The sequence below is a fragment of the Apium graveolens genome, chromosome 8 (genome assembly GCF_009905375.1).
Source record: "Apium graveolens cultivar Ventura chromosome 8, ASM990537v1, whole genome shotgun sequence".
Taxonomy (NCBI): Eukaryota; Viridiplantae; Streptophyta; class Magnoliopsida; order Apiales; family Apiaceae; genus Apium; species Apium graveolens.
This window is the reverse complement of record NC_133654.1, coordinates 227,716,417-227,788,505: the sequence shown is the minus strand read 5'-3', so window position 1 is coordinate 227,788,505 and position 72,089 is coordinate 227,716,417. Positions and strand designations below refer to the sequence as shown.

The window sequence follows — 72,089 nt, the reverse complement described above, 5'->3', positions numbered from 1 at the left end:
TTATGAGTATTGTGCAAGAAGCTAAGGAATCCTTGAGAGATTACCTGAATCGTTTTACAAAGGAGGCTTTAAAAGTCCCAGACCTTGATGATCAGGTAGCTATGATAGCACTGCAACAAGGAACTAGGGATGAGTTTTTCAAGATGTCCTTGGCCAAACGTCCCCCTGAAAATATGTTGCAGCTCCAAGAGAGGGCAGAGAAGTATATCAAGGTTGAAGAAAGCATGAGGAAGACCGTAGTAAGTAATGAGCCCACTGGAGGCAAGAAGCGGAAAACTGATCTGGAGTATATCGCTAAGGATAAGTATCCTAAAACCGAACAAAACCCTGATTCAACCCCCAAGAAGGGAGGACCTGGGCAAAAGTTCACCGAATACGCTAAGCTGAATGCTCCCAGAAGCCAGATCTTGATGGAGATCGAGAAAGATCGAGATGTTTGTTGGCCTAAGCCCTTGAAGGCCGATCCAGCCAAGCTAGATAAGAGCAAGTATTGCAGGTTTCACAAAGATGTTGGCCATGACACCGATGAGTGTAGGCAATTGAAAGATGAAATTGAGTTTTTGATTCGAAAAGGAAGATTGAACAAGTATATTAGAGATGGAGGGGACAGAAATAATAATGGAAGGAAGAACTTTGAAGATCGTAGGAGGGACCAAGACGATCAGGGGCGAAACCCCCAACCTAGAGGACCAGTTATAAACACCATTTATGGAGGGCCGAGACCTCGAGGGCCTGTGATAAACACGATCTTTGGAGGTCCAACTGCTGCTGGATTGTCCAAAAATTCCAGAAAGGCATATACTAGAGAGGTTATGCATATTGTTGGAGAAGCCCCGAAGAGGGCCAGGACAGAAGTAACATTGGCTTTTGATGATTCCGACCTAGAGGGTGTGAAGTTTCCCCATGACGACCCGCTGGTCATAACGCCGATAATAGGAAATAGTCCGGTTAAGAGGGTCCTTGTGGATAATGGTGCTTCTATGGATATCTTGCTCCACGACACCTTTCTAAGGATGGGGTATAACGACTCCCAGTTGACACCAACCGACATGCCGATATATGGATTTGCTGGAGTAGAATGTCCTGTGGAAGGGATAATTAAATTGCCAACCACCATAGGTACGGAGCCAAGGCAAGCAACGCAGATGCTGGATTTTGTGGTGGTAAAGGCTAGTTCAACTTATAATGCTATCATGGGGAGAACAGGGATACATGCCTTCAAGGCAGTCCCCTCTTCCTACCATTCAGTCATGAAGTTTCCCACCCGAAACGGGATTGGAGAAGAGAGAGGAGATCAAAAAATGGCTAGAAGCTGTTATGTGGCCTCTTTGAGGGCAGATGGAGTCGGGGGGCAGGTTCTTCCTATTGAAGATATGGATGTTCGATAAAATGATGAGAATAGAGGAAGGCCAGCAGAAGAATTGGTTTCGGTTCCTTTAGATCCCAAGAATCCTGAGAGGATGACTTTCATTGGAGCCACATTAGAGGAGCCCTTTAGAGGGAAATTAGTGAAATTTTTGCAAGAAAATAATGATGTGTTTGCATGGTCAGCAGCTGATATGCCAGGCATAGACCTGGAGTTAATTACTCACAAGCTAAACGTGGATCCAAGCCGGAAGACAGTGAAACAAAAGAAAAGAATTTTTGCCCCGGAAAGACAAGAGGCTATAAGGCAGGAAGTGGAAAAGCTCTTAGAGGCTGGTTTCATTGAGGAGATTCAATTTCCGGAGTGGTTAGCAAACCCTGTAATGGTAAAGAAGGCTAATGGAAAGTGGAGGATGTGTATAGACTTCACCGATCTGAATGATGCATGCCCCAAAGACTGTTTTCCGCTGCCTAGAATTGATACCTTGATTGATGCCACCGCTGGACATGAGATGCTGAGTTTCATGGATGGGTTTAGCGGATACAACCAGATCAAAATGCATAAGGATGACATTCCAAAGGTATCATTTATCACTGACTTTGGTGTTTATTGTTATCTTGTTATGGCGTTTGGTCTCAAGAATGCAGGAGCCACCTATCAAAGGTTGGTGAATAGAATTTTTAAGGATCTTATCGGTAAGACTATGGAAGTCTATGTTGATGACATGTTAGTCAAGAGTCTAGTAAAGAATGATCATATAGCCCATTTAAGGGAAGCTTTTGAGGTCCTGAGGTACCACAAGATGATGTTGAATCCTACGAAGTGTGCTTTTGGAGTAGGATCTGGAAAATTCTTGGGACTGATGGTCTCAAAGAGGGGAATTGAGGCTAACCCGGATAAGATAAAGGCAATCCTGGACATGGAACCACCAAAAACTGTTAAGGATGTTCAGAAGCTTACAGGAAGGGTTGCTGCATTAGGACGATTCATCTCCAAGTCAGGAGACAAGTGCTTGTTATTTTTCAAGTCACTAAAGAACATCAAAGACTTCATATGGAGTGAGGAAAATCAGAAGGCATTTGAAGAGTTAAAGAAGTATATGGGCCAGGCCCCGTTGTTGGCCAAACCAGCTTTAAATGAAGTTTTATACTTGTACTTAGCCGTTTCAGAGAGTGCTTTGAGCGCTGTGTTGGTTAAGGAGGAACTGAAAGTCCAGAAACCCGTGTACTATGTCAGCAAAATTTTGCATGGTGCTGAGTTGAATTATTCAGCCATTGAGAAATTCACTTTGGCCTTGGTAATGGCTTCAAGAAAGCTGCGTCCTTATTTTCAAGCTCACCAAATTGAAGTGCTAACAAATCAGCCACTGAGAAATATCATTCACAGTCCCAAGGCAAGTGGGAGACTGATTAAGTGGGCAATAGAGTTGGGAGAGTTCGATCTCAAGTATAAGCCACGTACGGCCATAAAAGCCCAGGCACTAGCTGGCTTCGTGGTGGAATGTACCATACCCAACCAAGAAGTCGGGGGGCAGGAAGATACCATACCTCAAGACAAGAGAGTCGCAATGGGGACAGGGAGAAGAATGACAAGGAGAAATAATATTGGGTTCTCTATTTTGATGGAGCATCAAAAACAAATTCCAGTGGAGCAGGGTTGGTTTTGCAAAGCCCTGATGGGTTCTTAATTGAGTATGCTATGAAGTTAGATTTTCCAACCACAAACAATGAGGCAGAGTATGAAGCCCTGATAGCTGGCCTTGGTCTAGCTGGGACACTTAGAGTCAAAAACTTAAAGGTCCGTGGAGACTCGAAGCTGATCATATCCCAGGTAAAGGGAAAATTTGAGGCAAGGGATGATACGATGGCTAAGTATGTCCGCCTAGTAAGGGCTGTGATGACCCAATTTAATGAATGCCATGTCGAACACATTCCAAGGGAAGAAAACGTTAAGGCGGATGCACTATCAAAGTTCGCTTCGTCTGAGATTGAAGAAAGTTCAGGAAGTGTGTACTTCCGTGTTTTGAAGACACGGAGCATAGATGTTAAGCTAGTGGCTCCCATAGGCTTGGGGACGTCATGGATTGATCCCATCAAGGCTCACATTCAGACCGGTTGGTTGCCAAGTGATGCAACTGAAGCACGGAAGTTAACTGTTCGGGCACTAAGATACTCTTTGATAGATGGGATTCTTTACAAAAGATCTTTCGTGGTTCCCTACTTGAGGTGTCTCAGGCCCGATGAGGCACGCTTGGCTCTTGAAGAAGTGCATGAAGGTATTTGTGGACAACACTTGGGGGGCAGGGCCTTGGCTCATAAGATAACTCGTTTAGGCTTCTATTGGCCAGAAATGATGGCTGATGCCAAAGAATATGTAAAGAAGTGTGACCGCTGTCAGAAGCATGCACCAATTGTTAGACAACCCCCTGAGATGCTGACCTCTATCAACTCGCCTATTCCCTTTGCCATGTGGGGGATGGATATTCTAGGGCCTTTTCCTATGGCCACGGCACAAAGGAAATTTCTGATTGTAGCCATTGATTATTTCACCAAGTGGATTGAAGCCAAACCCTTGGCCAAAATCACTACTAAGCAGGTTGCACAATTCCTGTGGGAAAACATTATGTGCCGATATGGAATTCCCCGTATCCTTGTCACTGACAATGGAACACAATTCAATAATGAGGAATTCAAGAAGTATTGTGAAGAAAATGAAATCGAGTTATGATTCACCTCTGTGGCTCACCCGCAAGCCAATGGACAAGCAGAGGTAGCAAATCGGATAATCCTGGATGGACTAAAGAAGAGGATCGAGAAGTCAAGAAATAATTGGGTAGATGAGATACTTCCAATATTATGGGCCTACAGGACTACTTGTAGAGTCACGACAGATGCAACTCCTTTCATGTTGGCATATGGGGCGGAAGCAGTAGTTCCCGTGGAGATATCACATTCCTCTCCAAGGATTCAGGCTTTCGATGAGAAAGAAAATGAGGAAGGGCAGAGATTAGCCCTGGATTTAATTGATGAAGTGCGAGATAAAGCACATGCAAAGATAGTAGAATATCATAAAAAAGCTTCATTCTACAACCTAAGGGTTAAAGAAAGGTTTTTTAAACAAGGCGATCTAATCTTGAGGAAGATAGAAGCATCTGGTGTAGGACAAAAAGGGAAGCTTGCCCCGAATTGGGAAGGGCCGTACAGAGTCAAGAGTGTTCAGGGTAGAGGAACCTACAAGCTGGAGACTATGGATGGTTTTGAAGTCCCGAGAACTTGGCATGCACAAAACCTGAAGGTTTACTATGTGTAGGGCAGTTGGATACGATTCTCACTTGTCATGATGGAGAGTAGGTTGAAAAGCACCTTGAAGCTTTGCTTAGGATTTATATGTCTTATTATGAAGTTTATTAAGACTTGTGTAAGGGATGAATCCCAAACAATTTTTGAAGCTCAGAGAATTTTTCGAAATATGTTTGAATCTCTATGGCATGGCAATTAAATTAGATGCATGATATGAAAGCCCTATAAAAAGGCCCAATTAAAAAAAAAAGGTTAAAACTTGTTGGGCCTGGAATTATGTCAAGCCCAGATAAGGGCCCCAAATATTCAAAGCCCAGCACCCGGGGTCCAAAAACTGGAAGAAAATATATATGAGTATTATCTTCAAAAACCAGAAATAAGTCCCAAATCCAAAAAGGATTTGGATAAATGAAGGCCCAAAAATAAGGCCTAATCCTACTTGAATTAGAAAAAAAAAAAAAACCAGTATAGGGATCAATAAATCAAGCCCAGGGTCAATACTAAGTGCCCAATTAAAGATCAAAGCCCAGAAGGGCCCAAGTTGAAACCCAATACAAGGTTTCATAAATCTAGCCCAGGTTTAGGGCAAAGATCAACCCAATAAGAGGTAAGCCCAGAAAAGGGCCCAATTAGCTGAAAATTAAATGGCCCCAAATTAAAGACCAATTTAGGGTGGACCAAAGAAGCCCAGTTAAAAGTAAGGGGCCTAATACAAAAAGCCAGTCAAAAAAAGGGGAAGGCCCAAGGTAAAGGCCTGGTTTGGAAAAGGCCCAGGGTCAAAAATAAAGTACCCATAAAAGAATTCAGGCCCAAATCTTAGGCTCAAATTTGAGATTGGAAAAAATCCAGCCCAGACTTAGGGCCCAAATCAAATATATGGAGTCACAGAAAGTAATATATCCCAAATTCCAGACCCAATTCGATCAGGTTTCATGTTGTATTCATCGTCGAATTAGTTGAGATCGAAAAGGCTTCGACCAAGGCTAGAAAAGGAGGTTAATTCGGTCAAAAATATTTATCAAGACCAAAATGTTCCTGAGGAAATAATCATGCCCAGTTGACAACCCAAGTGTTTGAAAAGCCTTGTATGAATCCCACTTGATTTTTAGGAAAAAAGGGTGAAAAGAAGCCTAGCTAAATTTTTGGCCCAAATTGAAAGCCCAGAGTTGGGAGCCCAATTAAAAGGCCTGTGGAAAAGATGGTCAATAAGAAGCGAGCCCAGAAAAGGGCCTATATAATTAAAAGTGGGAGGCCCAGGATAAGGCCCACTATATTTTAAAAAAAAAAAAAACAAAAGTTTTAGCCCAGCATAAGAGGCCTAAATCCAAGTATGTACAAAAATTTATATGTTCTTGACCCTGAGAAGATTGTCGACCAGAAAGCAAAGCCAAATCCTGGTCGAATGGATCCTGCCCGAATTTCTATCGACCTGGGCAACCAAGGGAAGTTAATTCGGTCAAAACTAGGACTCCTGACCGAAAATCCTGACCGAAATTGAAATTTCCTACTCGAAAATTTTCTGCTCGAAAACTGTAAAAAAAAAAAGAAGAAAGGGGTGAAAATCCTGGCCGAAAATCGACCAGGATTCCTGATCGAATAGAACCTGCTCGAAATTCAGTCGACCAAGGCATACTGAAGGTTAATTCGACCATTCTTCATGAAATTCCTTCTTCATGCATATCTCTTCTTATGTTTATCTCAATCTTCTTTCCTTTAATCAGCTACTGTCCTTATCTGATTATCCTTCAGCACTTAAGTTCTGATATCTATCTTCTGATGATTATCTCCTGATAACATACGTACTGATATCCTTAAGTCCTGACTTCCAGTATAAGTACTGATCAATAGTTAAGTACTGATTTATCCTGTTCAGTAAGATCTGAAAGCTAAACATAAAACATATTAGCCACGACATTATCAAATATATCTAACAATCTCCCCCAACTTGTAAATTAACATAATATACAAGTTTAACAGATATTTGATGATGTCAAAAACATTAAGTACAAATGCATGAGAATTAGACTAGATAACTACAACTTATAGTCCTTAAAGTTTTTACCAATTTTAACTTCTGATAACAACTTCAGTCTGTATAAATATCAGAATTTAAGCAGTTGTAGATCTTCGACTTGGCTTCTTCATTTTCTGATCTCTCTGATGTCAGGAGTTGTTCTGAGATAGTTCTTCAACAAACATTTCTCAGCATATCTTAGTTCATCAATCATTCTCCTTTTAACATCTTTAAGCTCTGCAGTATCTTCACCAGTTTGAAAGATTGCAGCTCTGAGATCATTGATCTTTGCTTTTCTCAACTCCTGATCTAGTCTTATAACATAAGCTTTGTCAGACTTTAAATTGAATTCAAGTCCCTTAATACCAAGATACGTTCTGATCTGTGCAGTATTTGGCTTCATATCAACAATATCACCATTGTGATCTCTGTACTTTGGAACATATATGCTGTCAGACTTAACAGAATAAAGCCTTTTCTGTCTCTGAATCTGTTCTTTTAAGTAGTTTGCAGCAGTCCCTGTTATTCTGTCATCCACTTGAAGTAAGAAAAGTACATGCTCCAATTCTTCAAAATACTTCAATGGAATGGGATTTTGTCTTATATGATAAACCCTACCATCTGTCATGAAATACAACATGATATATTCTTTCAAGTAGGTATGGTAAACCATCTGTACAGATTCCAGTTGATTCAATCTCTCAGGAGTTCCTCCAATACCTGGTTCACTCAAGGAAGTTGGATCATTAGTAGTGTTGTGTACTCTTCTTTCATCAGCACTTCCCAATCCAGTTTTATCTCTAGCTTCCTTTCCAGTAACTACTCTTGCTTCAAAACCACTTGCAGTAGTCTTCAAAGATTGAGTCTGTTTTGCTTTAGTGAATCCTGGTAGGAGTGTCTTTGATCTATTTTCTGATATCAAGTTAACTTGAGCTCTGTCAGAGGTTACTTGCTTCTTCTGAATATCAGAACTTATAATTTCTTGACTCTGAACAACTTGAGCCATGTCAGAGGTTGTTTTAAGAACTTTTCTTGAAGTCAGAGCAAGATCATCTTTTTTATCAGCAATTTCTTCTTCCTCAGGAGGTACATAAACCTTGATAGGTTCACCAACCTTTTCTTTACCCTTGGATCTTGGATCTATCTGTGTTTGTGATCTAGCCAATGTTGCTTCAGTATGTGTCCTTTCTTTGATCACAATGCCTTTGAGTTTTGGAAGTGACTTATTACCAGAAGCTTCAGATTTAGATGTGACTTTTTCTGATTTAAGTCTGGCTTCTTCTTCCTTTAAACTTTCCAAGTCCATTCCTGGATTTTCTTGAAGAAATAACTATCTTGACATTTCTTCATCAAGATCTAGAAGTTCATCAGAACTTATCCTTTTACCAGCAGCAGATCTTATTCTTTTCCCAGTATCAGAACTTGTCCTGTGACTAGCTTGTCTTGATGTAAACCTTCTACCTTGACTATGACCGCTACCCATTCCAGAGTATCCTTGATCATCATTTCCATCATCCTTTCCTTACAGTGTCTTGTTAGTTTTGCATTTGGACTTAATTACCTTCTCCCCCTTTTTGGCATCAGCAGGTAGTAAAAGAGAGATAAGTAATTCCACTGAGGATTGGATTTCAGTAAGTTGAGATTGCTGAGAAGCTTGATTTGTTAGAATGTCATCAATCTGAGCTTGTTGTTTCTCTTGAGTTTTCTCAATATAAGCAATCCTGTCAATGGTAGGTTGAAAGAACTTTTTCTTATCAATTTTCCAAACTTGTTCTTGTTTGATAAAGTTCTCCTGAATCTTGTGTAGCTCTGTATGAGTAGTTGAATGAAGACCCTGTAGATGTTTAGTACTCAATGCAATGACTCTAAGCTGGGTTTTAAAATCATCAGAATTTAACATTTTATTAGCTTTAGTCAAGTGCTCAGCAAGATGTAATGCATTTGGAACACATGAAACTGAGTTCCATTCCTTAGTCCACTCCTGACCTGCAGGAGTTTCACTCCAAGGTACTGGTGCATCCCTGATAATAAACTCCTCTACCAGTTCAGACTTAGGAAGAGTCTGTTGAGGAGTATGTCCTGAAGGACCTGCTTCATCAGCATCTACAGTTGGAGCAGCATCACCAGTATCTCCAGCATTTGCAGCATCAGAACTTAAAGAATCAGTATCTTCGGATAAGACAACAGTGTGAGTAGCAATGGAGGCTTCAGCATCCTCTAATTGCTGATCTGATAATAAGTTCCGATCAACAGCCAAATCCTGATGCTCACCTAAAGTCTGATTATTAGCATCTTGATGCAAAGAAGGTGTTGTTGATAATTCTGGAGTTTGAACAGCATCAGTAACAGGTGTTGTGAAAGGATTATTTGCTATTGGAGCTTCTAAGAAAAGTATATCAGGCACAACCAGGTTCTGAATATCAATTTCAGCACTTGTGCCTGGATCAACAAGAGACACAGATGGTGAGTTAGCCTTGTCAGATACAGCTTCCAGAGATGGAGTTGATGGAGAAGAAGTGACTGGAGCAAATTTCTTGTCTTGTGAGATCAAAGATTCCTGATCCCCTTCCTTAGCTGCTTCCTCTTCATCACCTGAAACTGGCCTTTGTGCCCTCTGTTTCTTGTACTTCCTTGTTGATTTGGATTCCTTGGGAGTTTCAGGAACTATCATTCGTCTAAGCCTCTTGAGAAGCCTAGAACCCCCAATTTCAGAATCCTTCTGAGAAACCTCTTTCTCAGCTTTAGTTACAACAGGTTCTCTAGCAGGAACTAGTTCCTCAGAATCAGAGTCATCTCTCAAGGCAATCCTCCTTCTCTTTTGAGGTGTTTGAGAAACATTCTTTGTCCTCTTTGGCTTGGAAAATGAAGGCTTCACAGTAGGTGTTGAAGATGAAGGTTGAGCAGTCTGTGAAGTGGAAAGATAGGATTTGAGATATGTTCTGAGGGTAGGTTGAGTAGAATGAGAGGTAGGTACTGAGGTTGATGGATTTTGGGTGTTTGGAGTTGGTTAGACATCAGAGTAAACAGATCTATAAGTATCAGGATTAGCACTAACCAAGATCTGTTTTACAGACTTAGGAATCTGTAATGGTCTAAGCACTTTTGTCTTAGTATCAGCATTTACCAGGTCATTAAAGTATCGTTTTGCAACCTTAAAAGGTGGGGTTTGGGTGCTGACTAACTGAGGTTCATCAGTACAATAAGTGTAAATAAGTTGACAGAATCTAGCAAAATAAACAACATCTCGATCCTCTGTCATCCTATCCCCAATAAAACCAATTAAATCAGTTGCAAAATCAAAATGAGTTTGATTGATAATTGCATACCCGATGTGCTGACTCATAATGGGAATGGCATCAAAATTCAAACATTTGTTTCCAAAAGCTTTGGTGATGCAATCAAAGAAGAAACTCCATTCTTTTCTGATATTAGCCCGTTTCAACTGTCCAAGTTTCGTCAGACTCTTGTCATATCCCAATTCAGCCATTAACTCCCAAAGGGCTGAGTCCTCTGGAATTGAGAAAGTACAATCTTCTAGAAGATGTAAAGCCCTGCGTACTGTACCAGGAGTGACTACAAAGGATGAATCACCTACTTGGAAGATAATACTGGGAGTTCCACGTTGACCACCATCATCAAAAAGTCCAGTCCTCCAAAACCTCAGAACTTGTTGGCTTGAAAAGAATTCAGGCTGTGTTAATGCATACCCAACCTCACTATGTGCAAGAAGATCTTGCACAAAGTGCAATTCAGATGGAGCTTCAGTGTGATCAAGAACTGCAGCATAGTTGTTAGGGACAAACTTAGCTCCATCAATGATTAAATCCTTTGGTGCCATGTGAAAAAAAAAATAAGATTCAAGTATGCCTGTTAGGTGTTTGAGATAATGTCTGTATGAAAAACCAACGTGAGAAAGAAGAGAAAGAGAGTAAAAGTAAGGAGAGAGATAAAATATAAAGAAAATAAAAGATTAAAGAAATCTTCTCTCTGTTGTACTTATACTCTGAACAAAAATGTTACCGTTGGACACCTGTCAGACATGCAGTAATAACGGACAGTTACTGGGCTCGAGAAAACAGGAATCATTACTTACCCAGTTGCCTAGTTTCAAGGAAAAACCGTTCCATTTATCAAGAGAAACAGTTTTAATTCAAAATTTAAATTGTTAGCACTGATTGAATTATTTTTCACTGCATCATTGAAATTCTGAAAATACATCACATGAAAATGACCAAGATAAATTAGATATGTAAGTGCTGAAAATGAATCAGAACTTAATATAAAACAAAAGTTATATGGTCATCAGAATATCAATCAGGATTTATCAATACAAGATAAAATAACTCAGAGACAAAATCTTGAAGTAAAAATAATTTTCATTAATATATCAAGACAATACATTTATGAAATGGAAATTACATCAATACTTATACAAGATTTTCCCTAAGCTTCTAATCCTAACATCAACAGCCTTAGTCCTAGCTAAGAAGCCTGACAAAGCTGATGATGAAGAAAAATAGGAAGAAGACGAGATTAAGTCATCTTCTTCTTCCTACTCTCGACAAACAGAATGGCGAGTCTGATGATTCACTCTTGTTGGCGGAGAGCTTCCAGCCTTTTCTCCTCCAATCGCTCCAGATGGCGATGGTAGTCCATATAGAAGAACAGGAGGCGTGTCAGTACCTCCTATGGGACAGAGTCCCATATCTCCTCAGGAATGGCTGTGACATGCCATTCCTGCTGCCACTCGGCACAACTTAGCTCCATATTGAAGGTTTGGTAGTTCAAAAACATGTTGTATCTGACCATTGTGTTTTTGAAAGAAAAAGGAGGATAAGTGTGTGAGAAGAATGTGATGGAAAGACTGATGTGAAGTGTTTGCTTATATAGACAAGAGAATGCCAGGAGACGCAAAGAAATTGAATGCTGACAGGTAGAATTAATTCTACCTCATCTCCCTAGACTTTGAAAAAGAATAACATTCATTGGAAAGAGGAATCATGGTTTAAACCGCACAAGACACAAGAAACAGTGGACTGTTCAAGTACGAATACCATTAATCCTAATCATAGTGACTATTAATCTTCCACTTCAACATATTCAATTATTAACTGAGACTGTTATTAAATTTTATTCACAGATAAGTCAAGTAAAACATTAGACTGTAATATCAGAACTTAGACTTATATCAGAACTTAACAGTCATCAGAACATAATTTCTTAACTCGAAAAAGGAATGCCCATCTTAGTAAATACTCATACAAGTTCTGAGTTATAGACTTCAGAACTTAATCATTAGAACATGTAACTAGAACTTGTCCTCAGAATTAGTGCAATGTGACACAATGACTGTTTATCTAAAATAATATAGACCACCACAGAAATTTTCATCATTCAGATGGAGTGATTAGTGTGTGCATTAAGCTAAATAACAGACAAAGAGTAAAGTCTGATTCACTTCAGTACATCTTAGAAATAAGGCATAACTAAAATTTTGCTAAGGAGCTGTCATTGTCCTGAAACCTACTGATGAATGAGTTTATGCTTGAGTCCACCTCAACTATTTTGTGCTAATTTTATGCATCTTTTGAAATTCTATTTTACAGTGGCTTCTCAGTGTAAGTGAGTCACGACTGTTTATCAGAATTTATGCTATTATCAGAGTATTTCTCCAGTAATCATAGAGTGTGAAAAGTCACCAAGAAAATATTTTGCTTTTCTAATGCATATTTACTTAATACCAGCAATGCACTTGGGTCGTCCCTTCCACATTTTTACTCTAGATCTCAAAGGAGTACCTGATTTTATTCTTTGATCTTTTTGCTTTTTCTTTTGATAAGTGAGGTTTATCAGCACTTAGTACATTCAGCAGTTTTACTAGTATCAGAACTTAATAGATGAGTAGCATTATTCTAATTTATGACTTAGTAATAAGATATACAAAGTAAACTTAACTAAGCTCAATTATCAGAATTTGCTAGTGTCATAAGATTTCCACTGAAATAATTACTTGGAATCATTTGTTTATTGAAGACTACTAGGTCAGTATCTAGCACAGTTATCCTCATAGGATTGAATAGGTACTTGAACAGACATATCACTTATCAGAGTCTAGAAACATATATCAGACAACAGTCAGTACTTAAAGACATTTATCAATTAAGCACAGAATACACAATGAGATTAATCCTGTAAATACTGAGCATAAAGTCTGATAACACATAACAAGACTAAGCAGATTTAGAGAAAGAACCTGAAACCATTCCAAGTTCATTTACCAATCTTGTAAAAGTAGCTTCACACAGTGGTTTTGTGAAGATATCTACTAGTTGTTGATCTGTGGGAACAAAATGCAATTCCACTGTACCTTCATCCACATGTTCCCTGATGAAGTGGTACCTGATGCTGATGTGCTTTGTCATAGAGTGTTGAACTGGATTACCTGTCATAGCAATAGCACTTTGATTATCACAGTAAATAGGGATTTTGAAATATGTTAACCCATAATCCAGTAACTGATTCTTCATCCAAAGAATCTGTGCACAACAGCTTCCTGCAGCAATATACTCTGCTTCTGCAGTTGATGTGGAAATTGACTTTTATTTCTTGCTGTACCAAGAAACCAATCTGCCTCCAAGAAATTGGCAGCTTCCACTTGTGCTTTTCCTGTCAATTTTGCACCCTGCAAAATCTGCATCTGAGTAACCTATTAGTTTAAAATCTGATTCTCTAGGATACCATAATCCCAGAGCAGCTGTTCCTTTAAGATACTTAAAGATTCTTTTTACAGCTGTTAAGTGAGGTTCTCTTGGATCTGCTTGAAATCTTGCACAAAGACAGGAAGCATACATGATATCAGGTCTACTAGCAGTTAGATAGAGTAGAGAGCCAATCATACCTCTGTAGTCAGTAATATCTACTGATTTACCGGTATCCTTATCCAGTTTTGTAGCAGTGGCCATTGGAGTGGATGCACTTGAACAATCTTGCATTCCAAATTTCTTCAGCAAGTTTCTGGTGTACTTGGTTTGACAAATAAAAGTGCCTTCCTCATTCTGCTTGACTTGAAGGCCCATAAAATAGCTAAGTTCCCCCATCATACTCATCTGATATCTTGACTGCATTAGTTTGGCAAACTTCTTGCAAAGTTTGTCATTTGTAGATCCAAAAATGATATCATCAACATAAATCTGGACCAGAAGTAAGTCCTTTCCATGGTTGAGGTAGAACAGTGTTTTGTCTATTGTCCCTCTGTTGAATCCACTTTCCAGAAGAAACTGAGCTAAAGTCTCATACCATGCTCTAGGAGCTTGCTTAAGTCCATAAAGTGCTTTATCAAGCCTGTAGACATAATCTGGATGTTTGGTATCTACAAAACCTGGAGGTTGTTCAACATATACCTCTTCCTCCAATTCTCCTTTGAGAAAAGCACTTTTCACATCCATTTGAAAGACAGTAAACTTTTTGTGAGCATCATAAGCCAAAAATATCCTTATGGCTTCTAACCTAGCAACTGGTGCAAATGTTTCATCATAATCAATCCCCACTTGTTGAGAATATCCTTTTGCAACCAGCCTTGCCTTATTCCTTGTAATTATGCCATCACTGTCAGTTTTGTTTCTGAATACCCACTTTGTACCAACAACAGATCTTTTTTTTGGTCTTGGCACTAGGGTCCAGACTTTGTTTCTTTCAAATTCATTCAACTCTTCCTGCATTGCTTGCACCCAATCAGCATCTTGAAGAGCTTCTTCCACTTTCTTTGGCTCAGTCTGAGAGAGAAAAGAATTGTAGAGACATTCATTTGAAGTACCTGTTCTAGTTCTGACACCTGCATCAGGATTTCCAATTATCAAATCAGGTGTATGTGATTTTGTCCACTTCCTTGCAGATGGAAGGTTTTTTCTAGAACTGGATGCTCCCCCATGATCCATGCTATCTTCATTTTCATTTTCTGATGCTCCCCCTGAAACTATGCTCTCTGAGTTGGATTCTTCAGTATTTAGATTTTCAGCACTATCAGAACTTGGCTTATCAGAACTTGACGAATCAGAACTTGAAGAGCCAGATGCATGTTCTGATGTTTCTTGAGATGTAGTAGGATCATGAGTATGCTCCCCTTGCATAGGTGCATCTTCCTTTGACGTAGTCACCACAGTTTCAATAACATCAGAGTTTAATCCATCAGAGTTTACAGTATCAGGACTTAGACTGTCAGGATTTTCAGTATCAGAATTTGAGTCTTCATTTTCAAATCTCAGCTGATCATGGTCAATGAAATCTTCAAGACCAGTGATCTTCTTGTCATCAAAGGAGACATTGATAGATTCCATGACCACTTTTGTTCTCAAATTATAGACTCTGAAGGCTTTTGTGGAAAGTGGATATCCAACAAAGATTCCTTCATCAGCTTTTAGATCAAACTTTGATAGCTGTTCAGGATGAGTCTTGAGAACAAAACACTTGCATCCAAATACATGAAAATATTTCAGATTTGGCTTCTTTTTCTTCACCATCTCATATGGTGTTTTTCCATGCTTGTTAATGAGTGTTGCATTTTGAGTAAAACAAGCAGTCTGCACAGCTTCAGCCCAGAAATAGGTTGGAAGCTTTGCTTCTTCAAGCATTGTACGTGCAGCTTCAATGAGAGTTCTATTCTTCCTTTCAACAACTCCATTTTGCTGTGGAGTTCCAGGAGCAGAAAATTCCTGCTTTATTCCATGGCTTTTGCAGAACTCTTCCATTATCAAATTCTTGAACTCAGTGCCATTATCACTCCTTAAAACTTTCACAGAATCTTTGACCATTTTATCCAGATGTTTGATATGATCAATCAAGGTTGATGTAGTTTCACTTTTTGTATGCAAGAAATATACCCATGTGTATCTGGTGAACTCATCCACTATGACCAACGCATACTTCTTCTTTGCAATTGACATGACATTTACTGGACCAAATAGATCAACATGTATTAGATGATAAGGCTCAAGAATTGATGATTCAGTCTTGCTCTTGAATGAAGATTTCTTTGTTTGGCTTTCTGACATGAATCACAAAGACCATCAGGAGAAAATACTGTGTTTGGCAATCCTCTCACAAGATCTTTCTTGACCAGTTCATTTATATTGTTGAAATTTAAATGAGAGAGTTTCTTATGCCAATTCCAACTTTCTTCAATTGATGCTCTACTCATCAGACAGATTGCAGAACCATCAGTACTTGTTGAAAGCTTAGCTTCATAAATGTTACCACGCCTGTATCCTTTCAGAACAACTTTGCCTTTAGATTTACTCACAATTTCACAGTGTTCTTCAAAGAAATCAACATGATAACCTCTGTCACAGATTTGACTTATACTCAGTAGGTTGTGTTTAAGTCCTGAGACTAGAGCTACTTGTTTAATTATGACATTTCCAAGATTGATATTGCCATATCCCAATGTTTTTCCAATGTTGCCATCTCCATAAGAAACACTTGGGTCAGCTTTCTCCACAAAGTCTGATAGCAGGGCCTTATTTCCAGTCATATGTCCTGAACATCCACTGTCCAGAACTATAATATTTTTCCTGTTGCCCTGCAATCACAAAGACCACTAATTATTAGTTTTAAGGACCCAGACTTGCTTGGATCCTTTGGCCTTATTAAGTTTGTTAACATTTGCAGCGGATTTAGCATCAGAGTTTATGTTAACATTTTTCTTATCAGAACTTACACTATCAGACTTTGAATCAGAATTTACACTAGAAGGAACAATGGAAACTTTTTTCAAAGAAGGTTTTATTTGATAATAATCATAGTACAAACTATGATATTCCTTACAAGTATAAATGGAATGTCATAAACTACCACAATGAAAACAAGGATTTTGTGGTTTGTATCTAACAGACTGACTCTTAACTCCTGATTTTGAAGGTAAGGAGTTAATATTCTTATTCTTCCTGCAAAAAGAAGCCAGATGGTTAGAACTTCCACAGTTATGACATGTTTTCCTAGGAGCATCAGGAACAGGTTTATAATCATTGCTTTTATTCACACCTTCCTTTCCATTCCTATTTTTCCTAGGTGATTTTACCTTGTTTGCATTCTTAACATCTTTCAGCTTATGTTTAAGCTGCTTCTTCGTCATTAAGCCTATGTTCACTTCAGCTGTCTTTTCCTGTTTTAGTTTGTCAGAAGTTGATTCCTTTGTAACTTCTGATTTTTCATTTTCAGACTTTATAGTTACAAACTTAACATGTTTTAACTTTGGCTTTTGCTTATTAACAGACTTAATTTCTTTAGTTCCTTTATCTTTCTTATCTTCTCCATAACCTAAGCCCTCTTTCCAGCTTCCACTACTTAGCAAATTTTGAGTTGTTTTGCCAGAGTTAGTCCAAGTCATGATAATCTCTCTTTCATTTTCTAACTCAGTTTTTAGAGATTCATTTAATTTTAGCACTTCATTCCTAACATAAAAAGTATCATCTCTATCCTTCTGAGTTTGATGGAACATGACTAACTCTTTTTCTAAGAAATCATTTCTTTTCTTATATGCAAGATTTTCAGATGTTAATCTTTCACATGTTAAAGTTTGATCTCTATAACTAATGAAAAGCATAAGTAGTTTGAGGTACCTTTGTTTCAGCAGCTTCAGAACTGCTCTCAGCACTTTCTTTATCAGCATTTGCCATCAATGCATAGTTCTCCTCACTTTCAGAGTCTGAGGTGTCTGTCCAGCTTTTCTGCTTTGTGACAAGAGCCTTGTCTTTGTCACCCTTTACCTTCTTGCAGTCAGGAGATATGTGGCCTTTCTCACCACAGTTATAACATTTAACATTGGTGTAATCTCCTCTGTCAGATTTTCCTCCTCTGCCTTCAGATCTTCTGAAATTCTTCTTATCAGAACTTATGCCTTTCCTGGAAAACTTCTTTCCCTTCCTGAACTTCCTGTATTCAATCTTTGTGATTCCTTTCACCATAAGAGCACACAGCTTCATCATCTCCTCATCAGCATCAGTCTCAGGCAAGCTTTCAGAATCTGAGTCATCATCACTCTCAGAACTTGATGACTCAGTATCAGACTTTATGAAAAGAGCTTTACCCTTATCTTTCTTTGAGGAAGCTACTTTGGGGAATTCTTCTTCAGCCTTAAGAGCAACTGTCCTTGACTTTCCTCCTTTCCTCTTGCTTCTTTGTTCCATCTCCAGCTCATGAGTCTTGAGCATTCCATAGATTTCATCAAGAGTTGTTTCATCAAGATTGTAGTTGTCTCTTATTGTCGTTGCCTTCAAATCCCAACATTCAGGAAGAGCTAACAGGAACTTAAGGTTTGAATCTTCAATATCATACTCTTTATCAACCAATGACAAATCATTCAAAAGTTTGACAAATCTATCATATAAATCATTCAATGACTCATTAGTCTTTGAGTCAAAGTGTTCATACTCTTGAGTGAGTATTGTCTTCCTGTTCTTCTTAATTGTGTCAGTTCCCTGACACCTTGTTTCCAAAGCATCCCATATCTCCTTAGCAGTCTTGCAGTTGATTACCCTGTTTGACATTACATTATCAATGGCACTATGCAGTAAGTGTCGTACCTTAGCATCCTTAGCAATTGATGCTATGTCCTCAGCAGTATAATCACTCTTCTCCTTTGGTACGGTCTTTGCTGCTTCACCTGCAACTGCAACTGCGAGTTTGGTTGGTTTGTGAGGACCTTCCTTGATTCTATCAAGGTATTCTGGATCTGTTGCTTCCAAGAACATGGTCATCCTTACCTTCCATATGGGATATTCAGATGGTCTCAGTATGGGGACTCTGATGGTCTCATACCGACTCTGAATTTGTGTCTTTGGTGGTTCCTCAGTTGTGGTAGGCTTAGTTGGAGTTTCTGTGTCCGACATGATTGTGTTTGGATCTTTAACTGTATGTGTGTTAACAGAGTAGCTCTGATACCAATTGTTAGGTCACACACACACTGTAGAGGGGGTGAATACAGTGTATAGTACACTCAAATCGAACTTTAAGAACTTAAGTAACAGAAAACAAGCTTTATTGAAACAATAAACTCTGTTACAGTATGGAACTGTTACCTCTCAGTGATGAATAAATATCAAGAGAGCTGCTAGGGTTACAATGAATAATCTTCTCTAATAATGATAACACTTATAGTGTAAACCCTATGTCTGTGTTTATATACTACACAGTTACAAGATAATCGCTAATTGATATGGAATATAATTCTGCTTCCTAAAATATATCAATCAGATATCTTTTCTTCCAAGTATTCCATTCTTCACAGAATTCCTTCTTCATGCATATCTCTTCTTATGTTTATCTCAATCTTCTTTCCTTTAATCAGCTACTGTCTTTATCTGATTATCCTTCAGCACTTAAGTTCTGATATCTATCTTCTGATGATTATCTCCTGATAACATACGTACTGATATCCTTAAGTCCTGACTTCCAGTATAAGTACTGATCAACAGTTAAGTACTGATTTATCCTGTTCAGTAAGATCTGAAAGCTAAACATAAAACATATTAGCCATGACATTATCAAATATATCTAACATCTATCCATGACGTCCCCAGACCTATAGGAGCTACAAGCTTAACATCAATGCTTCGTGTCTTCGGGACGCGAAAATACACACTTCCTGAACTTTCCTCTATCTCAGATGAAGCAAACTTTGATAATGCATCTGCCTTAGCATTTTCCTCCCTTGGAATGTGCTCAACATGGCATTCATCGAATTGGGTCATCACAACCCTTACTAGGCGGACATACTTAGCCATCGTATCATCCCTTGCCTCAAACTCTCCCTTCACCTGGGATATGACCAGCTTCGAGTCTCCACAGACTTTTAAGTTCTTGACTCTAAGTGTCCCTGCTAAGCCAAGACCGGCTATCAGAGCTTCATATTCTGCCTCATTGTTTGTGGTTGGGAAGTCTAACTTCATGATATACTCAATTAAGAACCCATCAGGGCTTTGTAAAACCAAACCTGCTCCACTTGAATTTGTTTTTGATACTCCATCAAAATAGAGAACCCAATATTCTTTCTCTTTGTGAACCTTTTCTTTGTCCTCCTTATCAACTTTCTTGTCTTGAGGTATGGTATCTTCCTGCCCCCGACTTCTTGGTTGGGTATAGTACATTCCACCACGGAGTCAGCCAATGCCTGGGATTTTATCGCCATTCGAGGCTTATATTTGATGTCGAATTCTCCCAGCTCTATTGCCCATTTGATCAGTCTCCCACTAGCCTTAGGACTATGGATTATATTTCTCAAGGGTTGATTTGTTAGAACCTCAATTTGATGAGCCTGAAAGTAAGGATGTAGCTTTCTTGAAGCCATTACCAGAGCTAAAGAAAACTTCTCAATGGTTGAATAATTCAACTCAGCTCCATGCAGAATTTTGCTGACATAGTATACGGGTTTCTGGATTTTCAGTTCCTGCTTAACCAACACAGCGCTCAAGGCATTTTATGAAATGGCCAAGTATAAGGCTTGGCCAACAACGGGGCTTGAGCCATATATTTCTTCAATTCCTCAAATGCCTTCTGGCTTACCTCACTCCATTGAAAATCTTTGACCTTCTTTAAGGACTTGAAGAATGACAAGCACTTGTCTCTTGACTTGGAGATGAATCGTCCCAGCGCAACAACCCTTCCTGTGAGCTTCTGAACATCTTTGACATTTTTTGGTGGCTCCATGTCCAGGATTGCCTTTATTTTATCGGGGTTGGCCTCGATCCCTCTCTTGGAGACCATCAATCCCAAAAATTTTCCAGATCCTACTCCGAAAGCACACTTCGTAGGATTTAACATCATCTTGTGGTATCTCAGGACCTCGAAAGCTTCCCTCAAATGGGTTATATGATCATTCTTTACTAGACTCTTGACTAACATGTCATCAACATAGACTTCCATAGTCTTGCCAATAAGATCCTTAAAAATTTTGTTTACCAACCTTTGATAGGTGGCTCATGCATTCTTGAGACCAAATGCCATAACAAGATAACAATAAACACCAAAGTCAGTGATGAATGATACCTTTGGAATGTCGTCCTTGTGCATCTTGATCTGATTGTATCCACTAAATCCATCCATGAAGCTCAGCATCTCATGCCCAGCAGTGGCATCTATCAAAGTATCGATCCTTGGTAACGGGAAATAGTCCTTAGGACATGCAGCATTTAGATCAGTGAAGTCCACACACATCCTCCATTTTCCATTGGCCTTCTTCACCATTACAGGGTTTGCTAACCGCTCCGGAAATTGAATCTCCTCAAAGAAACCAGCCTCTAAGAGCTTCTCCACTTCCTGTTTTATAGCTTCTTGCCTTTCTGGAGCAAAACTTCTTTTCTTTTGTTTCAATGTCTTCCGATTTGGGTCCACATTCAGCTTGTGAGTAATTAGTTCCGGGTCTATTCCTGGCATATCAGCTGCTGACCATGCAAATATGTCACTATTTTCTTGCAAAAATTTCACCAACTTCCTTCTAAGGGGCTCCTCGAGCTTGGCTCCAATAAGAGTCACCTTCTCAGGATCTTGGGGGGCTAAAGGAATTGAAACCAAGTCTTCTGCTAGTTTTCCTCTTTTCTCATCATTCTCTCGAATATCCAGATCTTCAATAGGAAGAACCTGCCCCCCAACTCCATCTGCCCTCAAAGAGGCCACATAACAGCTTGTAGCCATTTTTTGATCTCCTCTCTCTTCTCCGATCCCATCCCGGGTGAGAAACTTCATAACTGAATGGTAGGAAGAAGGGACTGCCTTGAAGGTGTGTATCCATGTTCTTCCCATGATAGCGTTGTAAGTCGAACTAGCCTTCACCACCACGAAGTCCAACATCTGAGTTGCTTGCCTTGGTTCCTATCCTATGGTTGTTGGCAACTTGATAATCCCTTCTACGGGGCACTCCACTCCCGCAAATCCATATATCGGCATATCAGTTGGGGTCAATTGGGAGTCGTTATATCCCATCCTCAAAAAGGTGTCATGGAGCAAGATATCCACTGAAGCACCATTATCCACAAGGACTCTTCTCACTGGGCTGTTCCCTATTATCGGGATTATAACCAATGGGTCGTCATGGGAAAATTTCACACCCTCCAGATCAGAATCATCAAAAGACATTGTTACTCCTGTCCTGGCCCTCTTCGGGGCTTCCCCAATAATATGCATAACTTCTCGGGCATACGCTTTCCTGAAGTTCTTGGATAACCCAGCAGCAGTTGGTCCTCCAAAAATTATGTTTATCACAGGCCCTCGGGGTCGTGGTCCTCCGAAGATTGTATTTATCACCGATCCCCTAGGTTGGGGATTTCGCCCCTGGTCTTCTTGATCTCTTCTTCGATCATCAAAGTTTTTTCTCACGTTGTTGATCTTGTCTCCTCCATCTCCAGTGTACTTGTTCAATCTCCCTTTTCTAATAAGTAACTCAATTTCATCTTTCAGTTGGCTACCCTCATCGGTGTCATGACCAACATCCTTGTGAAATCTATAATATTTGCTCTTATCTAACTTGGCAGGATCGACCTTCAAGGGCTTAGGCCAGCGAATATCTCGATCTTTCTCGATTTCCATTAAAATTTGGCTCATTGGAGCATTTATCTTAGCATACTCAGTAAATTTTTGTCCAGGTCCTCCTCTCTTTGGAGTTGAGTCAGGATTCTGTTCAGTTCTAGGATACTTGTCCTTAGCGATGTATTCCAGATCGGTCTTCCGCTTCTTGCCTCCAGCGGGCTCGTTGCTCACGACTGTCTTCCTCATATTCTCTTCCACTTTGATATACTTCCCTGCCCTATCTTGGAGCTGCATCATGCTTTCAGGGGGGCGTTTGGCCAAGGACATCTTGAAAAACTCATATCTAGTTCCCTGTTGCAGTGTTATCATGGCTACCTTGTCATCAAGGTCCGGGACTTTTAAAGCTTCCTTTGTGAAACAGTTCAGGTAGTCTCTTAAGGATTCCTTCGCCCCCTGCACAATGCTCATGAGGGATGCTGAACTTTTCTCAAACACTCTCCCACTAATAAATTGCTTAATAAAAGTCTGACTTAATTTTTTGAAGGACCCAATAGAGTTTGGGGGTAAATGACTATACCACCTTTGAGCCATATCCGACAGGGTTTGAGAAAATGCCCGACACTTAATAGCGTCATTCACGGGCTGTAGCAATAATGCAATGGAGAATGTCCTGACATGATTGGCGGGATCTCCAGTGCCATCATATGCTTTAATAATGGGCATCTTGAACTTTCTTAAGATATGGGCATTCATTATTTCTTCAGTGAATGGTGGAGTAGGATCATCAGGATCTCCAAGGGGAAGAAGATTGCTCGGATCAGCCCTTGGGACAACAACCCTTCTCTGTATCAGACCATCCAGGTCTATGATGGGGGGAGGATTCCTCCCCCTTGGGGGTAATGGGGGTCTGGTGTTCTGGTGTGACTCCAAGTCGCGCTTTAGCCTTTGAATCTCAGCCTTATGAGCCCTGATCCTTTCCTGCACTTCTTGGGAATTCGTCCCTTGGGTGCTCCTAGGACGTTGGCGACCATCAGCCATCGGCTCTTTGCTAGCACACCTCCTTCTTGGGGCCACTTCATCATCTGAAGATTCAGAGTCTCTCTTAGTGTAAGGACCAGAAAATTCCTGATCCTCAGGGATTGGAGCCAAACCTTGTATATAGGGGGGCGATCGCCCTCGTGTCTCACTCCGCCCAGCATGTCCGCTTCCTCCAACCTCGAGGTAAAGGGGTATCCCATATGGGGGGTTAGTAGTCACAATAGTTGAATACTCATACCCAATGGGTCGAGAATTCACAGGGGCATGTAGTTGTTGAACTTGGGGATTCGTACCTTGAGTAGCCGAGGGAATCGTCCCTTGTGGCTGAGGTTTAGTTGCCCCTATCTGGGCTTCTCCTCGCGTGGCTGCATAAGTTGAATGAGGAGATACCTCCACGGTTGACGAAATCACTTGGGTTGTCCCCGTTGGTGTTCCTCCTTCGAGGGCTCTAACTATTCTCTGTGTTCTCGCCTCGCCATGGTTGTTGTTGTGCTGTCCCACAGACGGCGCCAAATGTTATGGATTAAAAACTAAGGTATATAACTGCTGTATTTATTACTAAGGAACGTGAGCTTCGAGGCTCGATTTGACTGCTCTTGTGTTTCGTGACTCAATCTGCCTTAACAAGATGCCTACGTACCTTATTGATTGTCAAGGATCAAGTCAAAAATGTAGTTCTGATTTGTGGGGTGAGACCCCTTATATAGATGTTGGTAGTCCTTGAATTGGACCTGGTATAGGAGACTTGGTAGCCAAGTCTCAAAATTAGAATGGACTTTGGAGTCCTAAATAGTAGGAAACTGATTCCTTATCCTTCTAGGTCCCTTAGAGGCTAATCTGTAAGGTTTTATGTCCTTATTGGGACTCTTTTCAATAGCTGATTTTTCCCTTATTAATTAATTACGAAATTAAATAATATTCAGGGTTTTTGGGCCTTCTTTGTTCCATCAGGCTTGATCTGGTCCATCAGGCCTGATCAATGTGTTAACCTTTTTGGTCTGAATGTCATACATCTTCTTATTGGGCCTAGTAGCCCAAATCATGTATAATTAATGTAATATTTAATTACACAATCAGGATTTATTTATCCCTATCACTACTGACAAAGGAGAATCATCCTGATACTCCAGTATCAGTGGAGTATCTAGTGGGTATTTAGGACATCTTATTTCAAAATGGGTATGTAGGGCACTTTATTTCAGAATGGTTATTTTGGGTAAAAGAACATTTAAAAAGAGGTATTTTGGTAATTTTTTCAAAAATCTTTTAGTTTTGTGTTGTTTTTATACAAGATTATAATATTTTTAACTTTATTTTTCTTACTTTGTTTTTTAATAGCACATAGAGTAAAACAAATAGCTTAAAGTAAAAAACCAATTTTTTTTGAACTTTTGGTGTTAATTATTTACTAGCATAAATCCCGTGCGATGCACGGGTTCACATTAATATTTTAAATTTTTATTTATCCAGTTATATTATATTTTTTAAATATTTATATAAATATATAATGATTATAAATTTATAATAAAAATAATATAATAATATGTGGTCATAATTTAGTAGAATAAATAGACTATTTCTAGTAGTTTAACAATTTAGTAGTTTAACAGATATATAACGTTATTATTTATATCTTTTAATAATAGGATAAGTTGTATTCGTAGTTTAGGAGGATAAGTATACTATATTTAGTAGTAGTTTAATAATTTAGTAGTTTATTAGATATATAACACTATTTATCTATTTTTGTAATAATCAAAATTAGGAAATTATCGTTGAACCAAACCGTTGAACCAAATTATATCTATTCCGGCTATTATAGTATAGTATAGATTAGTCATCATTTTTTACTCATTTTATTCATGGAACCTGTTTTATATATATATATATATATGTAAATATTTGTATATTAATATTATTAATATCACTATTCATGATAAATTTATTATAATTGAATGCAAATATAAAAGGTATAAACAAATAAAAAGTAATGATATCAAATAAATAAATAAAGACATGTGAAATAAAATACAAATTTAAATATGGTAATAATTATTTGATTATTTATATATAATAAATTTTAATATTTATATAATAATGTTATAAATACTATAAAATAAAATAATATTTATATAAAAAATTAGTATCATCTTATTATCTTAATTTTTTCAAAATAGAGTTTTTAAATTTATTTGTAAAGTTTCTTCAAGAGTTTAATTACTCCAAATTTTTTATTTTAGTTAGAAACTACTTGTTTTATGTAAGTGGATGAAATTAGGTCTTGTCTTTCCGCTAATATTTAGAACGAAACCTATTTTATAACTTTTTCTTCCCGCGAATCTATATTTATACTATATTATAACAATCGTAATGGGGTATAGTATAATTCAACGGTTATGCCCTAATTTTAGTTATTAAAATATAATAAATAGTGTTATATATCCGTTGAATTATTAGATATAGTCTACTTATCCTACTAAACTACGACCACAATTTATCCTACTATTAAAAAATAAATAAATAGTGTTATATATCCGATAAACTACTAAATTATTAAACTATTAGACATAATCTACTTATCTTACTAAACTACGATCACAGATCATCCTATAATTTTAATTATAAGTTTATAGTTATTATATATTTATATAAATATTTTAAAATTATAATATAATAAAATAAATATTTTTTTGTTAAATATTAAGGAAAATTAGTGCATGGCCCCGGATTTAAACCAGATAAAATATTCTTTTGGGCCACTTCTATACGAGTCCAGCAAAACATGAACACTATCTAATTAAGCCGAATATTGTAATGGATAAATTCGGGCCAACTATATATCTACACAAACACCTCCACACCCGAACCAAATCAAAGCGGTACTACTATTTGTTTCTGTTTCACAACTCTCCTGAAGCACCGCTCTTCGATAGTAACTTCCTCCTCCATCACACACACACACTGGAGCTTCCAAGTAGTTTATATATTTCACTAAATTTGTAATATTGCTATTAATTTCGATTTGTCTAACTGTTTTTTAAAACTGTTTTTGGGTGTATTAATAAATATATGTAATATATGTAATTAGGATTTATTCAGGAAGGCAATATTGGAACCAGGTTCTCCTCAAGATTTCGCACTTCAATTAGTTCAGGACGCTATTAAACCTCAGGTTACACTTATTTCTAAATAATGTATCCTCGCTTCCATAACTTCGCGATTCGGGTTCAATTTACGATTTATTTATGATTTTGTCGATGTGTTTGTTTTTAGAGTACAAATTATTATGTATACTTTACAATGATGATGAAGATCGATGAATGCATTGTGTTTTTTGTTTTAACTAGCGAAATACACTGCATTCGTGTTATCTTTCTTGCTGCTTATTTTTAATTTATTTTATTCTCGGCTGAGGCAAACAAAGCTAGTATTTATAATGGACACACAATTTTTTTTATATCCTGATTCCTGACCCTTGAAAAGTCGATCTAATTATGAAGAAATAATGTGTTACGTAAATGGGTCCTAATACTTATCAAACAGTTTCATGCCAAAGACCCTAGATTCACAAATCAAACTCTACATACACACGCCTATACGTACAATAACATGATGTTCTAAATTTTACTCAAATGTCGTTTTAAGTTTAGGTCTAGGCTCAACCATCTTTTTCAAATCCATTAGCTTCTAACTTTCCTCGCTTCTTTCCCCCAGTCCATGGCGCCTTCTCAACCTCTCTTTGCTCCTCCGCCTTCTCAACCTCCCCTTAGGTATGTATAATTGTATGTATAGTTATATATGTATGTATACACACAATTACACACTCGGATACTTAATTTATGTAGATTATATGAAATGGATCTTTACTTTGATGATTAGTGGCGTGTTTATGATTTATTGATGCGAAAGTTTGATAATTTTGTTTATTTTGAATTTATCGGATTTTATATAATGTTGCGGATATGTGCTGCAGTTGAGTTTAGTTATTGTTGGAAGAGTAGAGAGTTTTTCGTGTATTAGTGTAATTAGGGAATGTTTATGTGGTTGAGGTGAATCTCGATTAGTGGTTGGTTGTTAAGGTGGAATGTTATGGAGTTAAGTGTTTTAGAGAGTTCGGGAATAAAATGACGAGATTGGGTAGAGTTATAATGACGGGCCAGTAATTAATTGATTTCTGATGTTCAAATTGATGACTTAGGGTTTAGACAACGAGAGGTGTGGTTGCTTATTTAAAAAATGAATCCCTTTTTTAGTTTTATTGCGAGTTGCATGTGTTAGGGTAGCGGAATTTTGTAAGTATTGCCCTTCATCTTCAGGTCATTGGACTCCTCTATTAGACCACCTCAAAAATATAAGAATTCTTATTTATTTTCAGTATTTGAATAGAATATACTACTTCAAGGATAATACGATGTGATATATGTTAGGGGGAACATACACAAGTATAGAACCAAATAAACAATGCAAAACACACACTCAATATATGACGCGGAAAAACCCACGTCCCAACTTGAATTATTAATCAAAACAATTATCAATAATACAATCAATCTCACCAAACGGTATTCACTCAAGCGATACTTAAGTCAAACAATACTCAAGCATACATCAAAACAATAACATGACTATGTATATATAGCCATCACAAACTTAGCCAACAAGACATACCTAATCTGATTACAATAATAATTGTCTACCCATACAATTATTACCCATTCCCATTATAATAATAATTGTCAACACATACAATTATTACCCAACTCAATTATGATAATAATTGTCTACCCATACAATTATTACCCAATTCAATTATGTTTTCTATCACCAAGACCATACTACCTATTGGGTTTAACCCCAACAATCCTCCCCTTCAACTCAATATGATTTCATGCACAACCGAATTAACGGTCACCATCAAGCCATCGACGTCGATCGCCCAATACCTCCCCTCGAACAATAACCCCTCCTTCTAGTACAAAAAGATTTATCTTATCTTTTCGACCTTTGAGTATCTCTAAATCTCCTTTAGTGACTTTCAACATACTGTTCTTCATCATAACAGTATATCCCAAATCAACTAATTTACCCAACGAAATCAGATTTCGATTTAACTCCGGTATGTATCTTACTTGAGTTAACTTCTGAACACGACCGTTGTGACGTTTCATTGTTACCTCACCAATGCCAGCAACCTTTACCGTTTTACCGTTCGGTAAAGTTACAATCTTTCCCTCACACTTTTTATAGGACGAGAACCACTCCCTCCTACCACATATGTGATGAGAACATCCCGAGTCAAGCACCCATTCTTCTTTTGATCCCTTCTCTTCTTGAACCAAAAGAACATCTTCATCAGCTTCTACAAGCGAAACACTACCCCCTCGATTTTTCTTCAACTCTCTCAAGTCTTCTCTTGCCTTTGGACACATAAATTGTATATGACCCAATTCCTCACAATAAAAACACCTGATATTAGGGTTATGTTTCTTAGCATACTTCTTTTCCGTGTCACGCGAACGTACCACAAATGCACTTCCATCAGATGTGTCACTCGATTTTTGTTTCATCAATCTTTCGGCCTCCAGAAGAATAATAGTCTCATCCAAATCTAACTTCGTTTTCCCAACCAATAAAGAAGTCATCACAGTATTATACTTCTTCGGTAGAGACACTAGTAGTAGAACAGCTTTATCCTCATCCTTTAATTTTTAATCCAAATTATTTAGCTGGTTGATAAAGCCGTTAAAACGATTCAGATGATTTCTTAAATCTCCGTCTTCTTCCATCTTGAGCCCAAACAAATCTTTCTTGAGAAACAACTTGTTGGCCAAAGACTTTGAGTGATAAGTCTTCGTTAACTTCTCCCACAAATTCTTGGGATTGTCCTCTTCAAGAACATCATACTTGATTTCCGGTGCAAGGGCCAACCGGATCGTTGATGCCGCACGTAACTTCATGTCTCCCCACTTTGTATCATCAACTTCAGTAGGCTTCTTCCCTCCGAGAGTCGCATATAACCCTCGTTGAATTAACAGATCTTTTACCGTACTTTGCCACAAGGTAAAATTGTTTCTTTCATTAAACAATTCAATTTAAAATCCCCCAACCTTCTCCATCATGAACCTTGGCTCTTGATACCAATTGTTAGGGGGAACACACACAAGTATAGAATCAAACAAACAATGCAAAACACACACTCAATATATGACGCGGAAAAACCCACGTCCCAACTTGTATTATTAATCAAAACAATTATCAATAATACAATCAATACTCAAGCATACATCAAAACAATAACATGACTATGTATATATAGCCATCACAAACTTAGCCAACAAGACATATCTAATCTGATTACAATAATAATTGTCTACCCATACAATTATTACCCATACAATTATTACCCATTCCCATTATAATAATAATTATCAACACATACAATTATTACCCAACTCAATTATGATAATAATTGTCTACCCATACAATTATTACCCGATTCAATTATGTTTTCTATCACCAAGACCATACTACCTATTGGGTTTAACCCCAACAATATACAGTTTAGTGGATAGAGTATGCAATTTAGAATTGTGTGGTTACTAACAAAGAAGACAGCTTGTTGTTAGTTCACCTTATATTCTACATAATATGACAGCGAAGAGTCTGAATAAACTTTAAATAAGCAATTATTGTCAATTTGTGCGGATTACCAGGTTTTTGCACGAGCTGAATTACTTTTGAGGTCCATGTTGACCTCAGTACTTCCCTTAATCCCCAGAGACTTATTGGGAAGTAAGATATATCTCAAACTTTAACACTAGATTTCTGACGCATGCATGACATAAAAACAAGTTGCCAGATGCCTATCAGAGCCATGTCTTATAAACTCAACTGAGTCAGTTTAATCACAATAATACAAGATATACAAAAATTGAAATTATTGAGTCCCTGGGAGTTAATATTTGAAAAAAAATCTAAAATAAATCTCAAGCGTCATGCCATATAACTTTAATGAAGGCAAAATTGTAAAAACATTAAGCTGGATTTTGTCTTATGAAGAAGGGAACATTGAACAGTTAATTACTTTCGTGTCCTCGGCTTTAACATGTAAAGTTATTCAGAGTGCCATACTAGTGTTGTCAGTTATCACTGTTGGAATTTAATCTTAAACTAATTTAGTTTTATTTATTTGTTTGCATTAATAAATGTAATGTCCATTTACTTAGTTGCCGTGGACTTGATCATTGATTTGTTTCAGTATTACTAGGAGTGTAGGTGTAGTGGAGGCAAAGTAGGAGTTTAGTTGCTATCTTTTAGCTACTAGTACGTTGTAGTTAGTAGCATATATATGTGCATGTATTTCATTCATTTGAATATCTCTAACGTGTGCTATACAAAATTGATGGTGGTGAGAAGTGCATCACAGATGAATTGAATATCTCTAACGTGTGCTATACAAAATTGATGGTGGTGAGAAGTGCATCACAGATGAAGAGAAGTGCATCACAGATGAAGAGAAGTGCTTCGTAAATTTAAGATTATGGGGGTGATTGTTGGAATTTAATCTTAAACTAATACTACGTAAGCCTTCTTTATATAGGCTACACATTTAACAAATACACCTAACAAATAGCTAACCCTATCCACTTATCTAAAATTTAAAAATTACGTTATCTAATAAATACTTAAACTCTATTTCTAACAACCTAATCAAAATCAATAAAAAACAATTCAAATAATTTTGAATTATTATTTCCAACACTCCCTCTTAATTCAAAATTTTGCTTGAACAGTGATGTACTTTCCATCAACACCATTGTTGTTGATTACTTCTCTCCACAATTTCTTCAAGTAGCACTTGTCTCCCTAATTTCTTCAAGAAGCACTTCTCTCCTATTGACCAGTGATGTACTTCCCATCACCATCGGAGCACTTATCTCCTCTTTTCTTCATGGTGCACATAATCACGAAGGTGTCAAAGAATATGGGAGTAGGTTGATGTCCATTGTCAATCAACTCAAATTACTCGGGGGAAAATTTTCAAGTCAAAGAGTCAAAAAGTTGTTTGATGTCATTAATTATGAAATATAAATACTTAATATACATATATAGGTTTATGTATAAAAATATCAACTCACAAGTCCTAGATCATGAGGGTCTGATGCCATGTATTGAAAGTAAAACTGTACACACACATTTTTTGTATAACGCACGTTAGAGATATTGGAAATACTATGTCTTTATTCCACACCATCAAATGAATGAAATACATGCACTTATATATGCTACTAACTATCACGTACTGGTAGCTAAAAGATAGCAACTAAACTCCTATTTTGCCTCCACTACACGTACACTCCTAGTAATACTGAAACGAACCAATGACAAAGTCCACAACAACCAAGTAAATGGACATTACATTTATTAATGCAAACAAATAAATAAAAACTAAATTAGTTTAAGATTAAATTCCAACAATCACCCCCATAATTTAAACTTAAGAATAACAACTAAGTAAATGGACATTATATTTATTAATGAAAATAAATAAATAAAAACTAATTTAGTTTAAGATTAAATTTCAACAATCACCCCATAATCTTAAACTTACGAAGCACTTCTCTTCAACTGTGATGCACTTCTCACCACCATCAATTTTGATGCACATCTCATAAAAAAATACTTTTGGAGCACTTCTCCCCATGGTGCACACCATAATTCCAAAGTAGAGTTTCTCCCTCGACCAAATGTGCCATGCATTCTTCATCAATTTGAAATCTACAATTCTTTGCCAGATGCCCATATCTTTTGCATTTGAAGCATTGTGACTTTCTTTTGTGCCAGCAATCTTTTTCTTCATGACTGATCTTATGACAGTGGTTGCATTGAACTTTATTGCCTGTGCCTTTTGAGAATAAAGTTTTAGCTAATAGGAGTCCCTCATCTTTTTCTCCATTTTCTTCCTCCCCTATTGATCTTCTTTGGTCAACGACATGGAGAGAATTGATTAATTTTGAGACGGTTAATTTTGAGAGATCTTTGGTATCTTCAAGTAAAGAAATTTTAGTCCCATACCTCTCCGGAAGAGTTACCAAAAGCTTGTCTACGACTCTTTGACTTAAAAATTCTCCACCGAGTAATTTGATTTGATTAACAATGGACATCAACCTACTCCCATATTCTTTGACACCTTCGTTACTTTTCATCCCATCATCTCAAACTTCCTTTTGAGGTTGATAATTTGCAAAAGTTTGGTTTGTTGGTTGCATTCGAACTCCTCTTTGATTTTTTACCATGCTTCTTTAGGAGACTCACAACCCATGATTGTTGTGAAAATCTCTTCAGACACCGCTGAATGGATACATGAAAGGGCCTTTGACTTGCGTGCTATTTCTTCTTCATGTTTCTTGAAGCATGAAGAAACATGAAGAAGAAATAACACGCAAGCCAAAGGCACTTTAATGTATCCATTCAGCGGTGTATGAAGAGATTTTCAAGAAGCATGAGAAAAAATTAAAGAGGAGTTCGAAGGAAACCAACAAACCAAACTTATGCAAATACTCAACAGCGAGTTTGAGATGATGGGGATGAAGAGTAACGAAGGTGTCAAATAAAATGAGAGTAGGTTGATGTCCATTGTCAATCAAATCAAATTACTCGGTGGAGAATTTTCAAGTCAAAGAGTCGTGTACAAGCTTTTGATAACTCTTCCGGAGAGGTATGAGACTAAATTTTTTTCACTTGAAGATAGTAAAGATCTCTCAAAATTAACCGTCTCAAACTTAATCAATTCTCTCCATGCCGTTGACCAAAGGAGATCAATGAGGGAGGAAAAAATGAGGGACTCCTATTAGTTAAAACTTCATTCTCAAAAGGCACAGACAATAAAGTTCAATTCAACCACTGTCATAAGATCGATAATGAAGAAAAGGATTTTTGGCACAAAGAAAAGCCACAATGCTTCAAATGCACCATGGGGAGAAGTGCTCCAAAAGTGTTTTTTTAATAAGATGTGCATTAAAATTGATGGTGGTGAGAAGTGCATTATAGATGAAGAGAAATGCTTCGTAAGTTTAAGATTATGGGGGTGATTGTTGGAATTTAATCTTACACTTATTTAGTTTTTATTTATTTGTTTGCATTAATAAATGTAATGTCCATTTACTTAGTTGCTGTTGACTTGGTCATTGGTTTGTTTCAGTATTACTAGGAGTGTAAGTGTAGTGGAGGCAAAATAGGAGTTTAGTTGATATCTTTTAGCTACCAATACGTTGTAGTTAGTAGCATATATATATGTGCTTGTATTTCATTCATTTGACGGTGTGGAATAAAGACATAGTATTTCCAATATCTCTAATGTGTGCAATACAAAAAAACTGTGTATATACAGTTTTACTTTCAACAGTCACGACCAGGTTGTCTGTTTCTTATGCTTGCTAAATCACTTTTTTTCTTCCGGATATTACAATATGGGTGGTTAAGTTGGTTGGAACTTGGTGTACTATTGCAGACTAAAGAATTAAAATGTTAATTTGTAATAGGATTTAGCAAGGGCAATGCAGTCTTTTCAGAGTTACTTAGCCCGTGCTAATATTACTCTGACTCGGGTATGGAGCGTCAGACACGACACATATCCAAGTGTCCGACTCGTGAAGACTAAAAAATGGGGCCACGGGGACACTGTCCGATTTTTGGACACGGGTACGGGGACACAACATATTTTATTAATAAACAAGTATGTAAATTTAGACATCTTAGAATAAAGTAACTATAAGACTTCGATTAAACTTAATTTTCTAAAAAAAATTGCGAATTTAGTATCTTCCCTACTTTTATCTCATTCTCACTTCTTTTTTCTTCTTAAATATGTAATTTAAATATTAAGTGTGACTAACATTTGATCTATAAATTGGTCAAAGTGTCCATATTTCAGTCAAAGTATCCGACACAGAATAAGTGTCGTGTCCGAGTGTTCAAGTGTCCGACACGCGTACGGTAACCTAAACAGAAGATTCAGAGTAACATAGGACTGCTACTACAATCATCAAGAAGTTATGTACTTCATTATGTTGCATTTTATGAAAATGAAATCATTCTCCACTTCTCTCTCTCTGATGCTCGGACTTGCCTATTTACCCTGCCGTACCCGTGTCGACACGACACGACCCGGGTACTGACACGGAATCCGGGTCCGATCCTGCCGGTGAAATCTGGACACGGCCGTTCGGGATAAGATTCCGGCGAGTCAAAATTCAGCCAATAAGCACAGGTTGGCGTACCCCGACTCGTAACAATAAACGACGAAGGTTATGATGGGAAAGAAAGCATGACAGAGATGAAGTTGAAGACGGAAGAAGAGTTGGAAAAGAAAATGAAACGACTGGGTATGTATATTGGATATGTATGTATAAAGTGAATAAAATATGATGTATGGATGGAGACAGGTGTATGGTTTGGATTCAGTATTAGATGAAAAGGAAGCCAGCTGTCTTCCACAACAATTATTTTTTGACTTTTGTTTTGATTTTTATATACTCCATTTATCTCATTTTATAATTCCTGTTTTGACTTTTATTTAATCAAATTGACTAACTTTTGACTAATAATTAAGAAAAATTTATATATCATTTTAAATTCCCGTGTCCAAATCCCCGTGTCCGATCCTTTTTAAACGTGTCCCCGAGTCATTGATTTTGGAATTCAAAGAGTCAGACACCCCGATCCGTGTCCGTGTCGGATCCTTCCAAATGAGTCCGAGCATCCTAGCTCTCTCTAATTCTCTCTGCAAATTCTTTCTCTATAACAAGCTTTTGATACAAGCGTGCTCTCTCTCTCAATCTCTTTCAATCTCTCTCTCTCAATCTCTCTGAATCTAGGTGGTTCTCTTTATTCCTGTCTATGATTACTGCTTAAAATTTGTTCTCTACTGCTATTGTTGCAGGACAACCCATTTAGAAGCCCAAAGAAATTAGGGAATTTTCACCAAAAACACACCTTTTTGTAAAATTATTTGCGGTTTTACCAACTCATGAAAAGATTTGAAAATTACTATTTTACTCTGAAAATATTTGCAAAAATATGATGTTGCAAAATATGTTGCAATTTAGTTTAGGTTTTATAACTGTTTTAGGTTGCATTTTATGTTACATTTTAGTTTGCAAATATGGTTGCAATTTATAGAACGTATTTTTGCAAATTTTTTTATAAATTCAAGTTGCAAATGTGGTTGCACGTATTTTTGCATATATTTTTTAAAAAGCCATAGTATTTTTGCAAAATTTTTGTAAAACTTCGGTATTTATGAAAAAATCCCAAAAAAACTATTCGGGCACAATATTTTAACTTTGGAAGCCCATTAATTAGAGTATTCTAGAATTACTTAATGATATTAGTAATGATTTATTAATTTAGGGAATAGCTATCTTTTAGGGTCTATTTAAATTAGGAATATTGTTTAGCATTCTTATAAATATTGATTGAATATTGTAATCAACGGAGATTATTATTTTGTGATATTGAAAGTTGTGATTTATTCTCTTGCGTGAGAATTGTACGCAGAAGAGTGACCTCTTTGGTCTGGACTTGCATTTTGTTGCAGGACAGAGTCTCATTTCATCTTTTGTCATATACTTTTACCTACTTGCCTTATTATGTGGAGTAGGCACCATATGTGGAATTATTCACAGTTATGAACATCATGTTAGGGTCTTAATACAAAGAAAATAACTAGAAAGTGAAAAGTTAATCGTAATCCAGATTGCTCTCCTTTCATCTTTATTTTCCCTCTATTTCATCTCAATTCTACAAAATAGACAGAAATTGCTATTATTGAGTCCCCGGGAGTTAAAATTTGAAAAGGATCTACATGAAATGATTCTCAACCGTCTAAGTCATAACATTGGGGAAGGAAAACTTGTAGAAAAATTAAGCCGAATTTTGTCTTATGAAGAAGGTGAACATTGAACAATGAACAACAGTTAATCGTGTCCTTCGCAAGCTGATTCCAGGGCTTTGATTTTTACAGAAAACATTCAATAAATCACATGCATGTTTTAGATTAGATAGTTAATTCTTCTGCATGGGATGAAAATGAGGAAACATAACGAATGACTTTATTTCGAGGCTTTGATATCTAGACAATACATCACAAATATGTCTGTGTGATGAATATATATATATGTGCACGTTTGTGCATGACTTTGTAACAATGCTATATCGTCCTTGGTCTCACACTCTCACTTGTTACTTGTGAAATGCGAACTAGTACAACTATATGGATTCGCCACCACCTCAACCTGAGCAGAAGCCTTTGCAATCTCCACCACTGCACAGTGACGATGCAGATGAAGATGATCAAAGTGTAAAGCAGCTTCAGGAATGTTCCTCTCTCTACCTTACCTTGCAGGTATATATAGGTTATATTTTGTATAATTATGTACTATCGTTATGTCCACTAGTGTTAATCATGCATTCATTTCTACTTATCAATTGCAGGATTGTCTTATTAAAAATGATCGAAATTGGAAATCTTGTCAGAGAGGCATGCCTTTTTACCTCCATTTCAGATTTCTGCAACATTTCTTTACAACTCAAATGGATTTATTGCTCAACTCAAATCGGCTCTGATATAGCCTGTAACTAAGACAGACCCCCTCCCTCTAATAATACAACATGGTGTACAACTAGATAAACGAGCTTAATAATCAGATGCTTTGTTTTTAGATCGCTTAACCAATCTAATATGAATATTTCTTTAACTTTGCAGAAAATTTTTACTCTCTAAAACAGTCATCCTGACCATGGACAAATTAGATTTACTATTTTAAGGGAAAAAGGACTCATATTTGTCAGGGTTGTCTCTAAAGGTTTATGCATGTTGACAAGTGTGAATCCCATTGATTGATAGTTTTTGTAAGAACCTTTAAAATGATCATAGCATGGTATTCATGGTTGAGAACATGTTCACTATAAACCATCATAAATATTTCTCACAAGACTTTTTTGGAGATGTAGGAAATATAGTTTTTCAAGCCATAGTAGATACAAAAGTTATTTGGCATGCTACATTTCATATTTATGTCATTATGTGTTATGAGACATAATTTTTTTCGATGACTGGTGTGAAAGATTGGCTTTACTTTTACACCTTTCAATAGTATAGTTAAAATAGTAATTACTAATTAGTATCACGTAATTATAGAAAGCGAAAAACTAGGTATTCCAAATATATTGGCATTTTGGCTATTATATTACCCCATCAGAAGTCCTAGTTTCATTGTTCTAAAAATCGGGAATCAGCATTATTCGGTATAGCAATCCTTTAGTGATTAATTGGATAATTGGTGATTAATCGAATTGATTAATCGGAGCATTAATCGGATATATTTAATAAAATATAAAAATAATTAATTTATTAAACTAAATATATAAATTTAAGAAAAAAGTGCAGTGATTAATCGGATTATAAAATCGAATCAGCGGAGCATATTGAAATGATTAAGCGGAGCCTAGTTTAGGGTATAGCTTTATTTATTATTAATTCATTTGATTTCTTCGGATATTTCGATTTTTCTAACTTACTCCTAGTCTAATTTATTTACTGATTGTTTGAACAGAAGTTCAAGCTCTGAAGACTTGCAATGACCGAAGAAAGAAATGACAAAAGAGGAGATTTCATTTCGCAATATGGTGGTGGGTGATGAAGATGTTTACTACCCCAATTTTAGTTTGAGGTTTTTTTAAAAGATACAAGAAACTGTATTTTAAAATCCTATCATGTTAGATTTTAATTTTACCTTGTGATTTACTAGAAAAGAAATGGTTCTTATATGCCTAGATCTTGTGAACTAGAATCATTGGTTGTCAAACGACTTGTAAGAATGTCCAAGGAAACTGCAAAATAAAGTAATGAGTTGCTCAGTTCAATTGTATTATCATTGCTTTATAGTCTCCTCGAGCAAAAAATGTTTACACAATGCTTTTTTTCGCTAGTTGTTTACGTTATGCTTTTGACTGTGCCTATCAGCTTGATAAAAGAGGTAATGTTCCGTATTTTTAGGTTGTGATTTCCAGAGTTCTGTAGTGTGGACGAGTACAATATTTATTGGTCCTATTATTTCATTAAAATAAATTTTAGTAGTCTTTTTTTTGTGCACACATACAACACAAGAAAAGATGTCCTGGCTGACAGGTATCTCCTTTTGTTAGTAAGGAGTCATGTTTTTCTATTTTAGCAATAATTGAAAGTTGAAGAACACAAAATATAAATAATTACATACTTATGTAACTGCCAATTTTATACGCCATCCACACTCGCAGGCGAACACCATTTAATTGAAAGTTTCACCATCAATTATAAATTTCGAAATGTTTTTCCCCTCGTAGCAATAGTTTTTTCCTAAAAACTAAGTGTAAAATCATATAATAAATATTAAAAGTTTAAAAATATTTACGTTTTAAAAGCTTATATTTAAGAAAATAAATCATCATATCTTTTAAACAAATATTCTTAATTTTATCAAAAAACCGATAGGAAGTTTCAACGATTGAACCTTCTTATTTTTTTTTTAATATTACACTTCAATGCATATATGAAAAATAATATCAAATATTCGTCTAACTTCCGTAAAGAAATAACTATCAAATTATTAAGTTATTAAATAAATAAATGTTTTATTTTAAATTTAAAACACTCGTTCTGTTCTTCTTTTTCTTGTCACTCAAATTCATCTCCCACCTTCATCACAAACATAAACCCTAGATTCCCAAATCAACCTCTTCTTAAGCATATACAATATAACTACATACAATTTATGCATTAAATCACACTCAAACGATGTCGTTTCAAGGCTTCGGTAAAAGCTCAGGTCCAGGCGCTCCACCATCTTCTTCGAATCCATTCGCTTCTAACTTTCCCCGCAACTCTACGCCTACTCCACCTCCCATTAGGTATGTATATATGTATGTATAGTCATATATGTATATATACACACACAATTACACACTTGGATACTTAATTGATGTATATTAGATGAAATAGATGTTTAATTTGATGATTAGTTGATGTGAAATTGATAATTTTGTTTAGTTTGACTTATCAGAATTTATGTAATGCTGCGGATGTGTACGGTTCAGTTTAGTATTGTTGGAAGAGTAGAGACTTCGTCGTTTATTAGTGTTAGTCGGGGATTTTTAAGTGGTTGAGGTGAATCTTGATTGGTGGTTGATTGTTAAGGTGGAATGTTATGGAGTTGAGTTTTTCAGAGAGTTCAGGAGTAAAATGACGAGATTGAGTAGAGTTATAATGAAGGGCCAGTAATTGATTTCTGATGTTCATTGATGATTTAGGGTTTAGACAGTGAGAGGTGTGGTTGGTTATTTTAAATGGACACCTGTTTTTAGTTGTATTGCGAATTTCCTGGTTTTGGGTAGTGGAGTTTGGTATTTATTGATCACCTCACCGGACTCGTCTATTATAACACCACAAAAAATGAGAAATCTTATTTATTGTGGGTATTTGAATAGAATATTACTACTGCAAGGATAACAGTGTGATATACAGTTGACAGAGTATGTAATTAAGATCTTTGTAGTTACTTACAAAGAAGACAGCTTGTTGTTGGATCACCTTATACTCTACAGAATCTGATAGCGAAGAGTCTGAAAAAACTTTAAATAAACAATTACTGTCAATTTGTGCGGATTACCAGATTTTTGCACGCAAAAATTTATGAGGTCCATGTTGACCTCAGTACTTCCCTTAATACCCAGAAACTTATTGGGAAGTAGGATATATCTCAAACTTTAACACCAGATTTCTGACGCATGCATCATGACATAAAAACAAGTTGCCAGATGCCTATCGGAGCCGTGTCTTATAAACTCAACTGAGTCGGTTTAATCACAATATTTGAAGATAGACAAAAATTGATATTATTGAGTCCCTGGGAGTTAAAATTTGAAATAAATTTGAAATAATTCTCAAGCGTCATGCCATAAATTTGGTGAAGGCAAACTTGTAAAAACATTAAGCCGGATTTTGTCTTATGAAGAAGGGGAACATTGAACAACAGTTAATTACTTAATTGTCTCCTCCGCTTCAACATGTGGAGTTATTCATGGTGCCATATACTAGTGTTGTCAGTTGTCACGGCCAGGTTGTCTGTTTCTTATGCTTGCTAAATCACTTTTTCTCTTCCGGATATCACGGCATGTTTTGTGGGCAGTTAAGATGGTTGGAACTTGGTGTACTATTGCAGACTAAGTAATTAGAATGTTAATTTGTAAAAGGATTTAGCAAGGGCATTGCAGTCTTTTCAGAGTTACTTAGCCAGTGCTACAATATTTATCAAGAAGTCATGTACTTCATTATGTTGCAATTTATGAAAATGAAATCATTTTCCACTTCTCTCTGCAGATTCTTTCTCTATAACAAGCTTTCTGTACAAGTTCTCTCTCTCTCTCATTTATTCTCTCTGAATTTATGTGTTTCTCTTTGTTCCTGTCCATGATTCCTTCTTAAAACTTGTTCTGTAGAAAACACAAAAACATTCGTACAGACAAAACCCTAGTTCCTGACATAATTGTAATATATGTTTTATAGTAAAGTTAAAATATATTGGATTAATAGATTATGAGGAATTAAAAATATTTTGGATCATAGTAGAATAATAATAAAATGATCTGTTTCTTTTTATCTAGGACTTACTCATTCTCTCCGTTTTAGGATCTTTATATAAACAGTAGTGATATTCAATCTTAAGACATGAATATTTAAATAGTTGATTACTTGATAAGCATATATATTTATTTTTGAGTCGATTGATTCTCTACGGAGATAGTTTTCTCCTCTTTTATACTCTGTCCTACATCACATACTTTGCATGTGGTACACTGCTTTGCATCACCTTTGGACTAGTTTAGAGTAAATTTTGACTGAGTTAAGTATTAGATACACAAATAGGGATTTTCAAATTGGTTTTACTGGTTTTAAATGGAACATCTAAGAGGCTTAATTTCAATTATGCTAATGGATGCTATCGTTAATTCCATAATTGTTTTTGTGCTTCCTATTTTCTCATTATCAATTTTCATTTTATCTTAGGCCCACAGAACCTTCAGCTAAATGGGGTGACGAGTATCCAACTTTAAATGAAGTTTATAATAGCCAAACCAATCAGAGGGCCTCAGTAATACCGTCTAATGCTGTGCCTACTGCGGGAAGCCTAAATATAACCAAGAGTTCACAATTTCAAGATCAGAAGAGAAATAGATCACTTCCATCACTCTTTCCTGATGAAGGAACTCTCCGTAACTCCACAGCTTCAACCGGAATGTATGTTGTTAATAACCACATTTCCATGTCCAGAATTCTTCATTGATCCACATACATATCAGCCTCTATATGAAGTAGTACAGTCATTTTTACCTCCATTTTTGTCTGTGTTGTGTATTATTAATTTCCCATTGCTGTATAAATGAGGACTACTGTTTCGTGCTTGTTCATATTATAGAAGTTCTATATTTTGTTATTGTGTTTTTTGCGTTAATATGTACCCTTTATTTTTTCAATGCATAGTGTACACAGTCTTCCTCTATACCGTGTTGGTCGATTTGGTGTGTTTTTTGTGTTAGTATGTACCCTTTCTTTTTATTTCAATGCATATTGTACATGTACACAGTCTTCCTTGTTACTGTTGGTCATTTGATGAAACTTTGCTTAGTTTTTTTCTGGAAGAGAATGAGTCAACATACCTAATAAATAGAATAACAATAGGGTGATGACAGTTTACTCATTTCGTCCAAATATATTAAGTATGTCATTACTTTCCAGTTTAACTCAGTTCGATCATTAAATTGAAAATTTGTGTCAAATAAATCATCTCCCGATGACTAAATCGATAATTTTTTTTTAATTTTTTAAATAACTAAATTGATACAAATTTTCAAATTGGTAACCAAATTGAGTCAAGCTGGAAAGTAATGACCTATTTGATACATTTGGATGAAATGAGTGATTAATTTGATATTTTTCCTTTTTAAACAATTGTTTGTTCTCCCATGATCACATTGCTAATAAGCTGAATTCCGAATTTTACTTTACTTTTTCGAACTAGTAACTGGTATGCCCACATGGCTTGTGTTTTAGATTGAGGATTTGGGCTCCATATTTTGTTTGATGTCAAGAGTTTTCATATACTTTGTCGAAGTATTGAACACCGTGAAGCTCCGATATAGTATAAACTATTGAAGCTAAGGGGCTGAAATGAAATATGAATATTTGTTAATTCGTTTACCTATTTCCCTAAAACCATAAGAATTTTGTTGTAGCATATTTTCACATGATAAGCAGATGTAACTTTTTAGTACATTTCTTGATTGTCATGGACCTTTTATTTTATATTTCAAGAGGTGTGCGTTATAGATTTCACCATCCTCCTGATTGTAGCTCCTAAACCACAGGTTACAGTACCTCTGATTACATATGTTTGTTCTGTACAGCCTGAAAGTTTTGAATTTTGTTAAATTTAGTTGTGTTGTTATGTCATCTGAACTCCTTTACATGCATGCACTATGCACATATATTCTACCCTGATTTATATTAAAAATTGTCTATGGTTAATTTTTTATTTAATATTTTAGTTGCACTAAAAAAGTTAGTTGAAAGATCCTTACTGCCATTACTTGTCTTACAGGCCTCATTTTTCTACTCCTGCATGGGGTAATAAAGCCAACTTTCCTGCTCAGTTTGTGGACTCCATAAATCAACATGATCACTTGTCAGCCCCTTCTGATTTCGGTAATTATGATACTGGACGAAACTCAGTAAATAAAGAACGCTATGTTCAGGCTCCAAAGAGAACTAGGTCTCCTGTGCAGTATGATGATCTAGATGATTTCACAGAAGATCCTGTTACTGTTCAAACTGAATCCAAAAGGTATTGCAGACTATGCAGATTCTTAGCATTAGTAACTGCTAGTTACTCAGTGCTATTTTTTTGTGAATACTTGTGTTCCCTTGTTGGCGTTTCAGTTAAAGCGTTTATTTTCGGTCCTCGGATCCTTTTTTTATAATCATTTAAAAAATCTCGCCTGATTTTTTATTGATTACTTTCAAATAACATGCTAAATAGATCAAGTGGAACCTATTTGTAACTATAAACTAAATAGACCGGAGAATGTGTTGTGCCAACTTTGATATGAGTTCGAAGTTTTAAATTAAAAAGGAGCTTGTGATAGGATAGATTTATTTTGTTTTAGGTTAGAACCATCTAAAAAATCAATATATTGGTGTGTCTATGGTGTATCTACTATATAGCAAGTACCCTGAATCCCTTATTGATAACACAAGAGTATAAGTTTTGGACTGTTAGGCAATTATACTGAAGAATTGTAATTTATAATTACAAGTTAAGTTCTGAAGGTTACCAATATCTTCCCTTATTGTGTATAAATATGTCAGGAATTAGAGAATTCCTCACCTGCTTTTCAACTATTTTTGGTGTTTTTTAGTTTGCAACTGCTGAAACAGAGAAATGAAGCAGCAAAAGTAGAGATATAGTGAGAGATAATCAGAGAAATATAGATAGTATTGAGAAAGATCAGAGATATAGCAGAGATAGAGACAGAGTTTAGAATTTAGAGGTAGAGAAAGATAGATTGGGAAGAAAATAGTTTCAAGAGAGAGAAACTATAGAGAGAAGAGAGAGACTTGTGGAACAAGTTCCATTTTTAATTATTGATAATGCTTTACTGAAATTACAAATGCAAGATCTATTTATGGGCTGTACTAACTTGTAGATACTAAAAAGACATAAATGCCCCTGTGTTACTTAATATCCCTAACTACTACTGGTAATTACTAGTACTTGTTGCCTAGGAAGCACTGGTGTGGGTGCGGGGATACATGGATTCGGAAAAACTAAAAATACGGGGATTCGGGTTCGGCGGGATTTGGCAAATATTAAAATATTAAAAATTTATTTTATATGTATATATATATACTTTTGTCAGGATATCTATATATTTAATTAATAAGTAATAAAAAATAAAGTTTCCACATTTAAGGTCTAAGAAGACAACAACAAGTCACATAAATTATTGTATAATAACTAATATTAATTTACTAACATTAACTTTTAAACAGTCAAACTTAAAAAACAAATAAAAGTCACACACCCCTGTACTACTATGTGGTACGTGGACTGTGATATAAAGAGCCACAACAACAATAAATACATACACTATATACACATACATCCCTGATCCAATCCGAAAAAACTGAAGAAGAAAAGAGAAATCAATCGAAGGTTACTAGTATATACATATATATATGTGTGTGTATATACTATATATATACAACTCGAGAAGAAAGAAGAAAGTGAACTGAAAGAAGAAAGAAGAGGGCAGACTGAAAATGACGATGGAGATGGAGATGACCGCCGTTTGAGATGACGTTGATGAGTAAGTGTGTATAATTAGGGCTTACATCAATTTGGGAATATAAAGTCATGTTTTTTTGGTTGGAAAATTACAGAAGTACCCCTCCCGAATCCCATTCCCGTATCCCCGCCGGAAATTATGGGGATACGCCGGGTGGCGCACCCGGTACGCACCCAGGCGCACCCTGCCGCACCTCCGCACCCGAACCGCACCCGGTGCGCGGCGCGGTACCTAACAGCCGCACCCGTGCTACCCAGCTTGTTGCTAATATATGCCAGTCCTGACAGATTAGTACTTGTATAAAGAAAAGGTTACTCGGAGAGCCCTGACTATGAACTCTCATAGTGAAGCTGAAATGACCTGCCTCCAGATATACAACTATTTATAGATGGCTTGTGAGTTAAAAAAAGCATCCTAAGCTGCATTGTGTATACTGAGATCCCTGCATGCAGAATATATGATCAACTATCTATGAATAACACTGTCAAAACTGAGTGCAAGTATAATACATTGCCACTACATTCACGATCTATTCCTTTCGACCAACGTCATTCACTATGAATTTTTTTATGTCAGTTCAGTTTTTCTAAATAGACAGTGATCATCTTTGTGTTAAAGCAATGAAAATGGACTTTTGCTCCCTTTCACACCCCCTTTTCTCTTGCATTTGAACTGATTCTTTCTGCCTTCAATATACACTATACAATAAGTGGGTTGTTGGAAAGGGCGACTGCCCAGAATGGAACGGAAAGAGAGACGACTACCACAAAATAACAATCTGCAAGTACACAGCTTCAGTACACAGCATATAATAATAATATGAATGGCAAACACCAAGAATTTTTACTTGGGCCGGTCTCTATTGTTTAACGGCCTACATCCATGTTCTGAGATGAATGTGGTATAGAGAACCTCTTATTGATATCGCTTTAATAATAACACTTTACTCTAACGTCTAACCTTGTTCCCATTAGAGCACAACCACCTAGCACACAACTACTTTTGTCTCGAGTAATTGAACCACTATGCTCAACTATGACCCGGTTTAAGCAACCTTACAACTGGACAATGTACTGAAATATACAAGTACAAACTTGTTTACAATTCAAGTGATACTCTCACAATAATCTGGAGTTCTCGATAGTTCATGTATGTGAAAGATTATCTTAAAAATCTGAATTAAGCTTGTAAATCAGTAATGGAGTTGGTTACCCTTTAGAGACTAATATCTATAAAGTTTGAGGCAAAAATACACTCTAATTCTTGTTATAGTTAGGGTTAGCTACAAGGTAGGTAAACCCTATATATGTTGAATATATGTAGGCAAAGAATTATTATTGAAAGTTTGAATCTCTTTCTCTTATGTATGTACACGTTTGAAAGTAGACGTTGAAGTGTACAGAAATGCTTGTGAAGAATAACTCACATATTTGTTTAAGATATGATTTTGAAAATCCTTATATATAATGTACGGAAAGTGGAAACACTATTAAACTTGTATTTAAACAAGCCTTCTAGTCAATATCCAATTCTGGTATGTTATTAAGTCAGTCTTTTTTTCATATCTAAAAGATGAGAATTACTGTTTCTTTACAGATTAAGTACGAGGTCAACTGATTACTCAGACACACCTGTTTCTCAATTTCATGAGCCGTTTGTACCATCTGGTCCAGTTTACACTGAAGTGGCCACAGCGAAGTTGTCTAACTTCTCAGCTCCAAAAAGGAGTAGGTCACCTTCTTCACTTAAATCTGATAAAAGTTCTCAGGGTGATTTTAATGTAGCAGAAGATGATACAGAAAGGTAATTTTGTGTCCTCAACTTTTTATAGAGTATATGTGTCAGCAGTTCAGACATTCTTATATTGTTTATTATAAATTAAAGCACATCATAAATATGATTTCTGTGATGTGCAGAGAATTGCAAGCGAAGGCAAAACGTATGGCTCGCTTTAAGGATGAACTTAGCCAACCTGAGCCAAGCAGTCTTGCTATTGGAAACCAAAAGTTTCCTTTGAGGGTATATGATCAGGCTGTGTTGGGAAATCAGAAGTCGAAGAAAGAATCCTTGGAAATGTCTTCAGATAATCCCAGTGCCAACATTTCAGTGGAATACGAAGGACAAGATTCATCCAGTATCATAAGTGGATTATGTCCAGAAATGTGTCCTGGTTGGTCTCTAGATTTCATTTCACAATTGTCCTCTTTACTGTATGCTGAAGCCTATTTGTGATCATAATTTCAGCCTCAACCATTAAATATTTATTAGTAAAATCTGCCTTTTACGATTACTCTTCTGTACTGCAATCAGTTATGTTTATAGGCTGAAAACTAATTTTACTTGTATAGACACAAGGATAATTTCTTCCTTATACAGTAGTAGTGGTAAATTATTAAAAATAAATGAAGAGATGAGATTATGGGAATCGTCAATTTGTAGGTGAATAAAATCTTTGCTTCTAAAAAAGTATTTTGCTATACTGCAATCAGTTATGTTAATCATCTGAAAACTAATTTTACTTGAATACTTAAAAGCATTGTTATTTGTATAACATGATATAAAACTAATTTTACCTGAATACTTAAACGCGCTGGTATTTCATCTAATTTTACTTGAATACTTAAACGCGCTGGTATTTCATTTAAAAAGATTAATAATGTGATTATATGCAACCTTTGAGCAACACTTTATCCTCTTAGATTAGTCTGTCTGCAGTAATTGCTGTAGGTACAGTTCCAAATTTGAATATATCATAATTTTAAAAAGTAAAACGAAGATATCATTACGACCAAATTAATTTTATAATTTTATGATAAAAAAGTTGTAGACTGATAATTACAGCCTATTAGATATGTTTGATCATAACAGTATTTTGCTTAGTGGTTTTAATTTTCAATGCTGAAACAGTTGGCTTTCAAATTTTTAAGAAAAGGAATAGCAATTTTGTTTCTTGGTAAATAGAGTTTACATAAGGTGACATTCTATTGCAAACTGCCAATTTCAATTGCGAGTAGAAGTGGCAATTAAAGAAAATTTGTGTGAAATAAGATAAGGACTTGCTGAGATTTGAATTTGTTTACCTTTTGCTATGTATGTTCTTGCTAGTCCTTATAAAAGTAAAGTCAATGTAATAGTATTTCCTTCTATTACTTGGTGTTCTTCCTTCTATTATGAGTATCTGCAGTTCCGCATTATAAATTATGTGTTCTAATAAAACAAGAACGTCGCCTTTTGCTGAATTCATATTTTAGAGTCGGAAAGGGCAGAAAGAGAGAGAAAAGGAGATTTAGATCGGTATGAACGACTGGACGGGGACAGAAATCAAAGTAGCATATACCTGGCAGTGAAGAAGGTCATCTTCGTTCTCTTATTCAAGCACGACTGCCCTTTGGGCCTCTTTAAAGCTGTCCTGAAAATGCTGTCTAAAACCAGGATGACTTATAGTTGTCTTTGTATAACTTTTTCAGTACACTAGGACAGCTGAGAGAGAAGCAAATCTTATCCGACCGATGCCAATCCTGCAGAAGACAATGAATTATCTTCTGGAATTGCTTGATCAGCCCTACAATGATGGACTTCTTGGTTTGTATAATTTTTTGTGGGACAGAATGAGGGCAATCCGGATGGACTTGAGGATGCAGCACATATTTAACCTAGAGGCGATAACTATGCTGGAGCAGATGGTATGTCCTTTGGCTTCCTTTACTTTTCCTGTGTAGTTATTTTTAACTTAAGAAGCTATCGTTCAGCAAAAGTAATAGTTAAAATTAGAAGTTATCTGCAAGTTCATTGACATTACATAACTAGATTCTAGATCATTATTTTCTTTGTTCTTATACTTTTAACAAAGTTTTTTTTGGTTATCTAAAGAAATGTTATCAAATTCTTCGTATTCTAATTTACTGTTGGGTTATTATGGTGTCAGATCAGGCTTCATATATTAGCTATGCACGAGCTATGTGAATACCCAAAAGGAGAAGGCTTTTCAGAAGGATTTGATGCTCACCTAAATATTGAACAAATGAATAAAACATCTGTTGAATTGTTCCAGTTGTATGATGATCACAGAAAGAATGGCATAGACGTGCCAACAGAAAAAGAGTTTAGGGGCTATTATGCACTCCTTAAACTTGACAAGCATCCAGGTTACAAAGTAAGTAATTGGCCGTGGCACAATTTTTTGATGATTATATTCAATGTTTTATGTGAAAATAAGAACATGTGCTAGGTTGAACCTGCAGAGCTCTCGCTTGATCTTGCGAAGATGACTCCAGAAGTGCGACAAGCCCCGGACGTATTATTTGCTCGTGATGTTGCCAGGTCACACCACATCTGTTGTGTATATAGATGCATAAAATGCAATCTATTTTCCCGTAAAATATCTGTTTATATGCTCTTCCAGGTCCTGCAGAATCGGCAATTATATAGCCTTTTTCCGGCTTTTGAGAAAAGCAAGCTACCTTCAAGCATGCTTAATGCATGCACATTTTGCAAAGGTATGTTAAAGAATTGCTTTTCGAATATATTATGAGGCACTCGTATCATTTGTTGAACAAGAGTTTTCGGGTGGTACCTTTGAACTCAAATGAAATGCTTGCATTATCTATGCCGAAATAAGGAATCCATTATTATTAATGTGATTTTTTTGTCCAGTAGATTGCTTGTATCAAGCTTTTATAATTTAACACGAATTACGTAGGAGATGGTTGAGAACTCTTTAAAAACAAAATTCCTTTTGAAGATTCAGATGTCATATGTTTTTTTGAAATCAGCGTTATATCTTTTATGTTGTGCTACCACCGAAGCAAGTCTAGCAAGCAACACAACTTTCTTTTTATTTTTGTTTTCTGTTAGCCAACAGAAGACCTAGAGTCAGTGTTTTAAAAATCCCTGATAGACCGATCACTCTTTCCGACAGGCTGGTCTATTAGTTAGCAAGTTGACCTTTGTTGCTATATGGCATATGTAATTCCATAACACAGTTCTGTTGTTATGTAAAGTCGATCTGTTTCCTAGAATCTTTTATCCCGTATGTTTAACCATACTATTAATGTAAATCTACATTATACTCTTAAATATGCTATAACCATGTTGATGAACATAATACGAGGGCAGGTCCATCATTTTAAATTTTCAGTGGAAAGTAGTTGGTGTTTAAACACTTAATTTGGATGTGTTTCTTGTGCATGTAAAGCTTTGACTACTAATTACTCTTATTCTAGTGAGTGAAGGGCTGTTGTGTCAAGCTGATATCAATTGGGATATCAGATATGACCTAGATTGTTCCATCATTACTCTTTAGTTAATGATCTATTTGGTTTGTGCTCGTCCATGTTTTCTTTTTATGTAATTGCATGAAGGTGGGAAGTAAAAGTAGCTTTATCATATCTGTATTCATGCTGCCCATATGCTGAATTTATTTTCCAGTTACGTACCCAAGCATTGGCTTCGCTGCACTCTGGTCTACAGAATAATCAAGGAATTCCTGTGGCCCATGTTGCTCAATGGCTTGGGATGGAGGTAACTTGTATTCTGCCTTACCGGCCTAATGTTCTTTGTTTGTATAATAGAAACTGAAGTTTTGTTTCATGTACAGGATGAAGACATAGAAGACCTTTTAGACTATCATGGATTCTCGATTAAAGAATTCGGAGAGCCATATATGGTGAAGGAAGGTCCATTTTTAAACAACAATGATTCTGGGACTTTAAAGTGCTCAAAACTTGTTCATCTAAAAAAATCAAGAACAATGTTTGAGGATGTATCTTCTCCTTCTTTGATGGAACCGGTCTCTTCTAAAGCAGTGAAAGTGATCAGTTCCGTAAAGGTTTATGAGCAAAATCATACCCCTGTTCAGTGTAATGCCACGGGGAATAAGCTGGTTGCTGAAGAAGAAATGGACAGCGAACCTGTATCTTCCCCAACAAAACCAGTGCCAGTTATACTAGCAATTGATCAACAGATTGTCCACAACCATCAACCAATTTCTTTGAATCCTTCACCAGTAAATATATCTCCTGCTATTTATTCTTTAAAATCTATGGATGATAGCACTGATGATGCTGTGATGCCTAGCTTTAAGTTGGAATTTCACAGCTTTTTCGAGAAAAACAATCATTCTGAAACCAAAACAATGCCGATGGACATTATGCCTATAGTACTTGATCAGGAGAGATTGCCAGTTCTTGAAATGGACTTTGATGCAGATAAAACAGTGAACTCGGCAGTTCTTGTTGAAGACTTGAGTGATGCTGATTGTATCAGTACTCTCGAGGACATGAGAAATGATGAAGGTAGTCAAAGTGATCAGGACGAAGAAGTTGCTAAGGCAAAACTCATTCTAATTTTAAGGTTAGGATTTGTTCTATAAATTTGTTTAGTTTTCTACTTGTGCATGATCCCATGTCATGTTTGCTCACCCTTTTGTTGTCAGGAAATGGAGACGGTATTGTTCTCAAAAACGTGAATTGCGCAAGAAGAAACAGATAGCAGCAAATACTGCATTGAGTTCTCTCTCATTGGGCCCTTCGATTCGGCATTACGAGGAGGTAAGGAGTTTACAGGTCATATTTATCTATTCAACAGTTATTGTCACTCATTATGTTGACAAGTAGTGAGAACAAACTTTTGCACTTGTACAGGACTGGCCTTCTGGTTGTAATGCCAGTTTTTATTTAAATATAAAGATAAAATAAATGATCATGAATTGCGTATAGGGAAAGTTCCCATCAAAACTGATTTACCCTGGATGCACGCCTATTATACTATCAATCAGTTGATCTCAGGAATTCATCACTTATCCAATTATGCGAATTCACTTGGATTATTGGAAGGCAACTAATATATGCTTTTCTAGAATGCCATACTAGTTTTCAGTCTTCAATGCGAAAGTTTTTACATTTTTGCTTGCTATTCGTTTCTTTATAACTGTTTTAAAGCATTTTTAAAAAGAAGTAGATCAAGGTACTTGTGTATGTTTTATGAAATTATCGTCATCTTTATCTGTGAAAAAAATGTCAAGAGAAAATGTAGAAATTGGTTATGCTTTTAATTGACCTCCACTATCTTAAATCAAGCCAGTTGCGCCAAACAAATGGCATTTTTCCATTCTTAAATTGTTGGTTTATGTTCACTTTACTCTAATAATGTAATACTATGCATGTGCATATGATAATTTGTCACTTTTTTGTCAGGCATATATTATTTGTATTAGAAATACATGATTCTCACAAATTTAAGTCCATGTTTTTCAATATTTAATTCTAATGTTATTTTTCCTGACTTCTAAAGCAACAAAGCAAATCTGGCGAGTTCAACGTACATCTTATTATGAACGAGCGTCATGATAAACATGAACGGTCCTGGTCAAAAGTGAATGTGTCAGAGGTGGTTGCTGGTAGACTGAGTGAAAGAAATGTGAATTCAAAATGCCTTTGCTGGAAAGTTGTTCTCTGTTCTCAAATTGACGGATCAGATAGGAGCATAATCTCAGGTTTAGCTGCAGGCTCATGGTTGTACGATAAGATCATGCCTGCCGGAGATCACAATGATGACGAATTAATAACGTCATCGACTGACCTTTCTATATGGAAGAAATGGATTAGTGACCTTTCTTCTGGTGAGCCCATCTGCTGTTTGTCAATCATCAAGGATGCTAGATGTGATAATCTGGAAGAGAATGTAGCTGGTGCAAATGCAATTATGTTCCTTGTGTATGAGTGTATCCCGTTGAAACTACAGAAACAGCGCCTTTACAAACTTGTGATGTCTCTACCTTCTGGTTCGAGCGTTCCCCTTTTGATCTTAAGTGGCTCATGCAAAAACCACTCAGATCCTTCCTTCATAGCTGCTGAATTGGGACTCAATGAAGTCGACAATTCAAGGGTTAGTTGCTTTTCGGTTGTTTTCCTTCTTGAAAATCAGAATACTGATGGTTTTTTTAGTGACGTCTTATTAAGAGAGGGTTTAGAATGGCTAGCAAGTAGTTCACCTAAACAACCAGTTCTTCATAGTGTTAAAACTCAAGAACTGGTTTTTACCCACTTGAATCCTTTGATGGAGGTGCTCGACGGGCAAATTGCCTACACCACCACTCCAACACAATGCATCTCTGCATTCAATGAAGCGTTGAAACTATCAATTGAAGAAGTTGTTGCTGCAGTTGATGCTAATCTTTCATGTTGGCCTTGTCCTGAAATGGATTTGCTAGAGAAATCTAGCGATGTGCATAGAGCAGTCAATTGGTATTTGCCAAGGGTAGGGTGGAGTTCAGCTGCAGAAGTAGCACCAGTAATAAGTGCATTAAAACAATGCAATCTACCATCCTTTTCCGATGACTTGACTTGGTTGTTTAGTGGTACGGGTATGGATCATTATGATATTGGGAACCAGAAGTCCCGGCTTGAAGATTGTTTAACTAGGTACTTAACCCAGACGAGTCAGATGATGGGGTTCTCCTTAGCAAAACAAGAAGCATATGTGATGCTTCAGAAGTTTGCGCGGCTTGAGCTTCATGAGTCAACTTATTTTATTGTTCCCAAGTGGGCCCTAATATTTAGAAGGATTTTTAACTGGCGGTTGATGAATCTTTTGAATGGGGAAATATCTAGGACATATGTTTTGAAGGAGAGTGATAGAGCTGTTGCAACCAATAAATGTATAATCCAGGATGAAGGTGATGTCTCCTTCCATTCCATAATAGAACCATCTCTAGATGAAATGCTACAAGTCAGCTGCAGGTTGCGATGTTATCCGGAGTGTGAAGCTTCTCAACCTGTGCATGTGCTGGGATCGAACCACAATGAAGTTTTAAATGTTACAAAGGAAATTGAATTCATAGAGGAAGACAGAAGTTCCCTGCAGAACAATAGTTTGGGTGACATGGATAATGATGGCAACATGAATCCTGCCAACAGAACCAGCAGTGAGCGGGATGTGAGCCATGTTACCACTGAGGCTGACAGATTAAGCAAATTGCTGGAGAAGTGTAATGTGGTGCAAAACATGATAGACAAAAAGTTGTCCATATATTTTTAACATCATAGTTGTACACTAACAGTTACTGTATCATCTGTACTTGGAAAGAAATAGGTGCTGTAGTTTGGCTTATATAAGGAATAGTACATTTGATGTGCTGCTTCTCCAATCAAGCTCAGGCCATCGGTTATATTGCACAGTATATGTTGGTGATATATATTGCAACTAATATGCAATAACCTGATGGTGATTTGGTGAAAAGTGTTTGTAGGGCAGAGTTTTAGATGTATTGTTATCTAATAACTTAGTTACCTGACACAAACAGGGAGGGCAGTCCCATCAGTAATCAAAGGAAGCCCAGCTATAAGACGAGTCCGTCAGTGGGAGACCATGATGGGTATGTTATATGATTGTTGTTTTCCATTTAGATTATGTTTATTCCTTGTTACTTTATGAAGCTCTTGTAATGACTTTAGGCATGAACTCATTGGTTACCTGTGTTTACACTTAATGAATAAATGCCTATATGCTTGAATGCTTCACATACAGTTACTTGGCACAATACACCAATTGGATACATTTCTTAATATTCTGTATTGGTGATTACTCACCAAGTCCATTTTCATAGTTTTATTTTCCAACCTTTTCTCTTTTTCTTTCTCAAGAACTAATCTTCTTGTTATATCTTCTTCTCACCAGTACACTGTACACCTCTCCCTTCACAACCCAGTAAACCAAATCCCCCCCCCCCCACACTTGTGAATAAATTCATCAAAAAATCAAATATATAAATGTGTTGCAAGTTTCCAAAGCACAATTACTAGGATTGTTGATGTTCGTCTGTCATAAAATGCTATGCCTGTATCTGCCTTGGCTGTTCATGTGCATATCAGACTGATACATGATTTGCGGCAGTTTGATGTACTGCAGAAATTTTGTGTAATACGACCAACTCCGTGTATAAGCTGAATTTGGTATATAATTTTTCGTATTAGACTGATAGGTGTTGTGTATGTTGTGTATTGATTCCGTTAATGCGTTGGACGTAATTGTGTATTTCCCCGGTAGAACTAAGGCTTATAAGTTGTTACGTTGGAGTTTGGACGAAATTAGGTACGTAATCCTGTTTTTATACATTTTAGAGCCCTTTTTTATTTTATTTTTAGAAAAAATGGTTATGTAGGGCAGTCACCCTATACTTTACTAAGCACGGGAGGGAGTAGGGCTGTCAATGGATCGGAATCCGGTCTATTCCGATCAATGCTAATGGAGTGAATATGGATCACGTAAAATAAAATTTGATCCCGAAAAAATCCGATTCGATAACTATAGGATATGGATTTGATACGATTCGATCAGTTAATAATCTGATCCGATTAGATATATATGTATATATATATATTATATATATGTATACCCTATGTATATATATATATATTTATCATAAAATATATAATTATTGTAATGAAATATACTTATATTATACAATAGAAGATTGAAGTGCCGGTTAGTTTTTGCTAGTAGCATTTCTAGTCTCCCTTGTACAGTAGTAGTTGTTTGTATAAGTGAGTAGTTTTTAGGTTTCGTTCGTTGTTAATGTGCATATTGTTTCTTTTTTTTTTTTTGGCAAAATGCATACTGTTTCTCTGGTTTCATTTATTAATAAAAAATTTTAATTTATTAATAAACTTGGCAAGAATAAAATTATGCGCAATGATAAATCAAAAATAAAAGTATAGAAAATTATAAAGGATCGAGCTTCGATCCGGAAATTCGTGATCCTGCAGATCCGGATATGGATCGAGATTATCCGGATCCAGATGTAAAAAATTTGACTAAAATTCGATTCGATTCGAATCCGGTAAAATTAGATGAATCACGATATGGATTAAGTCTGATTCGATCCAAATTTGACAGCTCTACACAGGAGTATTGTCATTAAACATATAAGTTAAAAAAATCCTGTCACCAAAATTACCAAATTTTTGTCGTGAAATTTGCATTCAATACATGTGTGTTTTATAAGCCTGTAAATTTTACTTTTGCTAGATAAACCTTAATATTTAAGAAATGTCCTAATGCTAGCTCGGTTTATCCGTTGATCTTGTTCATGCGAACTTTTTTCTATTACAACATAGTCTATTTGGTGTTACCTTCGATATCAAAAAGTGCTTCTATAGATGACAGTAAAAAAATAACGTTTCTTCACTTTCAAAATTCCCAAGATAATATATAAAAGTGACTCTAATGAATTAAAAAATATGAAGCTGTCTGAATACTCGGTTAACCCTTAAATAAAAATTTAGTGATCTGTCTTTCAGTGAAATGTATTGACCGGAAATATATAACCCCTAATAGATTAATTTATAGTTTCTTGAATGTGAGCCCGGTGTAGATAATTCGAATGGTTACCTCTCGGCGCACCAGCTAATTGAAAATTGGGGAATGTAATTCGTAGATATAGCGTTATTATGTTATCATATGAGTACAAAGAGGGTAGAGTCGTTTAAATTTGTTACATTTCCGTTTGCATAATAAAAGAAAATAAAGTTCAAAGAGATGCATGCTTAAAAATATTTCCCGTGTTTTTCTAGAAATTAGTTGGGATGGATAAAGTGTATGTAATATATGCATACAAATCTTAAGCAAATGGGAATTAATACGCATATGGGATTAGGTTATTCAATTAATGATACCACATCCTTATTTGCGTAACTCTATTAAAGATATGCAATACTTCATCACTGAATATTTATTTAGTGATACCTTGTTCTCAAATGCGTAACCCATTGGCTAGTTTTGCGCATCTTTTAGAAATTGTTTATTTTTGTTAAAAAAATTGAACAACTGGTTATATGTGTCCTTGAAAGTTATCTCTGGCTTCTTTATAGTACTCATAAGAAGACTTATCCTCGGATGATTCTCTAATGTATTTACCCCGCAATTCTTCTTTAGTAAGAATGCCTTCTTCCCGCAATCCTCCGTGCCAAATCTCTATCACACAAGTCCCAGGAATAAGTAACGGAAAACACAACGAAATTAGTTGAATGTTACCTTGAGGGATCGTCTAAAAGGTGATGACTAGCTTCTGGTAATAATGCATTCTTCTTAGAATGTTCTCCTTTTGACCGTCCTCAGATTTGCCCCTAGTTAAGTCCTATGAACTGAATAGTGTTCTCAATGTTGGGTAATAAACTAACACTACACGCAATAATGAAGCAGTTATATATATCACAAATTAACAAGAACAAATAATTAAACCAAATAACGAAATAAAATAGAAGGCAAAACCAACAAGATAAATCAGTAACTGAATTGACAAAGATCGAATAGAACACTTACCTCTAATAGAAGCTTTTAACCAATATGAAAGAACCAATAACAGCTGAGTCGCCTAACCTTCAAGAAGCCTAGACTTTTTTTAAAGAGATTATTACCCCACTTACGCTGTGTTGGGTTGCAGCAATATCGCTTTCAGGATCAAACAACATAGAGTACTTCATCCACAAATACGTAGCACTCAACAACGACCCGTACCCCAGTTCGCCCAGAAAACCTATGCTATAATCTGTATGTTATGGAGGAGAGAAAGAGAGAGAGATAACAGCTAGGGTTTCACAAGTTTGTGTGATTCAGTATATCTCTTTAAAATGTTTTAGTTCTATATATAATACTAAACAAAACATAACTGAAGATATTACATTATTTAAAATAAATATTCAGACTTAATATGCATTTAATAGAATATCTCAGAATCAGTAACATAATAGTCAGGATTTACCCCAGTAAATCCTGATCCAGCCCATCAATATTTACCAGCCATAGCAAATACTGACCAGCATCATGATTTATCAGCCATAGAAAATCCTGATCCAGGGGCGTCAGGGTTTATCAGCCTCAGCAAATTCTGATCCAGTCAGGCGTCAGGATCTGACAGCCTCAGCAAATCCTGATCCAGTCAGGCGTCAGGATCTGACAGCCTCAATAAATCCTGATGCAGCCAGGCGTCAGGATATGTCAGCTTAAGCAAATCCTGATCAGTATTTATTCCAGCAAATCAGAGTAAAAAAATCATGATCAACAAATATTGATTTCCCTATTATATATATATATATATTCAATATTCAGATTAAAATAATATAATAAGTCAGTAAATATTTAAATTAAATAAGCGGTAAAATTCCTCGCCCAGGTCGCCTCGCATACGCGAGAAGCCGAGACATTCGCCCAAATCGCCCTTCGACCCGACCCGAGTCATGGCGTGGCATGGCAATGTGAGGCAAGGCAACGGCGGCGTGCCTGCGTGCACGCACGCGTGACACACAATAACACCATGCACACCCACATGCCTTAGTAGTTGGTATACTACTCTTGCACATGGTACTATACAAAGCATCACACCCCTCTTTACTTAATCAATGCGGGACAAAACCCACAAACCCATTTTAAACTACTAAATTCACTCAATTTTTATATTGATTACACTAAGAAAATGACTTAGCTCCAAAAATGAAAGTTTAAGTCCTCATTACAAGGAACAACCTCCAATAAAACATGCCTCAAACTTTCCATTTTATAACAATCCCCCACAAATCCATACAGAAATGCATATAACATCTTATCATGACTTGCTTTTCAGAGTCGGTATCCTTCCATGTTTGAACCCTCCTAAGTCCCCTACTTCGATGGCTACCAGATATAAATGAAATGTTTCACCTTGAATCTCTATCCGTTTGGTGTAACCACACTTCATAGACGATGATAAGTCAAAAGGCTATGGTGCACATCTACGGCTTTGAGACGTTATGGTCGTGTCTCAATCCTGTTCGTCGAATACTTCAAGGAATAATCATCTCCTCTAATTGTGACCTCACAATTGCATTCGCGTAGTCGGACATCTCCAAAGATGTACTGCCAACATCTCATCTTACGACTTGACCCCATTCAGAGTTTGTAAATCCTGACACAATATTTGGTCCATCAGTATTTATCAAATCCTGATCCAAAACTGTTTCCATCAGAGTTTATTAAAGCTCTTGCTAACTAGAAGTGCAAGTACTTCTTAAGGTTTACAGGGTATAGACTCAGATGCATAAGTATCTAAATGTATATCGTGAAAGTACTACCAATTCATCCTTACAACATGTTATTACCACATTGAATACACTTCGAGGGATTTCCTCTCAGGTGTATTGGGTTCCCGCTGTTGATGAATCATGATGGGTTACCAGTCCCATCCCCAACCTCGACTTAAGGACTACAACATGCTTAATCCCCTTAGTTAGAGGATCAACTATATTATCTTGAGTTCCTATGAACTCTATAACAATAATCATATCAGACACAAGACCCCTTATAGACTTCAGTCTAACTTGGATGTGTCTCTTTATCTTAGCATTATACTTCACACTTTTGATCTTGTTGATAGTTGTACGGCTATCACAATGAACAGAATTGGAAGGAAATGGCTTGCTTACTACATGTAACATTGAGATGAGTCCATGTAACCATTCAGCCTCCGTCCCCGTGGCATCAAGTGCACACAACTCAGCCTTAAAAGTAGACCGAGTAATCAAAGTCTGTCTAGAAGACTTCCAGGACACTTCTCCACCCGGAAGGGTAAACACATATCCAGTCACTTCATTGGAACCAGATTTTTTAGCTATCTAACTTGCATCACTGTACCCCTCGAGTACCCCCGGAAATCTCCGATAATGCAAGCCAAGGGAAATAGTTCCCTTGAGATATCTCAGAACTCTATCCAGTGCCTCTTAATGAGTCTTGTTTGGAAAACTTGTATATCTAGCTAACTTAGATACATAATATGAGATATCCGGTCTAGTCACATTAGCAAGATATTGCAAACTGCCAATAATCTGAGAATACCTTAACTGAGACACAGGAACTCCTGAACTATTCTTGACTATGGCAACTTTTGAATTATATGGTGTACTAGAGATTCTACAATTTGAATAACCGTACTTCTCAAGTATAGATTTCTCTATATAATAAGAACGTGACAATATTATTCCATCAGTTGACTAAGTCAACTTGATCCCAAGAATCACACTAGCCTCACGAATATCCTTCATTTCAAAGTGCATCTTCAAGAAACTCTTTGTCTCGTTAATAATCTCGATATATATTTCAAACAACAAAATATCATCTACATATAAGCACACAATAACACAATCATTATTTCTAACCTTATAGTAGACACACTTGTCACTTTCATTAACTAAAAACTTAAAGTCTAAAAGATTTTCATCAAACTTTTTATGCCAGTCTATAGGTGCTTGTTTAAGGCCATATATGGACTTGACTAGTCTACATACTTTTCTCTCATTACCAGAAGCAACAAATCCCTCCGGCTGATCCATATAAACCTTTTCTTCAAGGTCACCATGAAGAAAAGCTTTTTTTACATCCATTTGATGGATGATAAGACCATGTACAGAACCTAATGCAATAAGCATTCTGATTTTTGTCATTCAGGCAATAAGAGAGTCCAAATTAGTCAAAGCCTTCCCTTTGCTTAAAGCCCTTAGCAACTAGCCTAGCCTTGTACTTATCTGTTGAGCCATTAGGGTTTATCTTCCTCTTGAAGATCCATTTACATCCAATAGTAGAATACCCGGGAGGGAGATCAACTAACTCCCATATTCTGTTAGAAACAATTGAGTCAATTTCACTCTTCACAATGCCTTTCCAATGACTTGACTCCAAATAATCCATGGCTTGAAGGAAAGTTAAAGGCTCATCCTCGACATTGTAAGTGATAAAATCACTTTCAAAGTCCTTGACTACCTTTGCACGCTTACTCCTTCTAGGTTCCTCTACTTCATTAGGAGTAGAGCTACTACCATGATCCGCCCCCATATTTGTCATCTTTTCCACATAATCAGGAATAGAACTCGATGTGTGAGTGAGATCATCCTCAGAATTACCCAAAGGGATACCAGTCTTCATAGGGAATACATCCTCAAAGAAGGTTGCATCACGAAACTCAACTATCGTATTTACCACAATACCATCTATGTCAGATTTTAATACTAAAAATCTCATAGCAGTACTGGTTTCAAGATAGCCCAGAAAGATACAATCAACAGTTTTTGGACCTAGTATCTTTCTCTTATGTTCAGGGAAAAGCACCTTAGCAAGGCACCCCCATACACGAAGATAACTCAAACTTATCTTACGCTTTCTCCATAATTCATAAGGTGTCTTGTCCATATGTTTCAGTGGGACTCTATTCAGAATATGGCAAGCCATATTCAGAGCCTCTCCCCACATGTACTTAGGCAACCCAGAATTAATCAGCATACTGTTAATCATGTCTTTAAAAGTTCTGTTCTTTCGCCCTGCTACCCATTAGACTCAAGTGTGTATGATGGAGTAACCTCATGAACTATACCATTCTTTGCGCAAAACTCATTGAACAAGGTACTCGTATACTCACCACCTCTATCAGACCTCAAACGTTTAAGTACTTTGCATGTTTGTGTTTCAGCTTTATTTTTATACATAATGAATTTATCTAGTGCTTCATCCGTATGTTTAAGCAAATAAACATAACAATATCTAATACAATCATCTATAAAAGTAATGAAATATCTACAGTGATTCTTAGTCAACACACCACCAAATTCACATATGTCCGAGTATACTAAATCTAACAAGTCTAAATCCTAACTACATTATACAAAGGTTTCCTTTGTTTAGCATTTACACATACTTGACACTTATATTTTTTATCAATAGCATGGTTTGGGATCAACTCTAAATTCATCATATTCTTTAGAGCACCAAAATTTAAATGACCAAGTCGTAAGTGTCACAAATCAGATGATTTAATACAATTAACAAAAGTGCAACACTATCATTAATAAAATTACCCAAAACGGGTTCAGCATTTATCAAAAACAAAACCATCAGACAAGTAACCCTTGCCAAAAAATTACTAGTATGAGTAATAACTACTTTATTACATTTCAAAGAAAGTTCAAAGCCGTTCTTAACTAGACAACTACCACTTCTTATATTTCTACGAATGGAGGGAACATGATGCACTTTAGTGAGAGATAGAATCCACCCAGAACCAAACTTCAGGTCCACGTTTCCTATTTCAAGCACTTGTGCATCACTAACATTCCCCATCGTTACTATCACTCTATAACTTTGTTGATAAGATACAAATAAACTAATATCTGCATAAATATGCACATTAGCTCCAGTATCAATTAACCACTCATATAAAAGATAAGTGGAAAGTAGTACAGGGTTGTAAGTAACATACCCATCATCGGTTCCAGAGGCAACAACCTAAACAACGATCATGTTAGCTATAGGCCCACTCGTGGTTCCAAGTCCAAGAACAATATTTACTTGAGCTACCACTCAAGCTTTCTTAGCTTTCTTACTTGGACAGTCCTTGCTCCAATGACCAACCTGTCCACAAGACCAACATGGTTTGTTTACCTTTGAATTTTTAGCCTTGTTCTTGTCAAGTTTAGTGCTAGCCTTCTTAGTGACTACCTTTCTTTTCTGTCCTACAGTAACTACATTCACCTTCGAGCTCCCATGTTCAACAGGCATCACATGTCCTTGTTTGGACTTGTGCTGCTCCTGCGCATATATGTCCAACATCAAGTTAGTCGAAGTGATCTCTCCTTTCTGTCTTTTCAGGGAGAGAGCAAACTCTTCCCAAGACTTAGGGATATTTTCAATCACTGACATAACCTGAAACTTCTCAGGCAGGACCATATCGGACTCACCCAAAGCATGTACCAACATCTCAAACTAATGAACCTGTTTAGTCATAGATTTTCCATTCACCTGTTTAAAATCAAGGAACCTAGCCACTGAATACTTCTCAAGTCCTTAAGAATCAGTATTGTGGGTTTGGTCCAGCTTATCCCATAGGATCTTAGCAGTATAGGAATCTGATGAATAAACATCGAACAAGGTGTTCGCCAAGGCTGCCCTAGCCACCCCATCCTTCTCAGCCCATAAAGCATACGCTTAACAGATTCATCCCTCTCTTGATCCAAAACAAGAGGATCATACTGTACCAATGGCCATAGACCTTTAACCATAACTAAAGCTTCATCTTTTTCTGCCAACAAGAAAAAAAGCCCCACCACTGAATTTATCAGGCATACCCGATAAATCAATAGGCTGGGGAAAATGATACGTGGTTCAATCAATGGATGCAGTAACACCAGAACCAGAACCAGTCTCAACATTTTTAGGAACATCAGTAGTTTCATTAACCATCTTGCTAATAACAATATAATACAGATAATCTCTTCAAGATTGTTGGGTAATAAACTAACACTACGCGCAACAATGAGGCAGTTATATATATCACAAATTAACAAAACACATGCGATTAAACCAAATGACAAAACAAAACACGAAGGCAAAAATAACGAGATAAATTAGTGACTGAATTGACAAAGATCGAATAAAACAATTATCTCTAACAAAAGCTTTTAACTAATCCAAAAGAACTAATAACAGCTGAGTCGCCTAGCCTTCACGAAGCCTAGACTATTCCTAAAGAGATTATTTCCTCACTTACGCTATGTTGAGTTGCAACAATATCGCTTTCAGGATAAAACAGCATAGAGTACTTCGTCCACAAATACGTAGCACTCAACTGTGACTCGTACCTCAGTTCTCCCAGAAAACCTATGTTATATTACATTAATTAAAATAAATATTCAGACTTAATATGCATTTAATAGAATATCTTAGAATCAGTAACAAAACAGTCAGGATTTACCACAACAAATCCTGATCCAGCCCATCAATATTTCCCAGCCATAACAAATACTGACCAGCGTCAGGATTTATCAGCCATAAAAAATCCTGATCTAGTCAGGCGTCAGGATCTGACAGCCTCAGCAAATCCTGATCTAGTCAGGCATCAGGATTTGACAGTTTCAAGAAATCCTGATGCAGCCAGGCGTCAAGATCTATTAGTTTAAGCAAATCCTGATCAATATTTATTCTAGCAAATCAGAGTTAGAAATTACTGATCAGAAAATACCGATTTCCCTATTATACAGATTCAATATTTAGATTAGAATAATATAATAAGTCAGTAAATATTTTAATTAAACAAGTAGGAAAATTCCTTGCCCAGGTCACCTCGCGTACGCGAGACGCCGAGACATTCGCCCAAATCACCCTTCGAACCGACCCGAGTCGTGGCGTGGCGAGGCGAGGTGATGCGAGGCGGCGGTGGCGTGCATGCGTGTGTGCGCGTGAGGCACACAATAACACCATGCACACCCACATGCCTTAGTAGTTGGTAAACTATTCTTATACATGGTACTATATAAAGCAGTACACCCCTCTTTACTTAATCGATGTGAGATAAAACCCACAAACCCATTTTAAACTACTACTCACTACTAGAAAAATGCCCTTAGACATCGATTATAAACCGATGTCTTTTTTCTTTCAAAACCGATGTCTTCACATGTGTAGAGAAAGGGGGGGGTCTTTAACATCGGTTTTTAGCCGATGTTAAAGATGTACACATACATCGGTTTTTTGAGCAAACTGATGTATAATTAGCCCTTTTTTTGAATAAAATGTTTAAACTAGATTGTCAAAAATGGTATTTAGGAGGTTAAATACCATTTTAAACATATAACAGGGAAGCACTTTTAACTAATAGACATCAGATTCTTAAACAAATTGATGTCTTAGTCCTAATTTTACATCGATTTATTTCCTAAACTGATGTTAGACATGTATTATAACATCAGTTTTAGTTTAAGAAGCGATGTGAAACTTTTACTTTAACATCGGTCTTATTTTGTTTTACTTTTATGTACTTGCACAAACCGATGTGTTTTAACATTGTAGACATCGTTTTCTTTCCAATAATTCGATTTAATTTGTTGGTTTAGACATCGTTTTTAGTTTGAGTAGGTGATGTGTTTTTAGTTGATTCACATAAGTTTTATAACAAGAACCGATGTTTGAGTTTTTATTTTTAAAAAATAAGCCTGTGCATTTGTGCATAAACCCAGAAAAAGCAAAAACAATATCAAATGAACATCCAACAAACACAACCAAATTATATACTAAATCAACATGTCTACAACCAAAATCCAACCGCATTCTCCGACAACCAACATTTAACCATTCCGACGTCCAATTAACAACCAACATCCATATCTACAACCAAAAACCAATCCACCCATCCATATTCATCTCCATATTCTAGCTAAAATTCATACAACTTAATATTTACGTCTAAAATTTACCAATATAAGAGACCACTAAAGTTTGCAAAAGCATAGGGTTCCCTTACTAGTTTTCAAAAATCAAGTTATTAAAAACTTCATATCAACTCCTGGATATATTCTACAGCCTCCATTCGCACCTCGTCAAGCTCGTCCGTCGTATAAGACAAACGGGTCTTGGTCGCCCACTAATTTTTAATAAACGTGACAAGGAATTAGCACATGAATTATGTAGAACTATTTATTTTAACAGTTAACACGTGAATTAGATATACCTTGGTTCTAAATGTCATTTCTCTGTCAGAAATTATTTCTTTCATATAGCGCAGGACGACGTAGCCGCATTCATGACCACCAGGCTGTTTGGGCAATCCCTTTACAAAACAACAAAATCAAAGTCAAAAGCAAAGAAAGGGGGACTTCGCCAATCTGGAGAAATACTGACTAAATGCAAAATTTACAACAAGATTTTTTGTTTTTGCATGCTTATTTCCCCTTCCAGTTTCGACATTAAAAGTTTCTATTGCGCTACGTGATAGAATGACCCAATGTCAAAAAAAATACCTAAAAATAATCTACAAGCATATATATCAAAACCGAAACATGTTCACGTAGATTACCTTGACAGTGCTTTTTCCAACTTAGGAAAATGATGCGGATGAGACAAAAGATTGCAGATATAGATGTCACCCTCCCATATTATGACTAAAATCCAATGTTGACTGTTTTTTAAAACAAATATAATAAAGTTAGAATGTGCGGAAAAAAATTACCTAAAAATTAATTGTAACAAAGTAAAAATTTACTTCTCGTTATGTGGCAGGAAGAATACACGATCAACATTCCCCTCTTTCAACCGATTGACAATGTAAGATTCAAAACCTTTGTTGAGGGAAACTGTAACACCAGGATCGCAGAAGGCAAACAGATCTAAATCATCATTCTCAGTGACCACGGTATGCAAGTAGCTAAAAAAAATGGGCTCATTAGCGTATGTATTTGTGCAGAATAAAAAGAATAAAAATAAAACTATGCTTACGCCATGTATGCCGCTATTTAGATTGTCCGATCATGTCATACTCTAACAAGGCAATTATATTTTCATGCAAAATAAATATTATTTTCTCTACTCCAAAGACATCTGCATTGCACGGAATCGGCAAAGAGGCCCCAGTAGCTTTCATGAAAGTTTTCGCATGTTTGTATAACAAACTGAAGCAACTCGGCACATTCTTATGTGTCTTTGCCCTGTCAAATTCTTGTTGCAGGCATATCAACTCACTTTTTGCTTTTAACAAAGGTATTTCCTTAACCTTTTTCTGAAATTAATTAATAAATCATTTATTATATATAGAAACCCCTTTTTTGAACATAATGTGAGAAATTATTGGCGTCAACATACCTTTTTAATTACAGTCGGTAAGATTACCATGTCCCGAGGCCATGCTAAATGTGAGCCAACAGCTTGGCGGACCGTCTCTATTTCACCACGTACGGGTACAGGAACCAAGGCTTCTTCTTGGATGCTGCCGTCCACCAAAACACAAACACAACCAGCTGGCATAGGCACTCCATGTATTGATTTGTTCATATCCGAGTCTTCCAAAACCATGCCAAATGCAACCTTGTTCTCAATATTGTCCACAGCCAGCTCACATTTCTTTGCACCCTACATTATAAGGGAAGACAGAAAATAAATAATTTATGCAAGCATGTGTTATGTGCACTATCACATATTGATAATAGTACATGCTTCTTACCTTTGGGTCAGATGGATCTTTGTCAAAATCAATACATTCGTCATCTTCAGCCACCAACAATTCCTTCACAACAGTTGGTTTTACACCTTCATCAAGGATTCCATGACATGATGCTGCTTTCTCAGATAAATTTAGAGAAAATTGAGCCTTTAGAGCTTCAATCTGTGCCGTGAATTCCTTCTTTAATCTATCCATCTCAGCATCCCTCTGTCAATCACGGTCCATCAACTCAGCCTTTGTAATTCTTGTTCGTTTCTCCTTAGGCAAATTGAAAAACAATGTTGGGTGACGAACCCTCCAACGCCTCGAACCCGTCCTGAATGTTCTGGAGTTTCCAGGGCCGTGCTTAACACATCTACAACACCCAGTGGTTGAAATTCTCCATTTTCCTTCTTCTCCAGCAAGGCATCCTGTCAACAGAAAATAAGAAAACAAAAAGTAAAATTACTTACTTCGAAGCTTGTAAAATCTACTAAAATATTTTACTTACAATTTTGGCATTTATTTCTTCCACTTCTTCGTCATATGTCCCATCTTTCTTCTTATGACCCTTTTGCCAAAAAATCGCCCTATCTTTCTTCTCCCCAGGCTGCAACCTCCCTGCTTTTATCTGTTTAAAATATAGAAATAATTAAAATCCATGAAAAACAAACAAAAAAGTAGACAATATTGATAATCACTTACTTCCTCTTCTTGTAAACCGATATACCCTTTCCTCGACATGCGGTGTGGATATTTCCGCTTTTTCACCCGCTCGCTCTGATCCTTACGCAATGGCTGTAGCAAAATACCAGTTTTTACTTGCACCTCATAATTAAATACAAAAAATATTTATAAAATTTTTATACCTCCCACTTCTTCGAAGTCCTATCTGCAACAAATTTTTTCCAAGCATCCTTGCTCACATAGGAATATTTCTTTGGAGGTATCCTGAGCTTTTTCTTCTGTCCAACAAACGGCATGACATAGTCGGAAGTCAACATAGTTTTGAATTGCCTCCACTTCACTCCTGCCGACTTTAGCACCAAAGCCTCACATTCGGGAGGAATTTTGAATGTACTCTGAAAATAATTAAAAAAAGATTTAACAACAATTAAAAGCCTAAGAACATGTACAATTAAAAGCCTAAGAACATGTACAATTTTTACCTTAACATCAGACCATAAGTTGGCTTTTAATTCCCGATCCACCTTAGGCCAGCTTGCAATATCGATTGGAATCATAGTTCTAGCTAGCATCCCAATGTAGGACTGAAAGTTGTGTCTAGTATCTCCTTCAGGCTCTCCATACATATTGCATCTGACTTTAATTTTCTTTCCCCGAGCTTTCTTGATCACGACTTTGTAAATTCTTAAAATACCTCGCGCAGATCCATACCTCTGTTTTGAAATTTCAGTACTGGTTGCTGGTTGAGTTTCTGTTTCATTTGGTGTTCCTTTTGGTCCTTCAGACTGACCACTGGCAGCTGTTCTAGATTCCCTACTTCTCTTCGGCTTTTTCTGCTTCTTAGCTGCTGGTACAGAGTCAGCTGCTCCAGTTGTTGCTTCTTTTGGTTCAGTCTGATCAGATTGTTCTGCTGCTTTGATCAGTAGAGGCAACTCATTGGCTTCCTCGGCTGTTTTAGATTCACTACTTTTCTTGGACTTTTTCTGCTTCTTAGCTGCCATTTCAATCCTTCAATCTATAAAGTGTAACAAAATATTAAATATGCAGATATACATATAAATAATTAAATATGCAGATATACATCCAGATAGAACATGAATAATTAAATATGCAGATATAGAATATGAATAATTAAATATGCAGATAATTAAATATGCAGATAATTAAATATGCCTATAGAACATGAATAATTAAATAATCAACTGATATAAGTATGTGCATTAAGCAAAACGTGTAAAGTAGAAGTGCATTCATATAAAATGGTAACATAATACATTAAGCGAAACGTATTAACTCTAGAAAGAGAATACACACAACATAGTACATAGTTTTACAATATATAAATATATTGTTCAGTTTTTAACCCAAATTCCCTCAACATTTTCTCTAACCCTATGCTTTATATCATCAGCAACATCACATGCCAGGATATTAGAGCAAAATGGCTGATGCTCCATTGTCGTGTCTCCTAGGTCATCTTCATTGTAGATATCGTGATAGTCTGGAGTCGTGGATTTTAATACAATGGACCAGGTAGCATCAACCGGATCTTCGACATAAAACCCTTGTTTCACTTGATCAACGAAAACATATTTATCCTTCTTCTGGACCTGTCGACTAAAGTCCACAAGCGTGAAGCCAAGATTATCCACTTTGATACCTCTGTCATTCGATGCCCATTTACACAAGAATAAAGGGGCTTTGAAATCGTGGTAGTCCAACTCCCATATTTCTAGAATGATGCCATAGAACGTCATATCACTCTCGATCGGATTTAAATCCCTAGCACTACAAACTTGAACCGTCTTAGCAACTAAACAAACACCGCTGTTTTGAACAACCCTTGATTTATCACGATCTTTTATGAAGTACCGAACTCCGTCAACTAGATATCCTTCGTAAGTCAAAACAGAATAAGATGGTTTGGCAGCCAACCATCTTATCGTTTCTGAAACAGCGGCGCGGTTTTTCTTAAGTTCACTCCTAACCTGCACACATTGTCATTAACTACATGTAAGCCACTAATTAATTATATTAAATAAAACTCACAATAAAAATCAGAATAAGATAAACCAACTTTTCTTTCGAACCAATCAGCAAACAGCCGATTATATTCTCCCATGAGCCAATGAACACTCTTTTTCTTTCCTCGATGAATTTCTTCAAGATACTCCTTATGCTTTCTGATAAAAAAATATCTATTATATTCACTCACAAGAATACTTACCGAAAAGATATGGTTTTACAAGAATGAAAACTGAACTTACATTATATAAGGAAATACTTCAGAATTGTTTAACAGGACAGTTAAATGTGCCTCATCTCGCTCTTTCTCTTCGACTTCCTTCATCTTCACAACGGATAAGGGACCAGAAAGCCTGACTTGGTCTTTGGGAACACCAGCTATTTTGCAACTCTCTTTAAGAAACTCGGTGCAGAATTCTACCGATTCCTCACTAAGATAACTTTCGGCGATACAACCTTCCGGATGATAACGGTTTCTAACATAACTCTTCATTACTTTATTAAACCGTTCAAACGCATACATCCACCTATAGCACACTGGTCCATACAAACGTAATTCCCAAACTAAGTGGACTATGAGATGTATCATAACATTAAAAAATGAGGCATGAATTTTTTTTTCAAGCTCACATAAGGTCAATATCACATCTGACTGCAGTTTATCTAGTTTCAAAACATCGACTACTTTGCTACACAAGGAGTTGAAAAAGAAACACAATCGTATTATTGTGACCCTAACATGTTTCGGAAGAACGGATCGAATTACAACCGGGAGCAACTGTTGGAGGAGGATGTGGCAGTCATGGGACTTCAGCCCATAAATCTTTAAATCAGCCATGGACACACAGTTTTTAATGTACGATGCATGTCCATACGGAAGTTTCATATTCAAGAATGACGACAACATTGTTCTTTTTTCAGCCTTTGATAAAGTAAAAGCAGAAGGAGGCAAGTGGGTGTTCTTTTCTTCTACTTGTGGAGTTAAATCAGCCCTAACACCCATGTCAAGCATATCACGACAAGATGCCTCAGTATCTTTTGACTTGTGCCGCATGTATAACAGTGTCCCCATCAGATTATCACGCACATTCTTCTCGATGTGCATAACATCGAGACAGTGACAAACATGGTGAAACTTCCAATATTCTAACTCGAAAAAATAGACTTTTTCTTCCACGGACAATCAACCTTTTTGGACTTCTTTACTTCCTTGCCATAAGAAAATTTAATCCGTTCCTATTGTGCTAACACTTCTTCACCAGAAAGGGGTGGACGTGGTCGCCGAAGCTCTTGTTCGCTGTTAAAAGCCAACTTTTGTCTCCTATAGGGGTGATGGTCAGCCAAATAATGATGATGGCCTTGATAACACATTTTTTTACTATGACTTAAATATTTGGCAACGGTGTCATCACCACATATGTGACAGCTCTTGTAACCCTTATTAACACAATCAGACAGATTTGTATATCTAGGAAAGTCATTTATGGTCCACATCAAAACCGCTTTTAAAGTAAAATATGATTTACTATAAACGTCATAGACATTTGGTTCACCTTCTACCCAAAGCTTCTTCAAATCATCGATCAACGGCTCTAAGTATACGTCAATATCATTTCCCGGCTCGTGCGGACCAGGAATTAATTTTGATAACATTATAAACTTCCTCTTCATGCATAACCATGGAGGAAGATTATAAGCTACCAATACTACCGGCCAACAACTATACCTATTGCTTAGGTCATTATTAAACGGGTTTATACCATCTGCTCCTAAAGCTAATCGAAACTTTCTTGGATCACTAGGGAATGAAGGCCACCGATAATCAATATTCCTCCATGAAGGAGAGTCGGTCGGATACCGTATCTGACCATCATTTGACCGTTGTTTTGAATGCCAAATCAACTGTTCAGTGGTATGAGGAGATTTAAACATTCTTTTAAACCTAGGAATGATAGGAAAATACCACATAACCTTGGCTGGACTATTTACCCTAAGTTTACCATCTTTGGCAAGCTTCTAGCGAGATAAACGACATTTAGGACACTCAGATGCATTAAGATTTATACACCTGTAGAGTATACAATTGTTTGGACATGCATGAAATTTAATGTACTCGAGGCCCAAGTCAGATAAGGTTTTCTTTGCCTCATACGCATTAACCGGTAACACATGATCTTGAGGAAGAAAAGAACCAACAGAAGTGAGAAGATCAGTGAAGGCGCTATCGCTAATACCAAACCTAGATTTCCAATTATGTAGCTTTAAGATTGACTCTAACTTCATACATTCACTGCCCTTATACAAAGATTGTTCTGCATCAGCTACAAACCTATTGAAGTCATATGAATCATGATCGTCCGAATTATAAGCAGCTTCACAAACGTCAACATTTTCAGATTGAGCATTTTGCTCCTTAGGTAGAAATGTACTACCGGCAGATGACCTAACACTCTTAGAACTAGTTTCTCCATGCCAAATCCAATCAATATACCCCAAACTAAAATCTTTTTCATATAAATGACCCTGTATTACTTTTACGTTATATTTTCTAAAATTACCGCAACGCCCACAAGGAAAAAAGATGTTCTTAGGATCCTTTGAGTTCTCTTCTGCAAATATTAAGAAACTTTAAACACCTATCTCATATTCTAAAGAATCCCTGTCTTTGAAAATCCACGAGTTGTCCATTTATTTTTAAGACAAACAGCAACCTAGCAACCTACCTGT

The 72,089-nt window shown here is 36.5% G+C and overlaps 2 protein-coding genes across 2 annotated transcripts; both read left to right on the top strand.

Annotated features, from left to right (window-relative positions):
- The first annotated feature begins 26,018 nt into the window (after positions 1-26,018).
- On the top strand, positions 26,019-38,179 carry LOC141677250 (uncharacterized). The gene is made up of 5 exons (XM_074483094.1): positions 26,019-26,162; positions 26,319-26,402; positions 36,495-36,635; positions 36,725-36,770; positions 37,846-38,179. Exons 3-5 carry the CDS (start codon positions 36,504-36,506, stop codon positions 37,887-37,889), a joined length of 222 nt encoding a protein of 73 aa, XP_074339195.1. The 5' UTR covers positions 26,019-26,162; positions 26,319-26,402; positions 36,495-36,503; the 3' UTR covers positions 37,890-38,179.
- A 744-nt stretch (positions 38,180-38,923) lies between these two features.
- On the top strand, positions 38,924-54,195 carry LOC141677249 (SAC3 family protein B). The gene is made up of 14 exons (XM_074483093.1): positions 38,924-39,178; positions 41,334-41,564; positions 42,925-43,167; positions 46,268-46,474; positions 46,588-46,841; positions 47,923-48,023; positions 48,139-48,354; positions 48,597-48,824; positions 48,900-48,991; positions 49,074-49,167; positions 50,099-50,191; positions 50,268-51,022; positions 51,105-51,219; positions 51,962-54,195. Exons 1-14 carry the CDS (start codon positions 39,066-39,068, stop codon positions 53,705-53,707), a joined length of 4,488 nt encoding a protein of 1,495 aa, XP_074339194.1. The 5' UTR covers positions 38,924-39,065; the 3' UTR covers positions 53,708-54,195.
- Positions 54,196-72,089: the final 17,894 nt, after the last annotated feature.

Bases quoted from the DNA above. Each gene is read 5' to 3' on its own strand.
- LOC141677250 (XM_074483094.1), top strand. From the start codon at position 36,504: ATGGATTCGCCACCACCTCAACCTGAGCAGAAGCCTTTGCAATCTCCA. The intron at 36,636-36,724 runs GTATATATAGGT...TATCAATTGCAG, and splicing joins CTCTCTACCTTACCTTGCAG to GATTGTCTTATTAAAAATGA. The intron at 36,771-37,845 runs GCATGCCTTTTT...TTGTTTGAACAG, and splicing joins TTGGAAATCTTGTCAGAGAG to AAGTTCAAGCTCTGAAGACT.
- LOC141677249 (XM_074483093.1), top strand. From the start codon at position 39,066: ATGTCGTTTCAAGGCTTCGGTAAAAGCTCAGGTCCAGGCGCTCCACCA. The intron at 43,168-46,267 runs GTATTGCAGACT...GTTTCTTTACAG, and splicing joins GTTCAAACTGAATCCAAAAG to ATTAAGTACGAGGTCAACTG. The intron at 50,192-50,267 runs GTAACTTGTATT...TTTCATGTACAG, and splicing joins CTCAATGGCTTGGGATGGAG to GATGAAGACATAGAAGACCT.